This window comes from Pongo pygmaeus, chromosome 7 (genome assembly GCF_028885625.2).
Source record: "Pongo pygmaeus isolate AG05252 chromosome 7, NHGRI_mPonPyg2-v2.0_pri, whole genome shotgun sequence".
NCBI classification, from domain to species: domain Eukaryota; kingdom Metazoa; phylum Chordata; class Mammalia; order Primates; family Hominidae; genus Pongo; species Pongo pygmaeus.
The window spans coordinates 30,896,880-30,957,827 of NC_072380.2; the positions used below are offsets into that span (position 1 = coordinate 30,896,880).

At 42.6% G+C, this 60,948-nt stretch overlaps 2 protein-coding genes across 11 annotated transcripts in view; one reads left to right on the plus strand and one right to left on the minus strand.

The window, feature by feature from the left end:
- The window catches only part of UBXN8 (UBX domain protein 8), a 23,933-nt gene extending 13,185 nt beyond the window's left edge, over positions 1 to 10,748 (plus strand). For 7 of the 9 annotated variants that reach the window (XM_054497934.2, XM_054497939.2, XM_054497936.2 and 4 more), the window contains 4 exons: positions 423 to 545; positions 4,147 to 4,185; positions 6,516 to 6,590; positions 9,968 to 10,748. In XM_054497934.2, coding sequence (XP_054353909.2) covers positions 423 to 545; positions 4,147 to 4,185; positions 6,516 to 6,590; positions 9,968 to 10,135 — 405 coding nt within the window. In that variant the 3' untranslated portion in view covers positions 10,136 to 10,748. The remainder of the gene's footprint in view (positions 1 to 422; positions 546 to 4,146; positions 4,186 to 6,515; positions 6,591 to 9,967) is intronic. The other 2 variants (XM_054497937.2, XM_063668609.1) reach the window with 1 other exon arrangement.
- Positions 10,749 to 29,254: 18,506 nt separating this feature from the next.
- PPP2CB (protein phosphatase 2 catalytic subunit beta) lies at positions 29,255 to 56,179 on the minus strand. Of its 2 annotated transcripts, none has more exons than XM_063668608.1 (7): positions 56,108 to 56,179; positions 42,817 to 43,026; positions 40,857 to 41,030; positions 37,473 to 37,562; positions 37,201 to 37,362; positions 34,682 to 34,800; positions 29,255 to 29,950 (listed from the first exon to the last, which is right to left on the minus strand). In XM_063668608.1, exons 2-7 carry the CDS (start codon positions 42,931 to 42,933, stop codon positions 29,878 to 29,880), a joined length of 735 nt encoding a protein of 244 aa, XP_063524678.1. In that variant the 5' UTR covers positions 42,934 to 43,026; positions 56,108 to 56,179; the 3' UTR covers positions 29,255 to 29,877. The 2 variants fall into 2 exon arrangements, with proteins under 2 accessions (XP_063524678.1, XP_054353907.1); XM_054497932.2 differs by having other exon boundaries at positions 55,642 to 56,164.
- Between the last annotated feature and the right edge of the window lie 4,769 nt (positions 56,180 to 60,948).

A 60,948-nucleotide genomic window follows, 5' to 3' on the forward strand; every position in this document is an offset into this window, starting at 1 on the left:
CATGTTGGCCAGGCTGGTCTCTAACTCCTCACCTCCAGTGATCTGCCCACCTCGGCGTTCTGAAATGCTGGGATTACAGGCGTGAGCCACCGTACCCGGCCAATTTTTGCATTTTTTTAGTAGAGATTGGGTTTCACTGTGTTAGCCAGGCTGGTCTTGAACTCCTGACTTCAGGTGATCTGCCCTCCTCAGTCTCCCAAAGTGCTGGGATTACAGGTGTGAGCCACAGCACCCGGCTCAAGCCTCGTGTTTTCTTGTCCACGGAGATAATGCTTTAATTTTTTGGGTCTCATAATGGCTTGCTAATATTTTTCTACTGATATGCCATCAGGGTAAAAAAAAGGAAAAAGGAAAAACAATTGTGAATAGAATAAAGTTGATAGAAAACATCTCTTTAGAAATTGTCTGTTGTGTTTGACCAGGGTGATGAAGGTACAAGTCAGACATCTTTGGAAACACCAAACAGAGAAGCAGCAAAGAGCCAGAACTTGCCTAAACCTTTAACTGAATTTCCATCTCCTGCTGAACAGCCCATGTGCAATGAGGTAAATTACTTCATGCCTCTCACTGAATTGTGTCTGTGTGCAGTAGGAGTATTGAACTCTGGGTGAGGTGGTGTAGTGGGTGAAGATCAGGCCTGGCCTTTCATCCAGATGGTGTCTTCCCACTGCCTTACAAAGTGATCACCCAAGAATAGGCTGGGCGCAGTGGCTGATACCTGTAATCCCAACACTTTGGGAGGCCGAGGCCGATGGAGGTTGAGGCCAGGAGTTTGAGACCAGCCTGGCCAACATGGTGAAACCCCATCTCCATTTAAAAAAAAAAAAAAAAAAAAAAAGAATTTTCCCTGTTCAATATTAGTAATATTCTGAATCCAACTTGGAAGCAATAAAGACAAATGATAATAGGTTTAGAAAATACTCAATTCTTAGCCAGGCACGGTGGCTCACACCTGTAATCCCAGCACTTTGGGATACCAAGGCAGGCAGATCACCTGAGGTCAGGAGTTCAAGACCAGCCTGGCCAACATGATGAAACCCCATCTCTACTAAAAATACAAAAAAATTAGCTGGGCATGGTGGCAGGCACCTGTAATCCCAGCTACTGAGGAGGCTGAGACAGGAGAATCGCTTGAACCTGGGAGGTGGAGGTTGCAGTGAGCCAAAATTGCACCATTGCACTCCAGCCTGGACAACAATAGTGAAACTCTGTCTCAAAAACAAAAAACAAAAAGGGCTGGGCGTGGTGGCTCATGCCTGTAATCCCAGCAGTTTGGGAAGCCGAGGTGGATGGATCACGAGGTCATGAGTTCAAGACCAGCCTGGCTAAGATGGTAAAATCCCATCTCTACTAAAAATACAAAAATTAGCCGGGTGCAGTGGCAGGCGCCTGTAATCCCAGCTACTCAGGAGGCTGAAGCAGGAGAATTTCTTGAACCCAGCGGGGTGGAGGTTGCAGTGAGCCTAGATTGCGCCACTGCACTCCAGCCTGGGCGACAGAGTGAAACTCTGTCTCAGAAAAAAAAAATTGACATTTTTTCTTTCTTTTTTTTTTTTTTTGAGACAGAGTCTCACTCTGTCGCCCAGACTGGAGTACAGTGGCGCAATCTAGGCTCACTGCAGGCTCCACCTCCTGGGTTCACACCATTCTCACCATTCTCCTGCCTCAGCCTCCCAAGTAGCTGGGACTACAGGCGCCCGCCATCGCACCCGGCTAATTTTTTTGTATTTTTAGTGGAGACGGGGTTTCACCATGTTAGCCAGGATGGTCTCGATCTCCTGACCACGTGATCCGCCTGCCTCGGCCTCCTAAAGTGTTGGGATTACAGGCGTGAGCCACTGTGCCCGGCCGAAAATACTCAATTCTTTTTAAGGAATTTGATTATGTAAAAATGAAAAATATAATGCTTACAAAGGGAAGCATTCCTATTAACTTAAGAACATTATCAAGCCCTGTCTTGTGAGTGGCTAATAGCTGTTATTAACACGAGTGTATAATTTTCCTTATTGGCCCTTCTAGAGAATAGATTAGCAATCAGTCACTTTGGATTAGTGCCCAGGTTTATTATACATGTTGTTCATTCAAATCTTCAATCCCTAACTTAATTCCAATTGGAGCTGGAAAGATTAGAAATAAGAAATCCATTTTTACCGGCCCTTAGGGAAAGCTGGGAGACTGTCTATTCCCTGAAAATAGTTTCTAAGATATTGCTTCTCAATCTGAGATTTCCTGGTCCCATAGTGGAGATTGAGCAGGGGAATCAGATTATTGAACTATCACTGACCTTTGAAAAAGATCGATATGAACTAAATGGACTGATTAAAAATTCACATTTGTGTTTTGTTAATGACACTATCTTATGCTGATGGCAGATTTTATTGACAGTCACATATGCTTTTGATACCAAAGAAAACAAATGAGTTATTTAGTAAATGCAAATAAGGTTAGATTAAATGTTATAAAATATACTCTATGGTATTAATAAAGAGAGTTCCTGGAGATGAAGTCATTGGTAACAAATGTTTTAATGAAAGAAAATGGTCTAAATATCTGGATTATTTTATTTTTATTTTCTTGAGACAGAGCCTCACTCTGTCACCCAGGCTGGAGTGCAGTGGCGCAGTCATGGCTCACTGCAATCTCTGCCTCCTGGGTTCAAGAGATTCTCGTGCCTCAACCTCCTGAGTAGCAGGATTACAGGTGTGCGCCACCATGCCTTGCTCATTTTTGTATTTTTAGTAGAGATGGGGTATCACCATGTTGGCCAGGCTGGTCTCAAACTCCCGACCTCAGGTGATCTGCCTGCCTCAGCCCCCGAAAGTGCTGGGATTACAGGCATGAGCCACCACACCCAGCCCAATATCTGGATTCTTAGTAGATTAATGGAAATAGGGAAACATGAGTAAATGACAAAAGCAACCAAAGTGAATGGTTTCTGGCAGTCACCTGGGAGTGTGAGTGACAAAAAGTCCATATTCATGTTAAAATGTGTATATGGGCCGGGCGCGGTGGCTCACGCCAGTAATCCCAGCACTTTGGGAGGCGGAGGCGGGCAGATCACAAGGTCGGGAGGTCGAGACCATCCTGGCTAACACGGTGAAACCCCATCTCTACTAAAAATACAAAAAATTAGCCGGGCATGGTGGCGGGCGCCTGTAGTCCCAGCTACTCAGGAGGCTGAGACAGGAGAATGGCGTGAACCCAGGAGGCAGAGCTTGCAGTGAGCCAAGATCGTGCCACTGCACTCCAGCCTGGGTGACAGAGTGAGGCTCCGTCTCAGAAAAATAAATAAATAAAATGTGTATATGTTTGAAGCAAAATAATTTTGGGGTCTTATTGAATTTTTTTTTTTCTTTTTAAGATGGAGGCTTGCTCTGTCACCCAGGCCAGAGTGCAGTGGCACAACCTCAGCTCACTGCAACCTCTGCTTCGTGGGTTCCAAGCGATTTTCCTGCCTCAGCCTCCTGAGTAGCTGGGATTATAGGCACCCACCATCACGCCTGGATAATTTTTGTATTTTTGTAGAGACGGGGTTTCACCATGTTAGCCACGCTGATCATGAACTCTTGACCTCAAGTGATCCACCTGCCTCAGCCTCCCAATGTGTTGGGATTACAGGCATGCGCCACTGCGCCCAGCTGATTCATGTTACTATTTATCCTGTTTTTATGTATATGTATGTGAATATGCATACACAATCATATATATGTATATTTTAAGTGACAGGGTCTTGCTTTGCTGCAATGGTTGGCCTTGAACTTCTGAGCTCAAGTGATCCTCCTGCCTCAGCCTCCTGAGTTGCTGGGATTACGGACATGAGCCACTGCATCTGGCTTGCTTTTTTACATAGTACATTTTTATATATTAGTAATATTTTGGAACATAATAGAAACAAAATCCTTTAAGAATGTATGGATTGGGAGCTATTATCTCAAATCCTATTATGATTAATTTTTAGCACACTTGCCCAAAAATGTTTATTAATTGAGCTATTTTCATTATAAACTCTTTATAGATGTATAAAGAAAAGATTTAAGTAAGCTTAGATGTTTGTCTAAACTCTGCATTGAGAGGAACTCTTCTCATTGACACTTTTGTTTGCTTCTTGAAAATGTTTACATTCCTCTTACCAATACTTTTCTTTAGATTCCTGATTTACCTGAAGAACCTTCTCAAACAGCAGAAGTGAGTCTATTTTTCTCTTCGAAAATTAAACTTATTTCTATTTTCTTTGCTAACATCCATTAAATATGTCTTATCTAAACTTGGGTTTAGAAAGAAATGATAGCATAAGTGTTCATGTGATTATACTGTAACTAGGTCTTTTTTAGAACATAGAGACAGGGTCTCACTATATTGCCTAGGCTGGCCTTGAACTCCTGGGCTCAAGTGATCCACCCACCTCAGCCTCCTGGGTAGCTGGGTCTTATTTGGAATGTAGTGTAGTATCAAAGTCCTGAACATGAGTCGTATTTTGCAAGCCTGCTGTCTGCTGAGTTGTCTTTTTTTTTTTTTTGAGATGAAGTCTCACTCTTGTTACCCAGGCTGGAGTGCAATGGCATGATCTCAGCTCACTGCAACCTCCGCCTCCTGAGTTCAAGTGATTCTCCTGCCTCAGCCTCCCAAGTAGCTGGGATTACAGGCATCTGCCACCACATCGGGCTAGTTTTTGTATTTTTAGTAGAGATGGGGTTTTACCATGTTGGCCAGGCTGGCCTGGAACTCCTGACCTCAGGTGATCTGCCTGTCTTGACCTCCCAAAGTGCTGGGATTACACCCACCTACTGCCTCAGGCATAGGACACATGTGGGCTTTTCCAGAACTTTAGGTCAGAAAATGCGTTGCTTACTAAAACAATCAAAATAGGCATATGTCCCAGCACTTTGGGAGGCCGAGAGGGGAGGATTGCTTCAGCTTAGGAATTCAAGACCAGCCTGGGCAACATAGTGAGACCCTGTCACTATAAAAAGGAAAAAAAAAGGAAAAAAAACTAGGCAAATGACTTCAAATTGCAGTTCTCCTTTTCAAAGGAGAAAATGAGGAGGGCAACTACTTTGTAGATGTTTTAATTTAGGGGTGGTTTGCTGTTGGGGGCTGGGCTGGGACTGATCCCCAACTCTGTGTCAAGCTGCCTTCTTCCCAGTTGCTGGGTCATAGTCCGTGGTGCCTTCCTGTCACTGGCCACCCTACTTACAGACACTTCCTAATGTATGGGGAACACAACATGTCTTGAAAGCCATTAAGTCATTTGGGCAATAAATCCAGAAGGAGAACCTAACTTCTTGGGGCTCGGCAACAGTTATACTCCTTGGAAACCTTTTTTTTTTTTTAAGAGACGGGCTTTTGCTGTGTCTCATAGGCTGGAGTGCCTTGGCATGATCATAGCTGACTGCATCTTCAACCTCTCAGGCTCAAGTGATCCTCCTACCTTAGTGTCCCAAGTAACTAGAACTGCAGGCACATGCCACCAGCCCTGACTAATTTTTAAATTAAAAAAAGAATTTTTTTGGGTAAAGATTGGGTCTCACTGTGTTGCCCAGGCTGGTCCGACTCCTGGTCTCAAGTGATCCTCTCACCTTGGCCTCCCCAGGTGGTGGGATTATAGGTGTGAGTCACTGTGCCTGATGGGAAAGGTTTTTTTTTTTTTTCTTTTGAGACCAAGTCTCACCGTATTGCTCAAGCTGGAGTGCAATGGCATGATCTGGGCTCTCTGAAACCTCTGCTTCCAGGTTCAAGCCATTCTCCTGCCTCAGCCTCCTGAGTAGCTAAGACTGCAGGTGTGCGCCACAATGCCTGGCTAATATTTGTATTTTTAGTAGAGATGGGGTTTCACCATGTTGGCCAGGCTGGTCTCGAACTCCTGACCTCAAGTGATCCGCCCACCTCGGCCTCCCAAAGTGCTGGGATTACAGGCCTGAGCCACCGCACCTGGCCTGATTGGAAATATTTTCTAACATAGCTTTCCTGAGAGGGAGGGGTGCTGCTCTAAAATCACCAGTTATGCATAATATGATACCCATATAACTCCCAGCACAGTTAATGATCATATTAGTCATAAAGGGTTTCTTGACAGGTGAAAAATAAACACTAATTTGTCATCTTTTCATTTTATAATGTCTTTTTTTTTTAAACAGAGTCTTGCTCTGTCATCCGGGCTGGGGTGCAGTGGTGTGATCACAGCTTACTGCTGCCTCAGATTCCCTGGGCTCAGGCTGTTCTCCCACTTCAGCTTCCCAAGTAGCTGGGACTAGAGGCATGCACCACCACATCTAGCTAATTTTTCTGTTTTTTGTGGCGGCAGGTGTCTCAAACTCCTGGCCTCAAGTGGTCTGCCTGTCTCAGCCTCCCAAAGTCCTGGGATTACAGGCGTGAGCCACCACCATGCCCTACCTATGTCTTTTAATAATTAGCAAAGCAGCATCTAAGTCCTTTTTAGCTGCTTAGCTGTTTTATGGAATGAAAGGAATTGCAAAGAGCAATGGATCGGAGTTCTTATGTGAATCTTTCTTCCTTAGGTAGTTACTGTTGCTCTCCGATGTCCCAGTGGGAACGTCCTGAGGAGAAGGTTTTTGAAGTCCTACGGCTCACAGGTAAGTGAAGGAATTCACATTTTGAGAAATATCTTTGTTGAATTTGGCAGTAGTTTATTCACATGCCGTGGGGAAGGTGTGATCACACTGTCATCTGCACCTCCCATCAGGTATGGATAAAGGACATTTCCAGGTACTCCACATTGCAGAAATTTGGCTAACTAGGCATGCCTGCCGGATGTCTCTGAGTTGTGATCTCTGCATTCACATTTTACTCATTCTTTCCCTTTGGTGTATTTTTCCTTTGTTGTTTGCTTTCATTACATTTTCATAATTTGATGGGCAAGATGCTTTTAAATCCTTAGGAAGTAGCCACTATTAACTTTAGACTTTTTTTTCTTTTAAAAACAATACTGTGGGCTGGGTGCAGTGACTCAGGTCTGTAATCCCAACACTTTGGGAGACCAAGGTGGGCAGATCACTTGAGGTCAGGAGTTCGAGACCAGCCTGGCCAACATGGTTAAACCCCATCTCTAGTAAAAATAAGAAAATTAGCTGGGCATGGTGGCGGACCCCTGTAATCCCACCTACTCGGGAGGCTGAGGTGGGAGAATCACTTGAACCTGGCAGGCAGAGGTTGCAATGAGCCGAGATCGTGCCACCGCACTCCAGCCTGGGTGACAGAGCAAGATTCTGTCTCAAAAATAATAAATAATAAAAACAATACTGTGGTTGTTAGTGATAATTTGGAAAACATGGAAAAGTAGAGAGAGAAAAAAATTTGATCTGTAGTCTCATGCCAAAACCAGTTACTAACATTTTGGTATATTTCCATCTCTAAGTACATTTAAACATATAATTATATGTGCATTAAAAATATATGTAAATAATATTCTGTCCTGTTTGTTGTATTTAACCTTCAGTGACAAGAATGCTGTAAACCGTAATGGAAAATACTGGATTTGACTACATAAAAATTCCGGCCAGGTGCGGTGGCTCATGCTTGTAATCCCAGCACTTTGGGAGGCTGAGGTGGGTGGATCATGAGGTCAGGAGATCGAAACCATCTTAACATGGTGAAACCCCGTCTCTACTAAAAATACAAAAAAATTAGCCAGGCGTGGTGGCAAGCGCCTGTAGTCCCAGCTACTGGGGAGGCTGAGGCAGGAGAATGGCATGAACCCAGGAGGCAGAGCTTGTAATGAGCTGAGATCATGCCACTGCACTCCAGCCTGGGTGACAAAGTGAGACTCCATCTCAAAAAAAAAAAAAAATTTAAAATTCCATAAAGGAACTGTTCATAAAGTTTAGAATTTTTTTTTTTTTTTTTTTTTTTTTTTTGAGACAGAATCTTGTTCTGTCACCCAGGTTGGAATGGAGTGGTGTGATCTCTGCTCACTGCAACTTCCATCTCCTGATCTCAAGCAGTTCTTGTGCCTCAGCCTCCTGAGTAGCTGGGACCAGAGGCATGCTCCACCGTTCCTGGCTAATTTTTTATTTTTAGTAGAGATGGGGTTTTACCATGTTGGCCAGGCTGGTCTCAAACTCCTGGGCTCAAGTGGTAGGCCCACCTTGGCCTACCCAAGTGTTGGGATTACAGGCGTGACCCACCACGACCAGCCCATTTTACTATTTATGTATGATAGTTATTTTTTATAAGGAACTTAAATCAAGGAAGAGATGAACACCTCAGTAGACTGGCAGGGAAAGAAACACATGAATATCACGATTTCCTGAAGAAGAGTCAGTGATAAATATATGAAAAAAATGTTTGGTCTCACATAGAATCAATGAAATACAAATAAAATGAAACAGTATTTTCTACTTAACTAGAGTGTCAAAGATTAAATAGAAATCGTACTCAGATTTGGCAAATGTGTTGGGAAAACAGGGATTCTTAAAACTTTAATAGTTTTTTGGCCGGGTACCATGGCTCACACCTGTAATCCCAGCACTTTGGGAGGCTGAGGCAAGCAGATCACGAGGTCAAGAGATCAAGACCATCCTGGCCAAAATGGTGAAACCTTGTCTCTACTTAAAATACAAAAATTAGCCGGACATGGTGGTGCGTGCCTGTAGTCCCAGCTATTCGGGAGGCTGAGGCAGGAGAATCGCTTGAACCCAGGAGGCAGAGGTTGCAGTGAGCCAAGATCGTGCCACTGCACTCCAGTCTGAGAAACAGCAAGACTCCATCACAAAAAACAAAACAAAACAAAACCTTTAATATTTTTTATTTTTTTAAAAAATAGAACAGGTCTCACTATGCTGACCAGGCCAATCTTGAACTCCTGGGCTCAAATGATTCTCCTACCTCGTCCTTCCAAAGTGCTGGGATTACAGGTGTGAGCCACTGTGCTCGGCCATCGTAACTTGTTAATGTGAATGTAAATAGGATCAGTGTTCCTGACAGATAATTTACCATTATTGTTATTTATTTTTGTGAGATTGGTTCTCACTCTGTCACCAAGGCTGAAGCACAGTGGTGCAATCACAGCTCACCGAAACCTCAACCTTCCTGGGCTCAGGTGATCCTTGCACCTCAGCCTCCTGAGTAGCTGGGATTACAGGCATGCACCACCAGGCCTGGCTAATTTTTGTATTTTTTGTAGAGACTGGGTTTCGCCATGTTACCCAGGCTGGTTTCAAACTTCTGTGCCATTATATGTTTGGGGAAAAAAATTTATATATATATATATATATATATATATATATATATATGTATGTATGTATGTATACACACACACACATATATATACACACACACACACATATATATATAGTTTTGAGACTGAGTCTTGCTCAGTCACCCAGGCTGGAGTGCAGTGGTGGGATCTTGGCTCACTGCAACCTCCGCCTCCTGGGTTCAAATTATTCTCCCTCCTCAGCCTCCTGAGGGCCTGAGATTACAGGTGCCCGCCACCATGCCTGGCTAATTTTTGGCTGGGCGCAGTGGCTCACAGCCGTAATCCCAGCACTTCGGGAGGCCCAGGCAGGCAGAACACTTGAGGTCAGGAGTTCAAGACCAGCGTGGCCAACATGGTGGAACCCCGTCTCTACTAAAAATACAAAAATTAGCTGGGCATGGTAGTGGGCACCTGTAAAATCCAAGCTACTCTGGAGGCTGAGGCAGGAGAATCGCTTAAACCCAGGTGGTGAAGGTTTCAGTGAGCCGAGATTGTGCCATCGCACTCCAGCCTGGGTGACAGAGCGAGACTCCCATCTCAAAAAAAAAAAAAAGAATATTCCTAGCTCTAAACTCATGGCAAGCTATTTTCCTTTAAGTTCTAGAAAGTTTCTTTGAAAGGTATGAAAATTCTGTCTCATTACTCCTAGGGATATGATTTTACATTGACAAAATTATAAAATGTTATGGTGGTCTAAAGGGACACGGTGTGTAAGTATTTGATAATGACTAAGCCAAGCTTTTCATCTTCTAGGTCTTATTTGACTGGATGACGAGAATTGGGTACCACACATCTCTATACAGCCTTTCTACTTCCTTTCCCAGACGGCCTCTGGCAGTGGAGGGAGGCCAGTCGCTGGAGGACATAGGAATAACTGTGGACACTGTACTCATCCTGGAGGAGAAGGAGCAGACCAACTAGGAAAGAAGGGCAAGCTCCCTGTTTGCATGCAGTCAGTCATGCCATGACCTTCTGGCACAATAAAGGCTTCACTTTCAAATCACACCATACCTTGATTGAGCTCATGGCAGTAAACTTTGAACATTGATATCCATGGGAATAGGATTAGAAAAGGATTGCTTTCTGCATATAATAATCTGTGGACTGTACCATTTTACAGTGTAACAAATGAGAATGAGGTAGAAATGTATGCAGTAAGGCACTCAGTAATTGGTATTTTTTCCCAGCTGACATGATTTCTCAGTGTTAGAAAACAAACCCATAGAACTTTGCTTTCTGCCTCTTCAATCCATCTTACCACACAATATTTCATGATTCAAATTCTTCAAAGTCTTAGAAGCAGGAATGTTTATTCTGCTGTATTTCTGTGAAATTAAAAACTTGGAAGAAGCTTCAAAGGTCTTGGAGGCTTTAAAGTTCTTTCTGTTGGGTATGCATTACAGTTTACTTAACTGATGTTTGCGATTTATATAATTTTGCCTTGTATTAAATGTTACAAAGTTCCAAATGAATCAGTATTTAAAAAAGTAAAACTATGAAAGCATTAAAATAAAGGTGAATTTTTAAAACTGTATCTGATCATTTCCCTCTCCTGCTTATAAGCCTATAATGATAAAGTCATGCACTGTAACACTAAGTTCAGACTCCAAGTGTGGTTATAAAAGGCTTTTAACTTTGTTCTACTCACTCTTTTTTTTTCTCATGCTCTGTTTTAAGTCTGCTCAGGCCGGGTGTGGTGGCTCACACCTGTAATCCCAGCACTTTGAGAGGCCAAGGCGGGCGGATCATGAGGTCAAGAGATCGAGACCAGGCCGGGCACAGTGGCTCACGCCTATTATCCCAGCACTTTGGGAGGCCAAGGCAGGTGGATCACAAGGTCAGGAGTTCAACACCAGCCTGGCCAAGATGGTGAAATCTCATCTCTACTAAAAATACAAAAATTAGCCAGGTTGAGTAGCAGGCGCCTGTAATTCCCAACTACTTGGGAGACTGAGGCAGGAGAATCACTTGAACTCGGCCAGCAGAGGTTTCAGTGAGCTTAGATCATGCCACTGCACTCCAGATGGCGACAGAGTGAGACTGTGTCTCAAAAAAAAAAAAAAAAAAAAGTTCAAGACCAGCCTGACCAACATGGTGAAACCCCATCTCTACTAAAAATACAAAAATTGGCTGGGCGTAGTGGCTCACGCTTGTAATCCCAGCACTTTGGGAGGCCAAGGCGGGCAGATCACGAGGTCAGGAAATTGAGACCATCCTGGCTAACACAGTGAAACCCCGTCTCTACTAAAAATACAAAAAATTAGCCGGGCATGGTGGCGGGCGCCTGTAGTCCCAGCTACTTGTGAGGCTGAGGCAGGAGAATGGCGTGAACCCGGGAGGCGGAGCTTGCAGTGAGCCGAGATCGCGCCACTATACACCAGCCTGGGCGACAGAGCGAGACTCTGTCTCAAAAAAAAAAAAAAAAAGAAAATACAAAAATTAGCTGGGAGTGGCAGCGTGCGCCTGTAATCCCAGCTACTCGGGACCCTGAGGCAGAAGAATCGCTTGTAACCCAGGAGGCGGAGATTGCATTGAGCCTAGATCGCGCCGCTGCACTCCAGCCTGGCTACAGAGCGAGACTCCGTCTCAAAAAAAAAAAAAAAAGTCTGCTCATCTGGCTCTCCTGGGCATTCCCTTTATACCCTTCTGTAGAATTTATCACATTGTATTATAGCTATGTCTTGTTTTCTCAATAGGCAATTCCTCAAAGGCAGGGACTATCTTTTTTTGCCCCCAGAAGTACCTACTGTATGTTAGATACTTAATACTTCTTTGAAAATAAACAGTAAGTTGTCTTAACCTTAAATTAGGGGTGGGAGGGTAGGTTGGTTCTAGAATATCTCACACTGAAAAAAATGAGGCCAGGCATGGTGGCTCATGCCTGTAACCCCAGCACTTTGGGAGGGCAAGATGGGCAGATTGCTTGAGCCTAGGAGTTCAAGACCAGCCTGGGCAACATGGTGAAACCCTGTCTCTACAAAGAATACAAAATACAAAAATTAGCCAGGCATGGTGGCACGTGCCTGTAGTCCCAGCTACTAGGGAGGCTAAGGTGGGAGGATCACTTGAGTCTCAAAAAAAAAAAAAAAGTGGTAGTCCATCACTTCTGAGACTAGGTTATAATAGACCATGGCTGTCCCGGTGGTCTCTCTTGGGTCCCTCGCTCTGGGGGAAGAAGTCCTGTTAGTGGCCCCATGGAGAGGCCCACACAGCAAGGAACTGAAACTTCCTGCCCACAGCAATGAGAGAAAGCTTAGAGGTAGCCCTCAGGTCCCAGCCAAGTCTCCAGAGCCGGCGACTCTGGCCAACAGCTTGAGTACAACTGCATGCAAGCCTCAAGCCGGAACCACTGGGCTGGGATGCTCCCAGATTCTGAGCTCTGAGGATTTGTGAGGTAATTTGTGAGGCAGCTAAGTTTTGAGTTCATTTGTAATGGAGCAATATGTAACACAGATTTGTGTATCTGTTAGCAAGGTGCTGCCATAACAAAACCCTCCAATGCAGGAGTGGCTTTGGACTCAGGCAGTGGGCTTTGAGGAGAGTGCTGCTGAAACTGTGGATTTGAGGAGTGCTTTGAAACTGTGGATAAAAGCCTCACAGTTGGAAGCGGGCATGGTGGTCCACATCTGTAGTCCCAGCTACTCAGGAGGCTAACGCAGGAGGATTGCTTGGGTCCAGGAATTTGAGGACAGACTGGGCAACATAACAACACTCCTATCTCTAAAAAAGATTTTTTTTGTTTAGGCATGGTGGCTCATGCCTGTAATCTCAGCACTTTGGGAGGCCAAGGCAGACAGATCACCTGAGGCCAGCAGTTCGACATCAGTCTGGCCAACATGGCAAAACCCCATCTCTACTAAAAATACAAAAATTAGCTGGGTGTGGTGGCAGGTTCCTGTAGTCCTAGCTACTTCGGGGCTGAGGCATGAGAATTACTTGAACCTGGGAGTATTCCCGGGAGCTGGAGAAAGGGAAGTCCTGGTGAAAGGCAGTAAGTTCAGCAACACTGTCACCCGCAGTTGTGTGGAAAGTGGAAAATACAGCTAGCTAATGAATGAGTGATCCGGCTAAATCTGTTTCCAACTAGAGTGAAAATGCCATTGGTTTCTTCTTGCCACTTTAATAAAATAAGACAGGAATGAAATAAGCTAAAGAAAGAACTGTTAAAAAAGAAACCAGGGCTCACTGGTTTAGAAGATGCACAGCTTCTCCAGGTGGCAAATGATTACACTAACATTTAGAAGTGACTTCAGAGCAAAGATTAAATTCAGAACACTCAGGAAAATATGGTTTAAAGATTAAAGTGAGGGTGTAACTATAAAATCGTTTGTTAAAACTGGAGATTACAGTGGCTCACGCCTGTAATCCTAACAATTTGTGAGGCCGAAGTGGGAGGATCGCTTGAGTGTAGGAGTTCGAGACCAGCATGGGCAAGATGGTAAGACCCCATTTCTGCAAAAAATAATTAGCCCGGCACAATGGCATGTGCCTGTAGTCCCAGCTGCTTGGGAAGCTAAGGTGGGAGTTTTGCTGGGGCCCAGAGATTGAGGCTGCAGTGAGCCAAGACCATGCCACTGCACTCCAGCCTGGGCAACAGAACAAGACCTTGTCTCTAAAAGAAAAAAGAAAAATCAAAGATGATGCCTCAGTACGACTCACAGAAGACAAAGCTTAAAAAATAATTACATCAGCAGTAACCTGGTCAACTTGAACTGAAAGAGACAAAGTTAAAAAAAAAAAAAACAGGCCTTGAGATTTCTAAGATTCTACAGGCAGGAAACAAGGTGAGAAAAATGGTTTGCTGTAAATCCACACCACCTTTCATGTAAAAGTATGACTCCTAAGATGAAATCAAGTCCTCCCAGGGCAGAGTCAATAGTCTGGAAAGTCATTTCCTGGCAGAAGTATCACTGGATTCCAGTGCTTACCCAGCTGGATTTCAGAACTGCTTATGGACTAGCAGTGTGTGTGCCTTTCATTTGCAGCCTTTCTGAACAGGAACATCTGGGCATCATGTAACTGTCCCACCATTGCATGCTGGGTGTTTGGAGGGTGATAACTTGTCTAGTTCTCAGCCTTGCAGATCAGGAAGAACTGTCTTAGAGCTGTACCTGAGAACCCTAGGGTCGTCATCTGCCCCTGGACCTAACATAGATAAGATGAACTCTCAGCTGATGCTGTGAGCTGATGGGACTGTCTTGTTCCTTGGGAGGGGGTGAATGTACTTACATGTGGGAGGACTGTGGATTTTCGGGGGATAGAGAGCAGAGTGGGAGCCAGCCTCCAAGACAGACCTCAACGATCCCTCTCTCCTGATATTCAGACCTTGTGCCGTCATCCGTTCCCACAGTGTGCCATGGTTGATCTATAAGACCAATAGAATTGGCCAGGCACGGTGGTTCACGCCTGTAATCCCAGCACTTTGGGAGGCCAAGGCAGGCGGATCATGAGGTCAAGAGATCAAGACCATCCTGGCCAAAAAGGTGAAACCCCATCTCTACTAAAAACACAAAAATTAGCTGGGCGTGGTGGTGCACACCTGTAGTCTCAGCTACTTGGGAGGCTGAGGCAGAATTACTTGAACCTAGGAGTCAGAGGTTGCAGTGAGCCAAGATCGCGCCACTGCACTCCAGCCTGGCTACAGAGCAAGACTCTGTCTCAAAACAAACAAACAAACAAAAAAAACAAACCAAAACAAAAAACACCAACAGAATTAACCAGAAGTCATGGTATGTCTCTTCCTAGGTTAGATGATAAAGGACTGCACTTCTTTTGGTTCTCTATCCCTGTCTTCTGTCTTCCTCTAGCTGAAACCATGTTAGTGCACTGGGGAGGACCACGTGCCAAGGAACTGGAGCCTCATTGCCAGTAGCTCCACGAGCGAGCTGGGAGTGAATCCTGCAGCTTCATGACAGACCTCGAGCCAGAACCATTCAGCTGAGCTGCTCCTGGAGCCCAGACCCACAGAAACTAGGGGAGATAATGAATGCTGTTTTGTAATTGCCCAGTGGCTTTCTCCTGCTGTCAGCACAAACAAAAATCAATTCACTGAGGCCATAGCATTGCAGCAAAGGGAGTGTAACTGATGTGAGGCCGACCACGCAGAAGAGGGAGTTAGTACTCAAGGACAGTTTGGTGGGCAGAGGGCTAGGAAATGGTGAATGTTGATCGGTTGGGGATGGACTCATAGGGGTGTGGAAAACGGTCCTGGGGGCTGAGTCCCCCTCTGGGTGGGGCCACAGGGCCTGTGGAGTCACAAGTTGCAAGCCCAGGTGTGGTCAGTTAGTTGCCCGAATGCAAAAGTCTGCTAAAACGTCTCAAAAGACCAATCTTAGGTTCTACAATAGTGATGTTAATTACAGGGGCAACTGTGGAGGTTGCAAATCTTGTGACCTCAGAACAATGGCTGGTTACAATTTAATAACTCCATATTAGCAGAATTCAGGCCACTCTCATAATCCTAACCTCATGGCCTTTCATTAGTTTTATGAAGGCAGTTTAGTTTTGGGAAGGGCTAGTATCACCCTTGCTTAAATAAACTAAACTCCTCCCAAGATTAACTTGGCCTGTGCCAGGAATGACCAAGGACAGCTTGGAGGTTACAAGCAAGATGAAGTCAACTATGTCAGATTTCTCTTACTGTCTTAATTTTGCAAAGGCAGTTTCTCTTTAAGCTGTTATGTTTTGGGAACATGTGTTATGTGGCAATAGATAACTATTATAGGACGTATTCAGGGCATTTTCCCCAACAATATGAAAAGGCCCTTAGGAATGACATTTACTTTTCTGGGTAGATGGTTTCGTTTCTCTAGCTGTTGATATCTCTTAATATCTCTTTTTTTTTGTTTTGTTTTGTTTTGAGACAGGATCTCGCTCTGTCACCTTGGCTGAAGTGCAGTGGTACAATCACGGCTCACCGCAGCCTTGGCCTCCTGGGCTCAAACAATCCTCCTGCCTTAGCCTCCCGAGTAGCTGGGACTGCAAGCACATGCCACCTTGCCCAGCTAAGTTTTTAAATTTTTTTGTGGAGACAATGTTTCGCCATCTTGCCCAGGCCGCTATCAAACTGCCTGTCTTGACCCTCGCAAAGTGCTGGGATCACAGGTGTGAGCCACTGCACCTGGCCCACAGACTTCCATAGTCTCTTTTTTTTTTTTCCTTATAGATGTATTTGTCTCTCTCTCTCTCTCTCCATATATTTATTTATTTATTTCAATAGTTTGTGGTGTTTGATTACATGAATAAGTTTTTTTGTTTGAGACAGAGTTTCGCTCTTGTTGCCCAGGCTGGAGTGCAATGGCACGATCTCAGCTCACTGCTACCTCTGCTTCCCGGGTTCAAGCTGTTTTCCTGCCTCAGCCTCCCGAGTAGCTGGGATTACTGGCATACGCCACCATGCCCGGCTAATTTTTGTATTTTTAGTAGAGGCAGGGTTTCTCCATGTTGGTCAGGATGGTCTCAAACTCCTGACCCTAGGTGATCTGCCCACCTTGGCCTCCCAAAGTGCTGGGATTACAGGCATGAGCCACCACGCCTGGCCTCAGGTTTTTTTTTTTGTTTTTTTTTTTGAGATGGAGTCTTGCTCTGTTGCCAGGCTAGAGTGCAGTGGCACGATCTTAGCTCACTGCAACCTCCGTTTCCTGGGTTCAAGCAATTCTCCTGTCTTAGCCTCCCAAGTAGCTGGGATTACAGGTGCTCGCCACCACGCCTGGCTAATTTTTGTATTTTTAGTAGAGATGGGGTTTCACCATATTGGTCAGGCTGGTCTTGAACTCCTGACCTCAGGTGATCCGCTTGCCTTGGCCTCCTAACGTGCTGGGATTACAGGTGTGAGCCACCATGCCCGGCCGAATAAGTTCTTTAGTGGTGATTTCTGAGATTTTGGTGTATGCATCACCTGAGCAGTGTACACTGTACCCAATGTGTAGTCTTTTGTGCCTCAACCCCCTCCCACCCTTTCCCTGGAGACCCCAAAGTCCATTGTATCATTCATATGATAGGCTCTATTTTCCATTGTCCCTCCACATCCGTTTTCAAGGATTTTGAGTACAGAAAATGATTATCACCTAAAAAGTGGTCTTCTATACAGCAAAAATTTCAGTAAATAATTCCTAACATTTGTGGAATGGTTCTCCTCTGCCCCTTCTCCCCAGTTCCTAACATAAAAATCATTAGAGCCATTTCTTGGCATGGTAATGCAGATATTTTTCTTTGACAGAAAGGACAAACATCAGTTACATGTATAACTAAAGGGCTAAAAATAGAGATGCTTAATTGTTTCCTTAGTTAGAAAAGCAGCATTCTTCCTCTGGATTTAGGGAAAGGAACTACTGTTGCTTTAAGTCTTTAGGTTCTTGGTTAATTACACTTTTTTTTTTTTTTTTTTAATGCTGTAGCCCTCTTGCAATGAGATGGAAAAATTAGAAACATATGATTAAGGCCAGACATGGTGGTTCACACCTGTGATCCCAACACTTTGGGAGGCTGAGGCAGAAGGATCACTTGAGCCCAGAAGATTGAGACCAGTCTGGGCTACTGTATTAGTCCATTTGCATACTGCTATAAAGATACTACCTGAGGCTGGGTAATTTATAAAAAGGTTTAATTGACTCACAGTTCTGCAGGGCTGGGGAGGCCTCAGGAAACTTACAATCATGGTGGAAGGGGCAGCAAACATGTTCTTCACAGGTGGCAGGAGAGAGAAAATTGAGGAGGGAAAGGGAAAGAGCCCCTTATAGAACCATCAGATCTTGTGAGAATTCACTATCACAAGAACAGCATGGGGAAACCGCCCCCATAATCCAATCACCCACCTTCCTCCACATATGGGGATTACAGGTCCCTCCCTCTACACAGAGGGATCACAATTCAAGATGAGATTCAGGTGGGGACACAGCCAAACCATATTAGCAACAAGGTGAGACCCCATCTCTACAATTTTTTTTTTTTTTTTAATTAGCCAGGAGTGGTTGCCTGCACCTGTAGTCTCAGCTACTCTGGAGACTGAGGTGGGAGGATCACTGGAGCCCAACAGATTGAGGTTGCAGTGAGCCATGATTTCACCTCTGTGCTCCAGCCTGGGTGACAGAGTGAGATCCTGTCTCAATCATCACCATCATCGTCTGGGGCAGCACATGCAGATACAGATGAGTAAATATTAAAGCTAAGGGATTACCTGGGTGTGGTAGCTCACATCTGTATTCCCAACACTTTGGGAGGCCGAGGTGGGCAGATCACCTGAGGCCAGGAGTTCGAGACCAGCCTGGCCAACATGGTGAAACCCCATATCTACTAAAAACACAAAAATTGGCTGGGCGTGGTGGCGGGCACCTGTAATCCCAGCTACTTGGGAGGCTGAGGCAGGAGAATCGGTTGAACTTGGGAAGTGGAGGTTGCAGTGAGCCGAGATCACGCCATTGCACTCCAGCCTGGAAGACAAGAGTAAGACTCCATCTCAAAAAATCTAAGGGACAGGTACATGAGGATATTTTATACTTTTCTACTTCTGTATAATATTTAATGATTAAATGTTAAAAAGTATCAGCAGGCTGAAGATTAGAAAGAGGCTGACTTGTAAATTTGTCAAGTGCTCTATGAGAAAGCTCTGACTTTAAAAAGCTTTAGTTTTTGTTGTTTTTTTTTTTGAGACAGTGCCTGTCACCTGGGCTAAAGCGCAGTGGCACAATCACAGCTCACTGCAGCTTCAACCTCCTCAGGCTCAAGCCATTCTCCCACCTCAGCCTCCTGAGTAGCTGGGACTTTTACCTGATAGAGTTGTCAAGGTTCTTGGCGTGTTGAACAGAGAATTGAACAAAATGCACAAGTAACAAAAGAACTAAACAAGGGAAGACAAAGCAACAGAAGAACAGAGTAGGGAAAACAGACTTATTGAAGACAATTCACAGAGTGAGAGTGAGCTCGAACAAGCGGCTCAAGAGCCGCCTTAATTAGGATTTTTATCAAGCCCAAGGAACCTGGCAACAGCCCTCGGTGCCCTAGAGAGGCCTCCAATTGGCTACACCCCATGAAGGATTGGCCTGCAACCCAGCAGAGACTGAAGTGCCTTGTTATCACGGGAGGGAGGATGTGGCCTATATGCTGCACCTGCCGCTCTCCTGCTTATAGGAGCTGGCTGCACCTGCTGTTCTTTTGCTTATGAGAACTGGCTGTACCTGCCGAACCCCCGTTATCCTAATTTCTCTATTCGCCTGCCACAGGACCGAAGGTGTGTGCCATCACGCCTGGCTATTTATTTATTTATTTATTTATTTATTTATTTATTATTATTATTTTTTTTTCAGATAACGTCTCACCCTGTGGCCCAGGCTGTAGTGCAATGGCACGATCTCGGCTCGCTGCACCCTCCACCTCCCGGGTTCAAGTGATTCTCCTGCCTCAGCCTCCACAACATAGTTGATTTCTCTCATGTAAAAGCTTACGGGAGCTGGGTGGTGACTCACGCCTGTAATCCCAGCACTTTGGGAGGCCGAGGTAGACAGATCACTTGAGGTTGGGAGTTCGAGACCAGGCTGGTTAACATGGCGAAACCCCATCTCTGCTAAAAAAAAAAAAAACATGAACACAAACAGCCGGGCATGGTGGCTTGCGCCTGTAATCCCAGCTACTTGGGAGGCTGAGATACCAGAATCACTTGAACTCGGGAGATGGAGGTTGCAGTGAGCTGACATCGCGCCACTGCACTCCAGCCTGTGTGACAGAGTGAGACTCCATCTCAAAACAAACAAACAAAAAAACAAACAAAAAGCTGATAAGGACATTATCTCAGTTCATGGCTTTCATCTTCAAGGTCACCTGGTATTTAAAACTGGATGCTAGGATTCCAGCTATCCTGTCCACACTCCAAGAAGCAGAGAAGAGGAGGCCTCTTTAGAGAGCTTTGGGAGCTTCCACTCACATCTTGTTCCCAAGCTTAGTCCTGTGGCCAGCTGTCATCTTTGAAGGGGGCATATTGCTATTCCTTGCAAAATAGGCCTTGTACCTTGATCTTAGTTAACTGGCCTCAGTTCAGACCTTGTTTCCAACACGACAAAACCCAACGGCCCAGGAGAGGTGGAGGAGGCTGAGACCAGGAGGTGAAGAGCCTTGGGACCATGCTCCCGATGACGTTACCGGCAACCCCAGTGCCCCCGTGAGGTGCGGCCCTCAGGAGCGACCCCACACTGGTGCAGGCTGTACCACCCAGGACCCTCCACTGCTGCTGATCTGCCTCCCATGCCTGGCTAATTTTTATTTACTTTTCATTTTTTATCTTTAGCTTTTTTTCATTACAAAACCTCAGAGTACCAATGCCCAACTAATTTTTAAATATTTTTGTTGAGACACGGTCTCACTATGTTGCCCAGGCTGGAATGCAGTGGCCCAATCTCAGCTCACTGGAGCCTCGACCTCCTGGGCTCAATCGATCCTCCTGCTTCAGCCTCCTGAGTAGCTGAGGACTGACCACAGGTGCGTGCTACCATGCCCAGCTAATTATTTTTTATTTTTGTAGAGATCGGGTCTCACTGTGTTGCCCAGGCTGGTCTCTAACTCCTGGACTCAGGTGATCCTACCGCTTCGGCCTCCCAAAGTGCTGAGATAACAGGCGTGAGACACCACACTTGGCCCTACATGGTCTTATTTAGAGAATTTGCCCTCATTTTATTACGCTTCATCTCTGTATTTCACTTTGTAAACGCTCTTCCTCACTATCATGGATTGATATGGGAGCTCTGCTCATTTGAGCTTAATTATACAGTAGCTATTATCAAAAGACAATATAAAGTCATTCTAGGTTGTTCTATTGTGACAGTGACACTAAGGGGTTTTTTGTTGTGGGGATAAAATAAAATAAAGTGACATTTTTCTGAAGGAAATATTTAAATTAAAAAGTGTGAAATTTCCCTTTAAAGGGAGGGAAAAAGCTTAAGTCAGGTAATTGCTCTGCTAGCTGAAATTGAGATTCTAAAAATAACAAGCTCTAAATCATACAGCTTATTTAGACTTCCACTTAGGACACAGAGATCTGTAAAGAATGCTGCTCTCACCCTAGCAACAAGAAACAGCTGGATCTAGCTGGGTGCATGGTGCATGCCTGTGGTCCCAGCTACTTGGGAGGCTGAGGTGGGGGGTTCACTGAGCCTAGGAGTTCAAGGCTAGCCTCAGCAATATACTGAGACCTTGTCTCAAGAAAAAAAAAAAGAAAAGAAAAAGAAACAGCTGGATGGTACACAAAATCATAACATTTTTGAGCCCACAGTGAGCTGAGGCTGCAAAGCAATTATGTAAACTGAATTCCAAAAAGAGATAACCCTCTCCAAGGAGAGACGGAACACGGAAACTGTCTTCCCTTTGGCAAAACACGGGAGAAAAGGCAGCTGCTATACAAGCTAAGATTCTGATGTTTGTAAAGATCACGCATGGGCTACTGCATCAGTTTGGAACCAGACAGGCTATTTAATTTGTGGGCCTTAGTGCAAAATGAAAATGTGGGAACCCTTACTCAAAAGTGAAGAAGTTCAAGATGGTGATAGGCGACAGCAATGCAGTAAACCAAACATGGAGCCCTTCTAAATGTGGGGCCCTGCACAGGTACCATGCCATGAAGCCAGCCCTGGCTGGGGGCTTCAGACACAAAGGGAGTACCCATTCTCTAGAAAGTTCTTCCTCCTCACCCTTCACTAGGTGTTCAGGAGGAGTGAGACAGGGCAGGAGACCAGAGAAAGCCAACCTCAGAGCAAACAATGAGTGACTGGCGGCTGTAGGGGAACAAGCGCAAAGCTCCACTGACTTCCCCAGACCCTTCTCTCCTACCAAGCCAAGGTCATAACCTGCTGGGGAAAGTACAGCAAGTACTATGGCCTGCCAGGCGCTGGCAGATCTATTGTCTCTGGAGAAGGAACAGAGGCAGACAAAACAAAACAAAACCAAAACAAAACCTATCTGCTTCTCCCAGGACTCGGGCAAAGATTATTGCTGCTGGCAAAAGGTCGAGGCAAAAATTCTCTACCTTGGAGGGAAGGGTGGATACAGATATCAAACAGATGTCTACTCTTGCTAGGAATGGGGCTGAAAACTCCCACCCTACACCAACCACGGACACAAGGAGAAATTTGGCGGCCACAGGTAGAAGGAGCAAGAATGCTCAGAAAACCTCACCTTGAAAACCAAAGCACAGGCTGGGTGCGGTGGCTCATGCCTGTAATCACGGCACTTTGGGAGGTTGAGGTGGGCGGATCACCTGAGGTCAGGAGTTTGTGACCAGCCTGGCCAACATGGTGAAACCCCGTCTCTACTAAAAACACAAAAATTAGCTAGGCATGGTGGTGCACGCCTGTAATCCCAGCGACTCGGGAGGCTGAGGCAGGAGAATCACTTGAACCCGGAGGTTTCATGCGGAGGTTGCAGTGAGCCGAGATTGTGCCACTGCACTCCAGCCTGGGTGACAGAGCAAGACTCCATCTCAAAAGAGAGAGAGAAAAAAATAAAGCACAAACAGCCAGCCCAAGATTGAGGCTGAATTGGGACAACAGAGAACCTCACCTGCTCCTACCATGAGCCCAGCACTGAGTGATACACAGCAGCAGTCTCCAACTGGGGAAAGGGTGAGAGCATGGAGAAGGACCTCCCTCGGATGCAGGCGTGAAAAGATTGCTGAATGGGGAGCAGGAGCGCCCGAGAAAAACCCAGCATCTAAGCACAAGGTGACAGCAGTCAAACTTAAATTAGTGGAATTGCAGGCCAATGGGCTGTGATTCCATGGGTAATGATAGAATTCTACACCTAGTAAAATAATCTTTAAAAAAAATTTTTTTTTTTTTTTTTTGAGTCAGAGTTGCCCAGGCTGGGGTGCAGTGGTGTGATCTCAGCTCACTGCAACCTCTGCCTCCTGGGTTCAAGTGATTCTTGTGCCTCAGCCTCCCTGTAGCTGGGATTAGCAGGCCACCATGCCCGGCTAATTTTTATATTTTTAGTAGAGACAGGTTTTCACCATGTTGGCCCAGCTGGTCTTGAACTCCTGGCCTCAAGTGATCCGCCTGCCTCTGCCTCCCAAGATGTTTGGATTACAGGTATAAGCCACTGCACTCGGCCTATACCTAGTAAAATGATCTTTCCCACATGAACATGAAAGAAATACTTTTAAAGACATACAAAAGCTGAAAGAACTCATCACCATCAAACTTACACTACAAAAAATGTTAGTCTTAAGGCAGAAGAAAAATTATACCAGATGGAAATACAAAACTATACAAAGCAATGAAGAACACTAGAAATAACACATATTTATATGAGTAAATAAATTTTTTCTTATTACTAAATCCCTTTAAGTGATATTTTAGTGATGATAATATAATAGCAATGTTGCATGGGGCTTATAATACATATAAAACCAAAATTTATGACAATAGCACAGTTAGGGATGTATATTACAAGATTCTAATACTATATGTGAAGTGGCGTAATGCCACTTGATGGTAGACGGAACAAAGTTAAAGATGTATACCACAAATCCTAAAGCAACCACTAAAGGAACAAAACAAAAAGGTACAGCTAATAAGCCACACAAAAGAGATACATAGAATAAAAAATATTCAATTAATCCAAAAGAATTCAGAAAAAGAGGAAATAAATGGGACAAATAGAAAACAAATGGCAAGATGACAGACTTAAACCTAATAATACCAATAATCGTATTAAATATAAACAGTCTAATATCCCCAGATGAAAAGTAGAGAGTATTAGCCGGGTGCAGTGGCTCACGCCTATAATCCCAGCACTTTGGGAGGCGGGCAGATCACTTGAGGTCAGGAGTTCAAGACCAGCCTGGCCAACATGGCGAAACCCCGTCTCTACAAAAAACAAAACAAAACAAAAAAACAAAAATTAGCTGGGCTTGGTGGTGCACAACTGTAATCCCAGCTACGCAGGAGGCAGAGGCATGACAGTCGCTTGAACCTGGGAGGTGGAGGTTGGTTACAGTGAGCCGAGATCGCCCCCACTGCACTCCAGCCTGGGTGACAGAGCATTTCTCAAAAACAACAACAACAAAAAATAGAGAATATTAGATTAGAATTAAAACAACAACAAAAAATGCTGCCTACAAGAAACAGTGGTAAGGAATAAATACCTCCAAAAACCCCTACCCACTAACATGAAATCCTAGTTGTCCTAATCAAAGCAATATGAAACATATACAAAAAATCATAGAGATTAGAAAAGAAGAAAAAAGCTTTGTATTCACTGACTATGTGACTTTGTAATTTAAAGAAATCCAAAGTAATTGCTGATAAATACAGGTTGAGCATCCCTAATCCAAAAATCTGAAATACAAAATGCTCCAAAATCCAAAACTTTTTGAGCAGGTATTTGATGCTCAAAGGAAATGCTCATTGGAGCATTTCAGATTTGTGGAATAGGAATGTTCAACCAGGTATCTATATGCAAATATTCTAAAATCAGAAAAAATCCTAAATCTGAAACACTTCTGGTCCCATGCAGTTTGAATAAGGAATACTCAACTTATATAAGAACTAAGTGCATTTAGTATAGTTACTGGATAGAAGAAAATATTTTGGCCAGGTGCGGTGGTTCACACCTGTAATCCCAGCACTTTGGGAGGCAGAGGTGGGTGGATCACCTTAGGTCAGGAATTCGACACCAGCCTGACCAAGATGGTGAAACCCCATCTCTACTAAAAATACAAAAATTAGCGTGGTGGTAGATGCCTGTAATCCCGGCTACTCCAGAGGAGAATCGCTTGAACCTGGGAAGTGGAGGTTGCAGTGAGCAGAGATTGCGCCATTGCCCTCTAGCATGGCAACTGTAAGACTCCGTCTCAAAAAAAAAAAAAAAAGGAGGCTGCAGTGAGCAGAGATCATGCCATTGCACTCCAGCCTGGGCGACAGAGTGAGACTCCATCTCAAAAAAAAAAAAAAAGATATTTTAAAAGATCGCTTTTATTTCAATTTATCATCATTAAACAATCAGAAAATAGAAAGGTATTACCCATGACAGCATTTTAAAATCAAATGTTGCCAGGCGCAGTGGCTCACACGCCTGTAATCCCAGCACTTTGGGAGGCCGAGGCGGGCAGATCACGAGGTCAGGAGATCGAGACCATCCTGGCTAACATGGTGAAACCCCATCTCTACTAAAAATACAACAACAACAAAAAATTAGCCGGGCATGGTGGCAGGCGCCTGTAGTCCCAGCAACTTGGGAGGCTGAGGCAGGAGAATGGCATGAACCCGGGAGGCGGAGCTTGCAGTGAGCTGAGATCACGCCACTGCACTACAGCTTGGGCGACAGAGCAAGATTCCGTCTCAAAAAAAAAAAAAAAAAAAAAAAAATCAAATGTTACGGTTAGATGGCAAGACATTTATACCAAATATTATAATACATTGGTGAGAGAAATTGAGGACTTGATGAAAGAGGTATTTTATACCATCTCCATGGACTAGAAGGCTCAATAATGTAAAATGACCTATTCTTCCTAAACTGATAGAGGTTCAGTATAATCCCCAAATCCCAGCAGAATGTATTTTATTCCTGTGTGTGTAAATATAACAAGCCCGATTCTAAATTGTGTTTTTTTTTTTTGGAGACAGAATCTCACTCTGTCGCCCAGGCTGGAGTGCAATGGCATGATCTTGGCTCACTGCAACCTCCGCCTCCCGGGTTCAAGCTATTCTCCTGTCTCAGCCTCCCAAGTAGCTGGGATTACAGGCATGTGCTACTACGCCCGGCTAATTTTTGTATTTTCAGTAGAGACAGGGTTTCACCATGTTGGCCGGGCTGGTCTCGAACTCCTGACCTCAGGTGATCCACCCGCCTTGGCCTCCAAAAGTGCTGGGATTACAGGCGTGAACCACCGCGCCCAGCCCTAAATTGTTTATTGTGGTACTATATATATGACATAAAATTTAATCATTTTAAAATAATACAATTCAGTGTCATTAAGTGTACTCATGTTGTGTGATCTTCACCACCATTCATTTCCAGAACTTTCTAATCATCTGAAACTCTATAGCCATTAAAGTAACTCCTCAATCCTTTCTCCTTCCAGCCCCTGGCAATCTCTATTCCACTTTTTGTGTCTATGAATTTGCCTATATTCTAGGTACCCTCATGTAAGTGAAAACATACAATTGCGTTTTTGTGTCTTGCTCATTTCACTAAGCATGTTCTGAAGGTGCTCCATGTTGCAGCATGTGTCAGAATTTGATTCCTTTCCAATGGCTGAACAATATTCCATTGTATGGATATACCACACTTTTTTTTTTTTGAGACAGAGTCTCACTTTGTCACTCAGGCTGGAGTACAGTGATCTCCGCTCACTGCAACCTCCACCTCCTGGATTCAAGTGATTCTCCTATCTCAGCCTCCTGAGTAGCTGGGATTACAGGCGTGTGCCACCACCACACCTGGCTAATTTTTGTCTTTTTAGTAGACATGGGGTTTCGCCATGTTGGCCAGGCTGGTCTCGAACTCCTGACCTCAAGTGATCCACCCACTGGTCTCCCAAAGTGTTGGAATTACAAGCGTGAGCCACCGCACCTGGCCCACACTTTGTTTATCCATTAATCTGTTGATGGAATTCGGCTTGTTTCCACCTTTTTTGGCTATGGAATGCTGCTATAAACTGGTACCTAGTGTATTCTTTATAAGATGTAAATGCGTGATTCAATTTATTTAATATTAGTGACAGAATTAGACTATATTTGAGTCAGTTTGATAAATTTTCTAGTAATTTACTTCTGTAATTTCTTGTTTTCAAATGTACTGGCAAATGCTATTCATAGTATCCTCAACTTTGTTGTTGTTTTTGAGACAGGGTCTCACTCTCACCTCGGCTGGAGTGCAGTGGCAAGATCATGGCTCGCTGCAGCCTTGACCTCCACAGGCTTAGGTGATTTTCCCTCTTAACCTCCCGAGTAGCTGGGACTACAGGTATGTGCCACCACGCCTGGCTAATGTTTTGGTATTGAGATGAGGTTTTGCCATGTTGCCCTAGGCTGGCCTTGAACTTTGGGACTCAAGTCATCCTCTTGCCTCAGCCTCCCAAAGCGCTGGGATTACAGACATGACCCACTGTGCCCAGCCTATCCTCAATTTTTTTATCACTTTTGTTACCTTTTATTTTGCAAATTCACGCTTTTATTTGTGCCTTCTGTATGTTTGTGGTTTTTTGGTAATGTTTATTAGTCTTTTCAAGTAACAGTTTGTGGTTCTGTTGATCTTTTGATTTTTGCTCTTAATCTGTTAGCTTTTATGTAATAAACACCTAGCTCGTTACTTTTCAGCTTTTGTTCTGTTGCAAGCATTCAGTTATAAATTTTCCTCTAAAGACTGCTCTGGTGGTATTGCACAAGTCTTTTTTGAGGGTCTTGCTCTGTTGCCCAGGCCGGAGTGCAGTGGCATGATCATAGCTCACTGTAGCCTCAAATCCCTAGTAGTTGGGACCACAGGCGTGTGCCACCACACCCAACTAACTTTATTTTTTGAGATGGGGTCTCGCTATGTGGCCCATGCTGGTCTCAAACTCCTGGGGTCAAGTGATCCTCTTGCCTTGGCCTCCCAAGTGCTGGGATTACAGGCATGAGCCAGCACGCCCAGCTTCATTGAGGTATATTTTACAAATCATAAAATGTTCCCATTTCAAGGGTACAATTTAAAGATTCTTAGTAAATTTACCAAATTGAGCAACCACGACAATAATTACTTTAATAACTAAAAATTGGAAATAGCCTAAATGTTTCAAATTGGACACATCAACTGATGAATGCATAGACAGAAATGTGTTACATTCACACCATGGCAAGCTGCTTAGGAATAAAACAATGAACTGTTAAATACGACATGGAGGAACTTCAGGACACGCTAGTGAAAAACCTGCACAAAAACTATTTATGTGATTCCACTGATATGAGCTGTCCAGAAGAAGTAAATCTGTAGACAGAAGTAGATGAGTGGTTGCCTGGGGCTGGTTAGTGGCAGTGAAAATTAACACAGGTCAAGAGAGATTGAAATCATGAAAATATTCTCAAACTGATTTATTGTCAAGGCTGCAGTGAGTTGTGATTGGGCCACTGCACTCCAGCCTGGGCAACCCAAAGTGAGACCCTGTCTCCAAAAAAAAAAACAAAAAAAAAAACACCACACACATATATATATATATATTTTAGTTTTTGAAAGTTTCTTCCCAGTTATATTCTAGTTTTAGTATATAATCCACAGCTGTACTTAAAAATGTGACTACATTAATATAAATTACCTAATAAAATTTTTAGGAGAATGGCTTTTTTTATGGTCTAAAAGTTATCAGCTATTTGAATTTCTTCTGAAAGTAAGTCCTGTAACAAAGAATGTTACAATCAAATTTCCTCAACACAAATGTTTATTTCAAGTTGAGAGATTTATTTATTAAAAAAATAGTTTTTTAAAAATATAGAGATGGAGTCTCACTATGTTGCCCAGGCAGGTCTCAACCTCCCGAGCTCAAGCAATCCTCTTATCTCGGTCTCCCAAAGCAATGGGATTACAGGCATGAGCCACCATGCCCAGCCTATTTTTTATTTTTGAGAGATGACATCTTGCTATGTTGCCCAGGCTGCCCTCAAGCTCTTGGGTTCAAGCTATCGTCCCACCTCAGCCTCCTGAGTAGCTGGGACTATAGCCATGTCCCACTGCCCTGCTTTGAAAGATTTTATGTCATTTCAAGATAGCAGGCCAGGTGTGATGGCACACATCTGTAATCTCAAGAATTTGGCAGGGCCACTTGAGGCCAGGAGTTCAAGACCAGCCTGGGCAACATAGCAAGATCCCGTCTCAACAAAATATTTTAAAAATTAGCTGGGTGTGGTGGTATGTTGACTGTAGTCCCAGCTACTCAGGAGGCTGAGGGAGGAGGATGGCTTGGGCTCAGGAGTTCAAGGTTGAAGTGAGCTATGACTGTGCCACTGTACTCCAGCCTGGATGACAGAGCAAGACCTGGTCTAGAAAAAAAAAAAGTTTTCATTTAAAGCACAACACAATAAATGAATGTTTTTGTTTAAAATGAAAAGTTTATTTGCTGAGTACACCAAATAGGATGCAAGCACTGTCATGACAAATATACAGAAATATGTAGATCAACATAAAACAGTAATTTAGTTTAAATGAAGGGAAATCTCTTTAAATGTTATGACAACATACTCCCAAGAAGAACCTTTTCTTCAGTTAAGTTAATTATACATTTCAATAAAATAAAGGATAATGGATTAGTGGAAGTTAGCTTGTGAATTTTTCTTAAAAATAAAACTCCAACTCTATTAATCCATGCCAGTTAAACACTATAACTAAAATTTCCAAATAAGCGCAAAAGGAGATGAAGCAGTTAGTTACCTTTTTTGCTTGAACAGTCCAGAGGAAAATGGTTACTATAAATACAGCAGGCAAACTGTTAGACTGACCTATCTAGAACATAGTGTACTAAATTTCAGTCTCAAATTGTGCTAAATGCTCATCATTAGTATGGCACATTTGGTCCATGATGTGGTTTAATGCCAAGACAGATCCCAATTTGTTACAGAAACACATAGATTACTGTTGCTTTTTGTTTTTAAATACATATATTTTAAAAAGCCAGGTATACTTCCACATACAAAGGCAGGTTTCCCAGGAGAAATTTATAGGAAGTAGTCTGGGGTGCGCCGTGTAACATGAGGCTCGCCACGACGAGGCGCTGGGTCAAATTGAAGGCTGTAAATGGCAAAAAAGGAAGCAAATAAAGGATTTGACTTTGCAAAGCAAACAAATGAATAAAGAACAAGACACTGTAGTAGAAACAGGCAGTCCTGCTTTCCCACCATGACTACATCACTTATGGCTGGAATGGCCATGGGCAAATCACTGCAGGATGCTCCCATTCCAACTAACTGCTTCATAGGGCCATGGTGAAAATTTAAGAAGACAGAATGTCTGGTTTGGTGCCTGGCATAACAATTTCTAAATATTATTATTATTTAAAAGCTTAAATAATTAAAGATTAAATAATATTAAGTTTAAATAATTAAACAATAATTGTTTAATATTATTTAATAATAATATTTTTTTTTTTTTTTTTTTTTTGAGGCACAGTCTTGCTCTGTTGCCCAGGCTGGAGTGCAGTGGCCCGATCTCCGCTCATTGCAAGCTCCGCCTCCCGGGTTCACACCATTCTCCTGCCTCAGCCTCCCGAGTAGCTGGGACTACAGGAGCCCACTACCATGCCCGGCTAATTTTGTTTTTGTATTTTTTTTTAGTAGAGACGGGGTTTCACCGTGTTAGCCAGGATGGTCTTGATCTCTTGACCTCATGATCCACCCGCCTCGGCCTCCCACAGTGCTGGGATTACAGGCGTGAGCCACCGCGCCAGGCCTAATATCACTATTTTCTTGAGTGTTTCTGGCTAGTGGATTTTTCCAATTATTTTTGCGCCTCTATTGAGATGATCATGTGTTTTTTAATCCCTTGATATTAATATGGTTTATTATATTGATTTTCATGTTTTGAACCAACCTAGCATTCCTGGGATAAATCCCACTTGCTCACCTGGTGTATAATCTTTTTACATATTGCTAGATCCAGGTTGCTGGTACGTATGTTGAAAAATTTTGTATCTGTATTCGTAACAAATGCTGGTCTGTGTTTTTTTGCCTTTGTCTACTTTTGGTATCAAGGATAATAATGCAGGTATGACAGAATGAATGGAGTAGTCCTCCTCTTCTGTTTTTTGGAAGTGTTTGTGAAGGACTGGCATTAACTCGTTTTTATTTTTGAGACAGGGTCTCACTCTGTTGCCCAGGCTGGAGTGCAGTGGTGTGATCATGGCTCACTGCAGCCTCAACCTCCCTGGGCTCAGGTGATCCTCCCACTTCAGCTTCCTGAGTAGCTGAGACTACAGGCTGAGCCACCACACCAGGTTAATTTTTGTATTCTTTGTAGATACAGGGTTTTACCACGTTACCCAGGCTGATCTTGAATCCTGGGCTCAATCTGCCTGCCTTGGCTTCCCAGAGTGCTAGGATTACTGGTTAGAGCCACCGCACCTGGCCAATTCCTTTTTTTAAACATTTGGTGGACTTCATCAGTGAAGCCAATTGGGCCTGGCCTTTTATTTGTGGGGAGTTTTAACTTTTTCACTCATTTATTTATATTCTTTTAAATTAAATAGGGACAAGGTCCTGCTATGTTGTCCAGGCTGGTCTCAAACTCCTAGTCTCAAGCAATCCTCTCAGCTTGGCCTCCCAAAGCTGGGATTTACAGGTGTGAGCCACCATGCTGGCTCAATATTTTCACATTTGAAAGGTCATTCAGATTTCATATTTCTTGAGTCAGTTTCAGTAGTTTCTTTTTAGGAATTAGTACATTTTATCAAAGTTACTGAATTTGCTGGCATATAGTTATTTATTGTATTCCCTTATAATCCTTTTTATTTCAGTAAGGTCTCTAGTGATTTGGTAATGTGAGTCTTTACTCCTTTTTTTCTTGGCCAGTCTAGTTAAAGCTTTTCAAAGCATCAACTTTGGGTTTTGTTGATTTTTCTCTAATGATTTTCTACTGTTTGTTTATTTCTACTCTAAACCTCGTTTCAGAAGCTTACATCAGGTTTAGTTTACTCTGCTTCTTCTAGGTCCTCAAGTATAAAGATAGACTACAGGTGCTTAGCACCATACCTGGCTAATTTTTAAATTTTTTTGTAGAGACGGGGTATCCCTATGTTGCCCAGGCTGGCCTCAAGTGATCCTCCTACTTTGGTTTCCCAAAGTGTTGGGATTACTTGCGTGAGCCACAGCATCCAGCCATGTTAATGATTTCTAATTTCATTTCCTTGTGTTTGGAGAATATACTTTGTAAGAATCCAATCTTCTTAAATTGCCTGAGGCATGTTTTATAGTCTAGCATATGACTATGTTTCATGTTTACTTGGGAGGAATGTATTCTGCTGTTGTTGGGTGGTGGTGTATAGACATGAGGTATACAGTCAGTTTACAGTGTTGCTCAAGTCTTCTACTGCCTTCATCTCCTGCCTAGTTGTTCTATCCAAGAGAAACAGTTTCTGTTGCTTAGTTTTTTCTTGTGTAGAGGTCACACTTCCTTGTTCTTTCCATGTTCTTATAATCTGTGGTTGAAAAATTGGACATTATAGATAACATATTGCAGTAACTCTGGAATTCATGTCCTTGGGGACTGATCTTGTCTTTTTGGTGGTTTATTATTTTTGTTTAGTGACTTAGCTGAACTAACTATAAAGTCTGCTTCCCTCATAGTGTGCAGCCCCTGTGGCCCTGCTCAGATGTTTTCACTTTTTTTTTTTTTTTTGAGTTTCGCTTTGGTTGCCCAGGCTGGAGTGCAATGGCGTGATCTCCGCTGCCTCCCAGGTTCAAGCGATTCTCCTGCCTCAGCCTTCCGAGTAGCTGGGATTACAGGCATGCGCCACCACGCCCAACTAATTTTGTATTTTTAATAGAGACTGGGTTTCTCCATGTTGGTCAGGCTGGTCTTGAACTCCCGACCTCAGGTGATCCGCCCACCTCGGCCTCCCAAAGTGCTGGGATTGCAGGCATGAGCCACCGTGCCTGGCCATTTTCACTTCTGTTAATCTTTCACAGCCTGGCTACTGAGGGGCTGTCTCTGGGTAGGCATAAGCCACTTACTGATCAAAGATTGTACTTAAGCCCCCTTGGCCAGTTAGATCTTAAAGCTCACCCTAATGACCACCGGAAATGTTATGTGACTTGCAGATTGCTATCAAAGCTGAAGGAGTTTATATTTTAGCTTCCCATTCAGCCAGGGACTAATAGTTGGATCTTCATATGCACTCAGTCCAGAGAGGGTATAACCTTGGGCATGCACATATTCTGCCAGACTGTCAGGGATGAGTGTGATTTTATTTTAAAGCCTGACTTCCTAGGAGGTGCTCCTGGGTCAGAGTAATTGAATGTTCAGTCAATGATCAGAGGTTGTGTTTAAGCCTCACGTACCAGTGACGGTTACACCATTTGTTGATCAATCTACTTATCCGTTTCCTGGGGCTGCCGTAACAAATTACCAAACTGTACAGCTTATACAACAGGGATTTATCCTCTCAGAGTTCTGGAGGCTACAAGTCTGAAAGCAAGATGCTGGGAGGACCACGCTCTCTCTGAAGGCTCTAGGAAAAATCCTTCCTAGCCTCTCCCTAGCTTCTGATGGCTCTGGCAATCCTTGGCTGGTAGATGCATCACTCGAATCTCTGGCTTCACACAGCATTCTCCCGTGTGTGTTTCTTTTCCTCTTACTAAAATCCCATTCGAATTGGATTTAGGCCCACCCTAATCCAGTACAATCTCATCTTTAATAATTATATCTGCAAAGATCCTATTTCCAAATAACATCACATTTTGAGGTTCTGGGTGGACATGAATTTTTTTGGGGGACACTATTCAACTCAGTACAATCTATGTGTGGCTTGAAAATATTATCTGAATACCTCACATCCTACTCTGACTGCTCCTGAGTGGGTATGGCTAGTGCATGTGCACAGCCTTCTTGTCCCCCAGGGCTGACTGTGATCCTAGAAGGGCTCTTCTTGGCTTTTCCCCTGGTGCAATTTGTTGAACAACATGTTGCTCTGCTCTTTTGTATGTTGCTCCTAGTATCATGGGAGCTATTACAGCCCTCTTAATTGGTTTCCACCATGACATCCACTGCTTTCCACAAAGCACTCAGATTTGGAATTCTCCATCACCTAAGTAAGATAAGTCCTCTGAGGCAGAGCTGAGGAACTTCAGTGACCTGCCTTTCCTCCTGAGCAGAACTTCTGTGCCAGTGCAGGCTGTGATACCACCTGGTTTATGAGCAGGTGCTGGGGTAACAGCATTGGGAAACCCAGCATTCTCATCTGCCATGCATGCCTGGAGCAGAGCTTCTGCCCCAGGAGCTGGGGCAGGGAAGGGGGCCTCAGCCTGCTTGACTGTGTCTACCAGGAGTAGAGCTTTTGTAACTCCAGACTAGGAGAGGTGAGATATGCTGGCATCTGATCTCTGGGAGTGAAACCAAAGCCCCAACCCTGGAAGCTGATAAAGTGGGGGAATCCCTTAACCTCCTGACTATACCAACCCAGAGTAGAGCGCCTGTAGTCGTTTCTGTGAGAGGGATCTGGGAGGAGTTGGAGGGGGCAAGTCATAGCTCAAATGCCACAGACTACGGCTATTATTGCTGAGATTTAGTAGGTTTTCTTGAATTAACTGTTTCTCCACCTGCTGTATGCCCTTAGAACAATTTCCAAAAGCTTTGAAAAATTATTTTTTAAAAATAATGTTCTCCAGCTAATGGTTGTTTTTGCTGGGGAGGGGCTTTGCTATACTCCTCATCCAATTTCAGAAACAGAAATCTTCTACTTCTATTTTTAACATTTAAAATTTTCCTTCTGAAAGTAAGTATATACAATTAAAATTTACAGTTACTCACAAGGAATATTTTAAAGTGTCATCTAATTCCATGATAGCAGCCTGGTTCCCACAACGATAACAGTAATTGGGTGCACTGAAAATGGTAACCACATTCCGATCATGACACCAATTGTATCCCTGCAGGATAAAAACAAATTCATTATTTCATTATAATATTATGATTTTGACACAGACACATTTAAAAAAAACTAAACTCAAAAACTACAGGTACTCTCTGTGGAAATGTAGTCGTCTATATTACTATATAAGGTCTCCATCTTTAATAGTCTGTGTACCTGTAAAGAATACTGTGCAATTCGTGGGCCTAGGATTCTGTTAAATGCAGCTCGCCAATTGTTGTTTTGCCTTATCTATGCTTGAAATCTTGGCAAGGATGTGTACTGAATTTCTCTCACAATCATAATTAATTTCTCAATTTTCCCTCACGAATTATGCCAATTTTTTCTTTATATATTTTGAAGCTATTACTAGGTAAATACAAATTTAGAATACTTTCTTCCTAGAGAACTGGGCCAGTTTTCATCAATAATCTCTTTATTTCTAATAATATCTTTTATTAGAGTCTATCTCATTCATATTATTAGCTATAGTATTATATATAGTGTGTATACATATATACATGCTCATTAGTGTATGTATATGTGTATATATATACGTGTGTGTGTGTATATATATACACACATATACATACGTGTGTTGCCCAGGCTGGAGTGCAGTGGCGCGATCTAGACTCACTGCAACCTCCAACTCCTGGGTTCAAGCAATTCTCTTGCCTCAGCCCCCTGAGTAGTTGGGACTACAGGTGCGTGCCACCACACCAGGTTAATTTTTTGTATTTTAGTAGAGACAGGATCTCACCATGTTGCCCAGGCTGGTCTCGAACTCCTGAGCTCCAGCAATCCGCTTGCCTCAGCCTTCCAAAGTGCTGGGAATACAGGCACGAGCCACCATGCCAGCTTATTAGCTATATTTTTGATATTTTGATTAACTACTTGATATACCAATATACCATTTTCCAACTCTTACCTCTAGTTTGTGGTGTCTTTTTTTCTTTTCCTCGTTTTTTTTGAGACAAGGTCTCACTCTTTTGCCCAGGCTGGAGTGCAGCGGTCTGATCACAGCTCACTGCAGCCTCAACCTCCTGGCCTCAAGTGACCCTCTCACCTCAGCCTCCCGAGTAGCTGGGACAATAGACATATGCCACCATGCCCAGCTAATTTTTTGACTTTTTTTTTTTAATAGAGATGAGGTCTGACTATGTTACCCAGGCTGGTCTGAAACTCCAGGACTCAAGAGATCCTCCCACCTTGGCCTCCCAAAGTGCTGGGATTATAGGCATGAGCCACTTTGTCCAGCCAGTCATTTATGTTTTAGGTACATCCCAAATAACAGCTAAATTTTGATTATTTATCCAATCTAAGAGTCTCTTTCAGGCTAAAATTTTAGTCTATTTCTTATAATCATTGATATAATTAAATTTATTTTTACTATGTAAATTTGTGTTTTTTTATCATGCTCCCTTGTTTCTACTGGGCTGGTGAAGTTTTCTCTAACATCTTGAAGCCACTCTCTACTGGTCTGGAGGGATTATGTTGTTTATATTCCCTTAGTAGTTGTAAAACAGTTAACATTATAGTGGAGAAATCTGGCAGACATCATCTTAACTAAGCTATTAAAGTTGCCACCACTAGCACTGAGACAAGCAGATTTTAGGACCACTTGATATAATGCACGGAGGAGGACACACCATCTTCCTATGGCGTGACTGCCAAAAATGCATACATTGAATCCCTAACTGCAAGGAAAACATCAGTCAAACCCCATCTGAGGGATATTTCTGTAAGATAAAATGCTCCTACTCTTCCAAAATGTCAAGAATGTGGAAAACAATGAAAATAGGAGGATTTCCACATCAAAGTAGAATGAACACAACCTAATCTTTGGATTAGATTATGCACATACAGCATGCACAAAAAATTACATTTTGCCATAAAAGACATTAGTGAGACAAATAGCAAAATTTGAGTAAAGTGTTCACATTAAATAATAGTAGTATATGAACACAAATTTCCCAACTGTGATAACTATACAGTGGTTATGTGACAGCGTGTCCTTAATTTTACAAAATACACATAGAAAGTTGGTAGTAAAGGAGTTATCTGTCTGCAACAGATACTCAAATGGTTCAGAAGAAAGTGTGGGGGGTGAAGAGGAAGAGAGACACAAAATGATAAAGCAAATATAGTAAAATATTTACAGTCAGGAATTTGAATGAAGCACACAGGGAATTTTGGGGTACTATTTTTGTAACTTTTTTCTAAGTCTCAGTTTCAAAAATGAGTTATAATTCTGCTCTGGTCTACTAGTGCTTTCCCTACCTGCTAAAACCAGCAAGTTTTTTCTCTTTTCACCTAGGTAATAAATGGTGAGGAATGTTTCTTAGTTAAGTCATAATGCCTTATTACAGAAGTATATACTAATCTGAAATAAAGATCATTCTGTCAGGAAAGTACATACCTCCATTACAAGCTGGTGGGCACGAGAAACCAGTGTGAGACCATTGGCATGGTTAAAGGTTTCAGAAATGTCTTGTCCAAATGTGTAGCCAGCACCACGTGGTGAAATACCCCATCCACCACGATCATCTGGATCTGACCATAACAGATCACACATTGGGCCCTGGCCAAGAAAAATAAGTACATGTTACAAATTATTATCAGTCAAACTTTATCGTCCTCAAAATGTGGTTGTATTTTCTTTTCCTTTCTTCCTTTTTAAATTAAGTTTACCTCATGTGGAACTTCCTGTAAGCGATCCAGGGCTCTTATATGATCCAGTGTGTCTATGGATGGAGACAGGCCACCATGGAGGCAGAATATCTGTACATGAATTAACAAAAGAGAATGTATTTGTTCTACTAACTCCTAACAGTTAACAAAGAGTAAAGAATAGTTATAGTGCCAACATTTAAACATATTTTGTCCATCTTTTTTTCTTCTTTACCCCTTCTCTGGTCAATGGTATCCCCATCCTTGGGGACCCACCATTAAATTTCTTTTTTTTTTTTTCCCCTCCCTCCCTCCCTCCCTTCCTTTTCTCTGGTCAATGGTATCTCCATCCTTGGTACCTACCATTAAATTTCTTTCTTTTTTTCTCCCTCCCCACTTCCCTCCTTTCTTTTCTTTCTGTAGAGATGGAGTCTTGCTGTGCTGCTGAGGATGGAGAGCAGTGGCTATTCACAGCCATGATCACTGTGCAATGCAGCCATGAACTCCTGGGCCCAAGCAATCCTCCTGCCTCAGCCTCCTGAGAAGCTAGGATTTCAGGTGCATGCCACCTTACCCAGCTGTCATTACAGCTTCTGTTGGTTATTGCTGTTATATACAATTTTTTGTTTCTGTTACAGCAAACACTCTGATTCCTGTTACTGGCTACAATAAATTTTCAGTTCCTTCCTTCATATTTTCTAAGTACATAATCAAGTCATTTGCAAAAATATTTTTGTTTTTTCTTCTCAATGTTTATACCTTTTAATTCTTTTTATTGCTTGGTGCAATAAAGAACAGAAGTGGCCAGGACTTCTAAAATAAAATGGAATAATACAAATGTTTTCTGTTTTGTTTTTTGTAAACTACCTAGTTTCAAGTCCATGCTCTAGGTATTCTGAATCAGAGAGAATAACACAAGTTTTAACAAGCATTTTCTTTCTGATTTTGATTTTTTTTTTTTTTTTTTTGAGATGGAGTTTCGCTCTTGTTGCCCAGTGCAATGGCGTGATCTCGGCTCACCGCAACCTCCGCCTTCCAGGTTCAAGCAATTCTCCTGCCTGAGCCTCCTGAGTACCTGGGTTTACAGGCATGTGCCACCATGCCTGGCTAATTTTGTGTTTTTAGTAGAGACGGGGTTTCTCCATGTTGGCCAGGCTGGTCTTGAACTCCCAACCTCAGGTGATCCGCCCGCCTTGGCCTCCCAAAGTGCTGGGATTACAGGCATGAGCCACCTCACCTGGCCTGATGAGAAGGTTTCTAATGTTTAGCTGATGGTATAACCAGTGTTTCTTTATCCACTTACTATTATTATTTTATAAAATAACTGAGTTTTGAATCATAAATATAGGAATTTTTTTCCCAAATGATTTTGGTCTGATTTTATTTTTGTGTGTGTGCCACGTCTGGTTTGGCATTGAGGTAATACTAGGTATACGGTGTGAGTTTTGAACTCTCCCCCATCTTTTCCCAAGTTCTAGAACACAGAAATTATATGTTCCTTAAAGGTTTGGTAGAATTAGCCTATAAAACTATTTATACCTGGTTGCTATTGGTAGTTTACTTATATTGGGCGAATTTCTGCAAGCCAATTTTAATAACTGGTATTTTACTATAGTAAGCTTCATTCAGCTTTTCAAATTTAGTGCACTAAAGCTGCACCTGTTCTTGTGATACATGAGCTCCTGCACAGTTATAATTATGCCTTATTTCATTCCTAGTGTTTTATGTGCCTTCCATCTTTTCTTCTAGATCAGTTTTGTTCACTATTATTTCTTTTCTAGTAACTTTTCAGAAAGAGAGGAAGGAAGGAGGAAGGGAAAAATATATAAAAGCTCTACTAACGCACCCATTTTAAAAACTAGATACTTCATTGAAACTGACAGGCTGTCTTTTAAAAATCATTGTCCAGCAATTTTATTATTAATGAAGACTATGTTGCTTCAAAACAATTAAAAACAACCTTAATTAAAATTTAACATCTTTTAAATTCACACTTTCTTTTAACAAGTCCAGGCAAAGTATCGTCTTTTCAAATTAATCACGGCAGTGTCCAAAATCATGGCTGAGAAAAAAGACCATCAGGATTACACAGGGAAAGTTATAACCAAATTATATTCCCACAAGCAGTCTAAGAGAGAATTTATTACATTCTTGACAACTCTGGGCTTTTATAATTTAAGAATTATGGAGTTTTATTATATGTTTTATATTTATTTATTTTATTTTTTGAGACGGAGTCTCACTTTGTCACCCAAGCTGGAGTGCCGTGATATGATCTTGGCTCACTGCAACCTCTGTCTCTCTCAGGTTCAAGTGATTCTCCTGCCTCAGCCTCTCAAGTAGCTGGGACTGTGACTACAGGCATGCACTGCCATCCCCGGCTAATTTTTGTATTTTTAGTAGAGATGGGGTATCACCATGTTGGCCAGGCTGGTCTCGAACTCCCTACCTCAGGTGATCCACCCACCTCGGCCTCCCAAAGTGCTGGGATTACAGGTATGAGCCACCTTGCCTGGCTTTTGTGTTATATTTAAATCAGTTCATGCTTACAGTGATTATCTCTAGAAATTGAAAGAGGAAATTTGCATAATTTCTTCTTATACTTTTGAATGTTTCATGACATGTCTGCACTACTTGTTACAGCAAATGCAGAAATAGCATTTGCTTCTATTTTCTTTTTTTGTTCTTTGAGATGGGGTTTTGCTGTTGCCCAGGCTGGAGCACAGTGCTGTGATCATGGCTCATTGCAGCCTTAACTTCCTGGGCTGAAGAGATCCTCTCACCTCTAGCTTCCTGAGTAGCTAGACCACAAGCACGCACCACTGTGCCTAGCTAATTTTTAAATTTTTTTTTTGTAGAGACAGGGTCTCACTACATTGCCCAGGCTGGTCTTGAACCCCTGAACTCAAGCAGTCCTCTTGCCTTGGCTTCCCAAAGTACTAGCCACTGTGCCCTGCCAAGCATTCACTTCTCAGGGAAGGTGTAATACACAATATAACATTTGCAATTACCATGAAAATAGAAATGAAAAGTTATTCATGGTAACCAGCAGACACTGTGTGTATATGCAGAGATAGTTTTAAATAAGATCTTGCTTTGCTAGTACTATACATCAGTGTCTTAAACATTTATTTATAATGTTTATCGATATCTTAAAAAGCACAGCATATTCTTTGGTTAAAAGATTTACATACATATCTGAGAACAACAGGAAAATTTGCTGGTCCAAATGTATGTGAAACTTATTCACTTCCCTGCTTTGAAATTTTAAGTATAAGGGAAGGAGGAGGAAAAGGCCAAGGAGATGCAGAAACACAGGTCATATGAATCTAGACCCTAGCTTACCAATAGTCAGTCTCTGCCTTCATTTACCTCCTCCCAAGATGTAAGCACACACATACATACCTGTCCATCTACTAAAGCTGTAAGTGGAAGATAATCAAAGAGATCTGTAAAATATTTCCAAACGTTGGCATTCCCATACTTTCGCAGACATTCATCATAAAAGCCATATACTTGGGTAATCTGTCTGCTTTCGTGATTTCCTCTCAATATTGTAATGCGTTCTGGATAACGCACCTGGAAGAAAAGGAGTAAAACCCATAGTAAAATCACATTTTTACTAGTGTCATGTGAAGTACATTAGTCTCTGACCCATTTTTAAACATGGCGCTTTTGGCCACCAGTATATTAAATGTTAATTTCAGTTTCAAAATAAAAAACTTGCTTATTCATAACCAGGTCTTACTGGTTAACATTTGACATGTTTATTATAATCATCCTTTTTCATCATGTTTCGACAACCCTCAACAGAACCTTTAACTAATATTTATATTACTATAACAAACTTGTATCTGATACTTTGCTTCTATTATCTTCATCATTATCAAATTATTACTTTCCTAAATCTTTCTAGAACACTATGACTTCTTACTGCTGAATGAGTAGTGAAAATCACAGGTTTGAAGCTGAGACAAACTCCTTTACATATTAACTTCTTCCCTTTTCAATTTTTATTTCCCACAGGAAGATTGGATTTGCCAATAATAACACAAAAACAGGCCCCTGACAAAACTGGGCAAGATTTCAAATGTATTAATAGTTTCCTTTCTATTAAAAAACATAAGCGACTATTTAGTTAGGAATGCGTCTGATAAGAAATACGAAAAAGCATTGGATTCTGCAAATTAAGCAAAAAGCTGCAAGTATGTAATTCAATTCATACATATTTTACTAAGCATCCGTTATGTGTCTAACGTAAGTCTGGTGCTATAAAGCCAGATGCCAGGTCTACACAAGTACAGTCATGTGCTGGGCAGCGTTTTTGTTAACAGATTACATGTACGATGTTGGCTGGAGCAAGAGACAATACCATATAGCCTTCGTGTGCCGTAGGCTATACCACCTAGGTTTGTATAAGTTCCAAAGATGACAAAATCACCTAATGGCACATTTCTCAGAATGTATGCCTGTAGTTAAGTGACCCATGACTGTGTAATATATGGCTTCTGCTGTTGAGGGACTAACCTCACTAAGGAGATATGTAAAATAAGTAATAGAAGGCAATAAGCCACTTTTGCAGCATAAATAAGGGCTGGGAGAATAAGTTTCCTCATAGTAATTTAGAGCAGAAGGAATAAGGTTAAAATGGTTGAAGGTTACATGGAAGAAGTGAGACCTGAGCTGAGTCTTGGCAGAAAGGTAAGAAATCAGGGACAGAGTAACCTCGTGGGGGAAATCGAATATGGAAATAAACAGAGTCCAGAGCACTGAATAAGAAGAAACTTTGATTTGAGCCAGAGTTTATGCTACCAACCGCTGGCAGGCAAAAATTCAGACTAGACTATAGAAGGCCAGGCAAGGAGTTTGAATTTGATTCTATGGGCAACAGGCAATCAACAGGAAGTAGCAATATAAGTGTTAAATAAGAGATTTCATCAGCCAGCGTATGCCAGGTGGATTTGGGGGGGATCAGATCTTGGAGGCAGAAATATTAGTTACTAAGCTATTGCAACAATCGAATTGTGAAGTGATAAACTGTGTGAAAATAGAAAGAGACAGGAACAACACTTTTCAAAGCAAGGATTTAAAAAGACTTGTCTATTGACTCAATATAACGGATAAGTGATAAAGTCAAATATGATTCCAAGACTTCAGCTATGGACTACTTGAGAGAATGATACATTTACCGGGAATACACAGAAGTTATCTTTTTCACCTCTCCTTTAAAAAGATGTAAAACCAATTATTATTTTAAGGGGCTATAAACTGAACAGACCATAAAACAGATGATATGCAATACTGTCATTCTTGCCTTTTGCCTGGTTTAAATCTTGAAAAAAAAATTGAATTTCAATAATCGTACCTTTAATGCTACAAGAAGAGTCACAGTCTCCACTGAATAATATCCTCTGTCTACATAGTCACCCATGAATAAGTAGTTTGTATCTGGTGATTTTCCACCAATTCTAAAGAGTTCCATAAGATCATGAAATTGACCATGCACATCTCCACAGACAGTAACAGGGCAACGAACCTCTTGCACATTTGATTCTTTTGTTAAAATTTCCTTTGCCTGTTAGAAAAGTGAAATCAACAATTACAAAGTTAAAACAATCATTTCTTATCTATTAAAAGAAAATTTGGGGAAAAAAACACTTGAAATGTGCCTTATAAAAGCATATGTGAAAACCAAACAACGAGATAACACTTCACTAGAAAGGTTATAATAAAAAAGACAGCTAATAAGTGTTGCAAACGTGGATAAATTGGAACTCTCATACACTGCTGGTGGAAATGCAAAATGGTGCAGCTGCTGTGGAAAACTGTCTGGCAGTTCCTCCAAAGTTAATCCTAAAATTACTGTGTAATCCAGCAGTTCCACTCCTAGGTATATACTCAAGAGAAATGAAATCCAGTTTATACATGTTCATGGCAGCATTATTAATAACAGCCAAAAAGTAGAAACCACCAGATATTGATCAACCGATGAATGGACATAACATATTCATACAATGGAATAGTTACTCAGCCATGAAGAAATGAAGTACTAATACATGCTACAACTTTGAAGACATTATGGTAAGTGCAAGAAGTCAGTCACAAATGATCACATAATGTACAATTCCATTTACATGAAATGTCCAGAATAGGCAAATCTTCAAGGCAGAAGGTCTGTGTTTTAAAAAGAATAATCTTATTATTCACAAGTTTAAAAAGGTCAATGAAAGAAAAAAGTCACAAGTTATGCAAATTCTTGTGTAAACAAACATTCTTAAACCAATTCATAGGCCAACCTTGAATTTCTTTATTCCAATTATTCTATATTTATAGAATTAAGTTAGAAAATATCATTAGGTGGCCCTGAAGTACAGAATTTATGCTTAAACACTGGCAAATGAAATGTTCTGACTATATCAAAGTTCACTAATGGCTCATTGATCTGGCTTCTCTGCCTAATAGCAAAAGACCCCAGAATCAGAAGAAAAATTTAAAAGCCTCTGAAGTAACAAAACAGACATCATAAAAATGTACCTAACCCACCAGAAGAGACTCTCAGGCCTTATTCTGGGCCTACTGTTATCTGCAAAATTCCAACAAGCTATTTACCAAGTTTCCAGGTCCATGACAAATTAGAAACAGAAAACCACGAAAGGTAAGAGATGAGAACTGGGACTAATACAGAATGCAAACCGAGAGGAAGAAACAACCGGATGGCTAGCATAGCTAAAACACAGGGCAGCCGGGCGCGGTGGCTCCCAGCACTTTGGGAGGCTGTAGGGGGAGGATAGCTTGAATCCAGGAGTTTGAGACCAGGCTGGGCAACACAGTGAGACCTCTGGTCTCTATAAAAAATTAAAAAAATAGCTGGGCATGGTGGTGTGTGCCTATAGTCCCAGATACTTAGGAGGGTGGGGTGGGGTGGGAAGACAGCTTGAGCTGGGGAGTTCAAGGCTGCAGTGAGCCATGGTCGCACCACTTTGCAGTTAACCCCGGGTGAGAGTGAGACAAAAGAAAAAAAAGGCAACAACACAGCACAATAAAAGTCAAACAGGGCCGGGCGCGGTGGCTCACGCCTGTAATCCCAGCACTTTGGGAGGCTGAGACAGGTGGATCATGAGGTCAGGAGATTGAGACCATCCTGGCTAACACAGTGAAACCCCATCTCTACTAAAAATACAAAAAACTAGCCCAGCGTGGTGGCGGGCGCCTGTAGCCCCAGCTACTCGGGAGGCTGAGGCAGGAGACTATGACGAACCCGGGAGGCGGAGTGTGCAGTGAGCCAAGATCGTGCCACTGCACTCCAGCCTGGGCGACAGAGCAAAACTCAGTCACAGAAAAAAAAAAAAAAAAAAAAAAGTCAAACAGGATAAAGCTTAAAGTAAAAGCAGATGACAGCTTAGACTGGTGGGAGAGAGCACAATTTTAGGGACAGACAGTTCTCTGCCTCTTCAGTGATTTGATAATCTGAAGAGTATTTAAAAACATGGATTTTGAGTTTCACTGTATTTCCTGCTACTCTGCATTTTTGTCAACAGACTTTAACACTGAGTTGAGGGATACTCAACCTGTAGCGATTTTCAAAACACACAATAGTTTGTACACACACTGTAGGAATCACAAAGTTACTCTAGCCCCAGATTACTTTATGCCAACTAGATGCACCCAGCCCAGACTCTTAATCTGAAGTAACTCTAAAGAGCAGGGACAATGGCAAGTTCTATTCCAACGGAAGTGTTCTCTCCAGTGTTCTAAAACATTTCTAAGGTATGATTCTAACTGCACCTCTAACCTCCCTTAATTTCTGCAAAATGCTCATGCTTGGTTCTCCAGCTTTTTTGATTCTAGACTACCATGTATTCTTCTACAAATGCCTTTTCTGCTTATAGCCTGGTAGGATTCCCAAGAGTTATGGACAATGTAGCCCATACTTTCTTCTCCTTGCCTGTAATTAATTAGAATGAGATTATATGCACTGAAGTCTTCCAGAAAACATGGGTTCTCTTCAGTTTTAATCTAATTGTGTAATCTTAAGGCCTTTATACCCTTCAGTTTCTTTTCCTGAGATCACAAATTAAACAATAATTTTACCAGAAGCCACGTTTATTCCACAAAACAGCTCCCAATACACTACAAACATTCTGCACACCACCTATTTTTTGCATATGAAGAACATGGCTGAGGAGATTATATACAGAAACATAATGGTTGTCTGGGAGGTAGGAGGGCAGTAGACAGGGATGGTGGGTAGAGTGCATTTGCTTTCCTTCCTTTCTGAGGTGCTTGCACAAACTTTCTTTGAGACAGGGTCTCGCTCTGTTGCCCAGGCTGGAGTGCAGTGGTGTGAACACAGCTCACTGCAACCTCAAACTCCTGGGCTCAAGCAGTCCTCCCACCTCAGCCTCCCAAAGTGCTGAGATTACAGGTCTGAGCCACTGTGACTGGCCAATGCTCAAAATTTTAAAAAACAAATTCTGTATTACTTTTTCAAACGGAAAAAACCTGGCTTCTTAAACTTCAAAACAAATTCCAGATGGCAGTAATTATAAAAACCACTACAGTGTTATATCCACACAATGGAATTTTATTTAGCCATAAAAAGGAACGAAGTCCAGATACATGCTACAATATGGAGGAATCTTGGAAATATTATGCTAAAAGAGAGAAGCCAAACACACAAGACATAACCCTGGAAATGAAATTCAAATCAAAAGTACACAGAAGAACCGACTGTGGGAATGCTGACAATGCTGCTGTTGGAGAGACTCCAAATATGCAGCCAGGAACTTAGCAACATGCAGAAACTTAGTGACATAAAGAAGTGAAAATCCAAACTTATTGCATAAATGAGGAAAATGGTTTTGGAAGAAGTGATGCTAGCAAAAATCTCTTTCTGTATTTGTCAGGAAAGATCACTTTTACTTCGGCTCCTAAATAAATCAGACGAACAGTTCCTAGGACTTTATAGGTATATTTAAGATTATCTCTTGTATCTTACTAGCTTTTGTTTTTTCTTAAGACATGGTCTTAATCTTCTTGACAAATACAGGTATTTCATGACACTGAAAGCACAAAGGAGGCCGGGGGCAGTGGCTCACACCTGTAATCCCAGCACTTTGGGAGGCTGAGGCAGAAGGATCACTTGAGTCCAGGAGTTCAAGATCACCTTGGACAACACGAGGAGACCCTGTCTCTAAAAAAAAAATGAGAAAAAAAAGCCAGGTGTGGTCGTGTATTCCTGTAGTCTCAGCTACTCAGGAGACTGAGGCGTGAAGATAGCTTGAGTCCAGGAGCACAAGGCTGCAGTGAGCTATGATCATGTTACTGTACTCCAGCCTAGGCGACAGTAACATTCTGCCATTAAAAAAAAAAAAACAAAAAAAAACCAACAACAACAAAAAAGCAGCTTCCTGGACCTGCCCAAGACATAGTCAATCAGTCTCTGGAATGGAGTCAAGGAACCTGAATTTCCTATTTCTTTCCCAAGTGATTCTTATGTGCGCTTAAAGTTTAAGGAAAAGATGGACAATCAGACTATATAAAAATGCTAAAACTTGCACAGTAAAAATTATACACACATATCACAAAGTAGAAAATAATATCTTAAACATTTTTAAATGGCTAACTTTTAATTTCAAAGAATTTATACAACCAAGAAAAGACAAAATGCCTTTTTTTTTTTTTGAGACGGAGTCCTGCTCTGTCGTCCAGGCTGGAGTGCAGTCGCGCGATCTCCATCTCAGCTCACTGCAACCTCCGCCTCCTGGATTCAAGTGATTCTCCTGCCTTAGCCTCCTGAGTAGCTGGGATTACAGGCGCGTGCTACCACACCCGGCTAATTTCTGTATTTTTAGTAGAGATGGGGTTTCACTATGTTGGCCAGACTGGTCTCAAACCCCTGACCTTGTGATCCACCTGCCTCGGCCTCCTAAAGTGCTGAGATTACAGGCATAAGCTACCGTGCCTGGCTGACAAAATACAAACTTAAAACAAAAAAAGAATATGCCAACTCAACTGGAAAAATCCCTCACGTTGCACACACTCCACAATTCTGATAAATCTAGCCTTGTTTTCTTCATGTCTTTTGGTACTGCCATTTATTTTTATTAAGGTTCTCGTCCCTCAGAATTTGCTATGGAATAAAAATCTGTATAGTGAAGAATTAACCTCATCCGAGGAGAGGTCTGGCCTTTGCCCCTGGAATTTCCTGCTTGGTAAAGAGTATCTCTGCCTGGGGGCTCTGACCTGCGGACCGTTAACAATGTGACTTATGATGCGGACTTTGAGTGATCCCATTATCAGTTTGGTCTCTGGAGGACTGGGCACCACAGATGTCAGCCCCTCTTGTACTCTGCCCTTATGAGTCTTTTCCCTTGGCTTACTTTAAATTGTATTCATTCCCTGTAATAAACCATAATCATGAGTGTAACAGCTTTAAGTGAGTTCTGTGAGTCATTCCTGTGAATCACTGAACCTAAGAGTGGTTTTCAGAACCCACGGAACTTGTAATTGGTGCCAGAAGTGAGGCAGTCCTAGGGAGTGTTCCCTGTAATTTATAGTTCACTAAACTTTACTTTTTATTTGTCTGCTGTTCTGAAGGTACATCATGACTAAACTTTTGAAGACGGTGTCAGAGGTGAGAACAGTGTTAGGGACTGTGCCTTCTAACTCTTGCAAAATCCTTTTTAATTACAAAAGTAAACCACATTATAAAGAATTTGGAAGGTTTTCTATGACCACCCTATTAAAAAAAAAAAAAAAAAAGAGTCTCTTGAATTCAAGCCCATCACTGTCCCCATCTTCTGCTTTTTCTTGCCAGCAAGAATCACTGCCTGGTGTTCGTTAATCGTGTCCCCTCTTCACAGCTGAATCTCTAGCACTTTGAACAGTCTGGTACATAGTGGTTCAACTAAAATCTGTTGAATGTATGGGATAAATACACAGTGGCAGCATTCTGTCAACCAATCCTCTCCTTTCTTCTTCACTGCCCACAGGAACAAGCGCCTCTTTTGCTACTCAAGCCAAGTGGAGGATACACTGAACCAATTCTGAGCCCTCATCATCCAGGACATAAATATCATGCGGAACTCTTTTAAAGGAAGATGAAACTTAATTATTTCCCTCTCTATAAGATGGGATTTTGAGCTGGGCGCAGTGGCTCACGCCTGCAATCCCAGCACTTTGGGAGGCCGAGGCAGGCAGGTCACGAGGTCAGGAGATCCGAGACCATCCTGGCTCACATGGTGAAACTCCATCTCTATTAAAAATACAAAAAATTAGCCGGGAGTGGTGGTGGGCGCCTGTAGTCCCAGCTACTCGGGAGGCTGGGGCAGGAGAATGGCATGAACCCGGGAGGCGGAGCTTGCAGTGAACCGAGATGGCATCACTGCACTCCAGCCTGGATGACAGACAGAGAGAGTCCATCTCAAAAAAAATAAATAAATAAATAAAAGGGATTTTGAGCAAAATTAAACTACAGCCTACACACTGTATCCTGCATATTTAAAAAAAATCCAATTATGCTAAAAAGTTAATTCAAATAAGCTTTTTTCTAAGATTGAATAGGTGAGAACACTTAAATTCACCACTGTATCCCAGTCTCAATATAAAAACGATTGTCTTTGTATAAAATATTCACTTAATAGATCTCCAATGGAGTCTCGCACATTTCTGGTGTAACATGATGCTATTATAACACAAGTCAGGAATCTCAGGTTGCACCTCAGGATTGTCTTTTAATTCATTTGATCATGAAAGTATCTCAGTCAAAAAACAGTTTACAAGGAATGATGATAAATATTTCTAAATTACAAAGGACACAACAGCAAACCAGTTCTAAGCTTGAGCGCTTGAGCTCTCCCATTCTCCAGAAAGGAAACGCAATCTGTAATACACAGAACTCCTTCCCAGGGTTAATATGATTTTTTTTTTTTTTTTTTTTTTTTTTTGAGATGGAGTCTCCCTCTGTCGCCCAGGCTGGAATGCAGTGGTGCGATCTCGGCTCACTGTAAGCTCTGCCTCCTGGGTTCACGCCATCCTCCTGCCTCAGCCTCCTGAGTAGCTGGGCCTACAGGTGCCCGCCACCACGCCTAGCTAATTTTTTTTTTTTTTTTTGTATTTTTAGTGGAGACGGGGTTTCACCATGTTAGCCAGGATGGTCTGGATCTCCTGACCTAGTGATCCGCCTGCCTCTGCCTCCCAAAGTGCTGAGATTACAGGTGCGAACCACCATGCCCGGCCGTTAATATGATTATTAATGAAATTTAGAGTTGAAAAGTAACATACCGGAACTATTAGATCACATTTGGTCATTAAGGAAGAAAAGATGTCTTCATACAAGTTTCTTTAAACAATCTGGATTAGGTTTACATTTCATTACACTTACTTGAAGGAAATCAGTTCAAAACAATAAAAAATTTCTATTTAACACAGACTCAGATTTCTCACACAGATTGTCTCTGTAATTTTAATATTCTTCTTAGAAAAAACTACATTCAGAAAACAATCTAGGAAAATAAATCAAGCATTAATTCCAATTAATTCATTAATTGATAATTCCATTAATTCAATTTCTGGCATTTTCGTTTCCTTTTACCAAGGAAGGGCTTCATTCACCAAGTCTTTTGTAACATTTGTACTGAAGAAAAAAGACTGTGAAGAAAAATTTCTGCTAGATCTTCAAATAAGAATAAAAGGCACACACGGCAAATAAAAGCAGGCAATGAAAAGAAATTTTACATTGCAAATATCTTCACTTTATCTACTTAGGTATACAATTTGACAGGTCATATATAAACTAGAGAAATGTAACAAAGTCCACTTTCCCGCCATTAGCAATAGTTCATGCTAGTCCAGTTTGGTTTAATTTCTTTACCTGTCCACTAAGAGGCTGGCTTAGCAAGGAAAACAAATGATTTGTTCAGTCATTAGAATTGGGTCTTGACCCTCTGTTTCACTGTAATCATGCCATTCTTCATTATAGTAAGAAAGGAGCTATTTTATCAGTGCATTTTAGATTTTATCAATGGACCACCAAAGCTGGCACTAATTTTTGTTCGAGGGAAATTAAAAATGGAAGTACCAGTTAGGCATTTTGCCTGTCAAGACCACTATTTTTATTTTTTAAGCTGTAATCAATTACAGAAAGTAATCTAAAAAAATTTTCTCAATTCACAAAAATCACTCATTTTTACCAGGATCTAATCTTCATTAAGATGGTTTTGGGTATTCAGGAACAAGCATACTATTTCACATTAGGAATGAAGTCATATCCTAAAGATATTTCTGCTTATTTCAAGGCTAACGCCAGGACTCAGAAACATTTCCATCAGTTCAATATAAAATTTACATATTTATACTTCTACATAAGACTCCACATTTTTCTCAATAGGTACTTTATAATCATCAGAATAAAGATCTGCCAGCGCATACATTGGCTGAATTTCCCTCCCCACCTAAAGAATCATCACCAAGGTTCTTCAGTTATAAAATTTAACAGGTCAAAGAGCTTAAAATTTTTACTCTTTCTGAGACAACAGTTAAATATAGTTCTAGTCACAGAGTGTCCTGAGCAGTGCCAGCCTGGCTCTCTAGGCACACAATCTTCTAAAATAACTGCATACTGCTGATGCAGGAATGAATCACAGAAGCAATTTCTCTGCACACATAAGAGGAGTCAAATTCACAGTTAGCTTCAAAAGCTGGATTGCTAATTTAAGCTAGTGTTAAGAGCTAGTCTTCTCAGAAGGCATGCCTTGCTATTTTATGCAAACAATTTTTCACTAGGCAGAAATTAACCTTGGAAGCCAGACACACCATACCATTCATACTCTTTATTTTTTGTAGTCATTCACCCACTGGCACTAGGATAGATTTTATTTTTGCTACTACCTCAAAATAGGCCTTTACTAGTACTACTCTGGTCTTGATTTCAGTGGACTCCTTCAGCTTTCTTTTTTTGGAGACGGAGTCTCGCTCTGTCGCCCAGACTGGAATGCTGTGGCGATCTCGGCTCACTGCAACTTCTGCCTCCTGGGTTCAAGCGATTCTCCTGCCTCAGCCTCCCAAGTAGCTGGGACTACAGGCACACACCGCCACGCCCGGCTAATTTTTTGTATTTTAGTAGAGATAGGGTTTTACCATGTTGCCCAGGCTAGTCTTGAACTCCTGAGCTCAGACAATCCACCCACCTCGACCTCCCAAAGTGCTAGGATTACAGGGGTGAGCCACCATGCCCAGCCGACTCCTTCAGTTTTTAGGCAATCTGAATTAGAATAGAAATTTAAGGAAAAACCACCATCACACGATGTAACTTTCTATAGAATAGTATTCCCAATAGAATAAAAAAAATGGTATTTTTAAAAAACCCAAAAATTGAATCACAAGGAATTAAATATAGTTTATATAATTAGGTTTGACTTTTTATTTTTCTCATATTTTCTTTCTACATGCCTGCTACTCTTGCCCTAGAAAGGTAGGGCAAGTATTAAGCAGACCAAGTCAGGAGTAAAGATACTTCACACAACTGCTATTAATTCCAGTACTGTGTGGTTCACATAACAGGGACCACTACTTTTCAGGGTTCTATAGCCACTATATAAAAAAAATCTCCTTTGAAGTACATTTACCACAGAAAAGGCATATTGGCACATCTATCTATTTTGCATTTCTTACAAAAGAAAATGGGTGACACTTAAGATTAAAACTTTCAGCCTTCCTTTATTTTAACATTCACTGAGTGCTGACTTCTCATTAGGACTTTACATGGACAGTTTTTTTTTTTTGTTTTTTTTGTTTTTTTTTTTTTTGAGAAAACCGCACTCTGTCACCCAGGCTGGAGTGCAGTGGTATGATCACTGCTCACTGTAACCTCTGCCTCCTAGGGATTCTTGTGTCTCAGCCTTCGAAGTAGCTGGGAGTGCAACACTAAGCCCAGCTAATTTTTGTATTTTTTTTTTTTTTTTTTTAGTAGAGGCAGGATTTTGCCATGTTGGCCAGGCTGGTCTCGAACTCCTGGCCTCAAGTGATCTACCTGCATCGGCCTCCCAAAACGCTGGGATTACAGGCGTGAGCCACTGTGCCCGGCCAATGAATAGTATCTTAGCACTCACAACCAACCCTGGAGGATTGGTACATATTATCTGTGTCATAAGGAATCAGAGGTGCAGAAAGACTGACAGCTAGCAAGCTGTGAAGCAGGACTGGAACTAAGACAGGATGAACGCTACACTTGTTATGTATCAACAAGGAGGATGGGGTAGGGATATAAAATGGAACTAGAAACTAAGGTCAGAAAACATATATGTGTATATATACACATACACACACACAAACCACAAAGCTAGGTCATAGCTGCCAGAAGAGGGCTGCAAAACTAAGCACGGCTCCAAAAGAGTAGAGAGAAATGAGTATTATCACACTTTTCCATCCCATTGGCAACTCCATCAATGGGGGTAGAGAACAAAGATGAATGAATTTCACTAACAAATTCATGTTTTGTGGGTAAGTACAAATATTCAAAGAAAAAAATGGGCCAGGAGTGGTGGCTCACTCTTGCAATCCCTGCACTTTGGGAGGCCAAGGCGGGAGGATCACTTGAGCCCGAGAGTTCGAGACCAGCCTGGGCAACATGGTGAGACCCCCATACAAAAAAATACAAAAATTATCCCGGTGTCGTGACACATGCCTGTGGTCCCAGCTACTTGAGAGGCTGAAGTGGGAGGGTCCCTTGTGCCCCAGAAGTCTAGGTTGCAGTGAGCGGTGATTGCCCCACTGCACTCCAGCCTGACTGACACATCAAGACTGCGTCCCCCCAAAAAAAAAAGGCTAGTAAGATACAAGAGATAATCTTAAATATACCTGTGAAGTCCTAGGAACTGTTAGTCTGATTTATTTAGGAGCCGAAGTAAAAATAATCTCTCTTGACAAATACAGAAAGCTTCCTCAAGTGATCGTTGACACTCCGGTGTGATTATTTCAAAGTACAGCAGTGGTACAATATTCTTCTCTAGAAGTTCATCTTAAAATTATTAGAAAGTCAATAGGGGCTGTGCACGAGGCTCGCGCCTGTAATCCCAGCACTCTGGAAGGCTGAGGAATCACTCGAGGCCAGGAGTTCTAGACCAGCCTGGCCAGCATGGCAAAACCCCATCTCCACTAAAAACACAAAAATTAGCAGTGCAAGGCTGCGTGCACCTGTAATCCCAGTTACTCGGGAGGCTGAGGCAGGAGGATCCCTTGAACCCAGGAGGTGGAGGTTGCAGTGAACAGAGATGGCACCACTGCGCTCCAGTCTGGGCGACAGACTGAGCCTCTGTCTCAAAACAAAAATAAAACAAAAAAAGAAAGTCAACGGGAAAAACTGATTCAACTAACACTTTGCCCATAACTTCAAGTCTGTATTCTGATGCTCATAGTCAGGTTAACTGACTCAGCTCATTTCAAACCCGTACATTTCACTTCGCATTAGAGCTGGAGAGAGATGTTTAAGGCATAAATTTTAAGACTCATGAAATTACAGGTTATCACAATAAAAACGAATGTCAACTGAAGCCACAAGTAAGCAGTTTGTTTCAGAAAGAGAAAAATACCACTTCCTTGGCACTTCTATTTACAAAAATAAATCCTCCTGTGTTAACAAATAGTTACTTAATACACAAAGGCCCCGGCCAACATTACACCCGTTAAAAATATTATTGTAACTTAACACCAACTATTAGTGCTCCTTTTCTAAGTAAATTTCATGATTTTAAGAGTACCCTAAAATCAGAATAACAAAATCTTTCCTTCTCCAGTGCACTTCTGCCACATCATGACTTCTAAACACTACGGTTAAGAAAACTTTATAGATTACTGCTTAAAATAACATCGTTACTTCTTCATGGACTTCAAGTGAGAATTTTTAACATAAAAATACATGAAAATTATTTAGTCCACCTTGTAAAGGATGAATGTGGACAACTCTAGACTTTAAAGATGGAGAGATCGAAATAAATCCAGGGGTTAAGAAAACAATGGGTACACAATTTACAAAGTGAAGATCACACACTCACGATGTACAAGAACGAATTGATCACCAGCATGTTTTATTATTCTTTGGAAAAAAACTTCATATATATTAAAAACAAAAATAACTTTCTGCAAAGTGCTATCGTGCATGAAAACACACATCCCACTTATCATTTCCAGCAAACACTGTTCCCAAACTTAAGATCAGCTCTCATTTCTGAAAATCTACACTTTACTTCCAAAAGCCACTCAACACAAAGACCAGTCACCATCTGTTTCCACCAAAGTCAACCTCTATTTTAAAAATCACAGTTGGCCATCACGCCTACCTCTCCGCAAACAAACACTTGACACATTCAAGCATCAGTGATTTTTTTTTTTTTTGCTCTGTCGCCCAGGCCAGAGTGCAGTGGCGCGATCTCGGCTCACTGCAATCAGCCTCCACCTCCTGGGCTCAAGCGATCCTCCCGCCTCAGCCTCCCAAATAGCTGGGATTACAAGCACCCACCGTCACGCCCTGCTAATTAAAAAAATTTTTTTTTTTTGTAGAGACGGGGCCTCACTATGTTGCCCAGGCTGGTCTCTAACTCCTGGGCTCAAGCAGTCCTCCCGCTTCAGCCTCCCGAGTAGCTGTGGTCACAGGTGTGAGCCACCACGCCCGGCTTGAGTTAGTGATTTCTGAGGTGCCCCGTTCACCTGACAAAAATTCTGCATTTATTAACAAGTTCATTAACATGCACGACATTCTGGTTAATTTTAGGTGCATTTTCAGAAACTGGTCTGAAAATGGTCCTTTTCGGACGCCGCTCTCGCTAGTCCACTCGGGAAATGCTAGAGTGGCAGGAACTCCCCAGTGGAGCGCAGGCGACCCGGACCAACCTCCGGCTTCGCTCAGGGGGCTACGTTTCCCCGCCTGTCCGCACCCGAGCTCCCCCACGTCCGGGATCTGGGCGGCCGGCCGGGGGCGTGAGGCGGAGGCAGAGGGGGCAGGCGAGGGCAGCCCAACGCCCCGGGCCCTGAACCGCTGGGCCGGCCGCCTGGGTGGACGCCGGAGCCGGACCCACAGCCCCGCAGGCCCCCGGTGGGCCGCGCCGGGCCAGGGGCGGACGGGACCGGGGCGGGCAGGAAAGCGGCGGCCCGTCCGAGCCCCGCGCTCCCGCACTCGCCCCCGCGGCGCCCTCACCTTCTCGCACAGCGTCCGCACTTGGTTCTCGTTCAGCTGCTTACACTCGTTCAGCTGCTCGACCCACTGGTCCAGCTCCTTGGTGAACGCCTTGTCTTCCATGGCGGCCCGATCCCGATGCGGATTCCGAGCCCCGGCCCGGCCGCCGCCCTCCCCCCTCCCCACCCGCCCCCGGCCCCGGCCCGGGCGCCGCTCCCCTCTCCCTCCGCCGCCGTCGCCAGATCCCACAGGGGGAGGACTGAGCCGGGGAGGGCGGCCGCGGGCCCCGCGCCCCGCCCAAGCCCAGCAGGCGGCTCCGAGAGCGCGGCCTGGAGGAGACCCCCGCCCGCCCTTCCCCGCCCGGCCGCGCGCCGCGGGAGTCGGTGAACGACGCCGGGAGGTGCCGGGGAGCGCGGCGCGGGTCCTCGGCCTAGCTCTCGCCGGACGAAGGCCGCGCGCTGCCTCTTCAGGCCCGCCTCACGCCTACCTGCCTCTCCCGACTTATCTTTCCCCTTCTCTCGCTCTTTCTCTCCCCTCCCTCCGGGTTTTCGTCATCGCTCGGGCATTTCCGCCGGGAAAAGGCGAGCAGGCGGCGGCGCCGCCGGGACACGGCGCGCTAGGAGCAGAACAGCGCCCTCGCGTGGCTTGGCGGAGAAACGGTCCGAGGAGGTCAGGGTCCCTCCTTTCCCAACCCTGCCCCAGACCAAGCTCTGCTGGTTCTCCCTTTAGATACATCCTGATCTCTGGGAACTTTGTCCTCACTTTAGCTTCCTGCAGTGCTTTGCAGCGTTCTGGACAGGGAGTTGGAAAACTTGGGCTTCCCTTAACATTGTCTCCCCAGAGTCTAGCACTCAATAGCAGGCATTCAATATTGATGGAGTAAATTCATTATTTCCAGCCTCACCTGTAGCCCCTAACATCTCGAATCCTCCCTTTCAACATTAGAAAAGTGAAATGATTGTTTTGTAGGATAATCTGTAGCCCTTCCAGCTCCAGCTCTCTTGGCTGTATTTTCTGCAATGTGTACTGAGTTGTAATGATTTGTTAATTCAACAAATATTTATTGAGAGACAGAACAGGGACCCCTCTTAAGGGCCTTCTAGGCACCCCCCTCCCCAAGCATGGAAATAAAGGAAAATCTTGAGTTCCCCCAAGGGACATTCCAGGCACCTAACTTCCTCAATAAGTCAATGAGCAACCTGATAAGCAGGAAGGTAATAATAGCTTAAGACAGTAGCCAAGGACGTTAGATTCACAAAATGTTTGCTTCCCTATAGAAACTAAAGACAACACATGTCCCTGAGTTGCTTCTCAGAAACCTGGACCTCACCAAATGGAAAATGGTGTCCACTGGCATGGAGATCTCAAACTACCTATCTTTGTTCTAAATTTCTTCCTGAGGAGCCTGGAAGAATTCACAAAGCTTTGCCTCCTCAACCAATTGCAAATCAGAAAATCTTTGAATCCACCTATGACCTGTGGGTCCCTGCTTCAGATATCCTGGCTTTTTAGATCAAACCCACGTATAGCCTCCATGTATTGACTTATGACTTTACCTGTAACCTCTGCCTCCCTGCTTTTAAAACTCCTTACCTGGGCTGGGCACAGTGGCTCGTGCCTGTAATTCCGGCACTTTGGGAGGCCAAGGCCAGGAGTTCGAGACCAGCCTGCCAACATGGTGAAACCCCTTCTCTACTAAAAATACAAAAACTAGCTGGGCATGGTGGTGGGCGCCTGTAATCCCAGCTACTTGGGAGGCTGAGGCAGATGAATCACTTGAAATCGGGAGGTGGAGGTTGCAGTGAGCTGAAATCTCGCCATTGCACTCCAGCGTGGGTGACAAGAGTGAAACTCTGTTTCAAAAAAAAAAAAAAAAGCACACAAAAAACCCCTTACCTGTAAACCAGCAGGTAGCTGGGGTTTTAAGCATGAGCTGCCTGATTCTTCTTGCTTGGTGCGATGCAATAAATGCCTCACTTTCACTACAAACCCCAATGTCAGTGTTTGGCTTTGCCGTGCTTGAGGGAGGACCTAAATTCAGTTAGGTAACATGAGCAGCTGCTAGCTGCCAGATACCTTGAATAGCATGTGCTAAAATGATCATACTGTGTCTATTAAAGGTACATACTACTGCGGCTGAACCCAAGTGGAAGGTAACATCCTGTATCAGAAGGCAAGGGTTCTTGTGTTTGCTAACCCCCTACCTATGTCCTTGGGCAATCATCAAACCTCCGTAAGCCTCAAATTCTTCATCTGTTAAAATCAATAAAAGGCCTACCTTTGTGAAGATTAAGTTTTAAAAGTGCGTGCCCAATAGTACGGTATGGGAGCGATATGTTAGTTGCCTTATCCCTCCTAGGGAACAATTACAGAAATCTTTAGAAAAGCGGTATTTGAACTGAACTGAATTTTCAACCTTCTCCCAAGGCAAAACCTTGAAGTTGCCTGGAGAAGAGGAAAGGTCTAAGGAATTTTTTTGTGTGTGTGCCAGAAGACAAATGAGTGAAAGACCATTCATTGTCTGTTTGGAAAGCTATAAATTCTCCTAGCAACAGAAATAGATCATATTGTTGGAAATAAGGCTGGAAGAGCTCCTGCTCTCAACAACTTGTAAATAGCAGGAAACCAGTTGAACAAAACACAAAAGGTGATGAAACAATACTGGTGAGATATCATTGCAATAGATATTACATTCTCTGAGGAGGTTAGTCAATAAGGCTTTAAAGGAGGCTGGGCCAGGTGCAGTGGCTCATACCTGTAATCCCAGCCCTTGGGAGGCTGAGGTGGGAGGAAGGATCACTTGAGCTCAGGAGTTCGAGACCAGCCTGGGCAATATGGTGAAACCCTGTCTCTACAAAAAATTAGCTGGGCATGGTGGCGCATGCCTGTAGTCCCACCTACTCAGGAGGCTGAGGTGGGAGGATCATTTGAGCCCAGGAGGCAGAAGTTGCAGTGAGCCAAGATTGCACCACCATACTCCAGCCTGGGCAACAAGTGAGATCCTGTCTCAATACATACATACATACATACATACATACATACATAGATACATAAAAAAGGAAGCTGATTTTTGGCTAATCTTGGAAAGCTCGGAACAAAAGTGAGAATGAGAATATGTTCAGGGTTCCTAGAGAAGATGGACTGAAAACAAAATATACCCTGAGGGCAAGTGGGAACTGTGGATGGTAGTTAGGGAGGGAGGTCCTGGAAATAGAAGCAAATGTGTTTGAAATGAATATGAGAGAATGTTCTTAGAGGTGAGTAGGTGTTTGTGAAAATAGTACTTCTAAGAAGTTTAGTCAAGTAGTGATGTAGAACAAAGAATACTTTCTTTGAGTGGTTCCTATATACTAATGTTTTTACATGCAGCTTCTCATTTAATGCTCCAGTAACCTCATGAGGCTGGTGTTATTATACTTTCCATATTACAGATGAAAAAAAGACAGGTAGAGGTTTAAATACATGTTCAAGTCACACAGATAGTACCGGTGGAGTACAGATTAACACTCACATATGAGTTCTACTCCATGCTTTATGTTCTATGGTCCCTGCAGTGTGGATGGGAACATGGAAAGCCCAAGAATGTTAGATTGGCCAAGGGGCTTGGTGACTACAATATCAGTTTTTGCTATTTTGGTTGTGATGGTCTCTTAATTATAAATAAGAACAATAATTCTTTTTTTTTTTTTTTTTTTGAGATAGGGTCTCACTCTGTCACTCAGGCTGGAGCGCAGTGGTATGATCTTGGCTGACTACAACCTCCACCTCCCAGGCTCAAGTGATTCTCCTGCCTCAGCCTCCCAAGTAGCTGGGATTACAGGTGCATGCCACTACCACCCGGCTAATTTTTGTATTTTTAGTAAAGACGGAGTTTCACCATGTAGGTCAGTCTGGAAGAACAATAATTCTTAAACTTATTTCTTTTTTGCTTTTTGCTTCTGTCAGATGTGTGTGTTTGTGTGTGTGTCTGTGTGTGTGTGTTCTCCTTCAGAACATAACCACCAACCTCCAGTCCTTGCTAAATTACTTGTCATGCCAAACTGCATTTAATCTTAGGTTTATAGGCCAGATCTAATTTTCTTTCTTGACCTAGAAGTTTTCTTATTTTTATTCTGTTTACCTCTCTCCTTTTGGTCAAATAATTAAAAAAAAATCTTCCACAGATTATTTGCCTTAAAAGTACATGTGAGATTTTCTTCCTACTCAATTGACTAGGCTCTTTTAAAATATATAAACATTGATATTTTTCCTAATGTATTATATACCATTTAAAATATGAAATATGAATCATTTATATCTTGTAATGTATCCAGATAATTATATGCTACAATTATACATTGTATGGGTCTAAAAATGATTCTCCTATATCACTGTAATCCTCGAATGATTAAAGAAATATTTTCATTTCCAGTTCAAATACCTTCTGATACTTAGAATGTGAATATGATATTATCAGAATTGTCACAGGGAATTCTGCATAAGAATATCTATTGATAATGATTACAAAAATTAAAATTAATATAGAAAAAATCAAATTGGAAATGCTTTCTTTGCATTTAAAAACAACAAATCACGATCAATAAAAAGATCATAGTTCTCATCCTCTCTTCTCACCCTTCTGCCCAAAAACGTAGTTCTAAAAAACCTTTTCAAATTTATCAAACACGAGATGGAATTATTGAAAGGCAAAGGAATCAGAGCAGATGCTATGTTGAACATTTTGTCCTTTGTTGACCTCAGTAAAAGGGTTGGTTCAAATTTCTTACTACAACACTACAAAAGTGGATTCCTTTATATCTTTAAACATTTTTATACTCAGATATTCTATGTTATGTATCTGACAATTTTTAAGTGACGGAAGACGTTTTTCTTGTTTCCACTGACTCTTACTCATAGTGGTTTGCCTTCTAGTATATATGAGTTGGCAGCTTGAACAGATTTTGTGGGAGTCCTGTGGGCCTACCTTGGGAAGGTTTTCCTCTAGAAAGTTTGCATCTCTCTCTCTGGTAGTCAAGACATATTCTTAATCTAGTACCACTTCAGTCACAGTTTTGGCTCACAATGAGAGTGTCAGATCCCCTATCTTACTGAAGTTTCAAGGCTCAGTGTCCCTACAGCAATGTTGCTTTAGGAATCCAATCTCAGAGCAATCTCACACCTTCTGGCAGCCAGACTGTTTAAGCAGGCTCTCTGTTGATTTAGCTCCCTCCTACTCAGGCCATGTTTTGTCTCCTGACCTTATTTTCCAGTGATTCTGTCCTACGCTTCCAGTTTCTTCTCAAATCTTCAGATGGCTTAAGCTCCAGATCCTTTCCATTTCAGTTCCAG

What these genes read in the sequence shown, in the direction of transcription:
- PPP2CB (XM_054497932.2), bottom strand. Translation starts at nt 55,743, where the DNA reads ATGGAAGACAAGGCGTTCACCAAGGAGCTGGACCAGTGGGTCGAGCAG. An exon ending in CAGCTTTAGTAGATGGACAG is followed by an intron (nt 37,563 to 40,856) that starts GTATGTATGTGT and finishes ATTCATGTACAG; the next exon opens with ATATTCTGCCTCCATGGTGG. An exon ending in TACAGGAAGTTCCACATGAG is followed by an intron (nt 37,363 to 37,472) that starts GTAAACTTAATT and finishes TTTCTTGGCCAG; the next exon opens with GGCCCAATGTGTGATCTGTT.